Source organism: Embiotoca jacksoni, unplaced genomic scaffold (genome assembly GCF_022577435.1).
Source record: "Embiotoca jacksoni isolate LCO1_2020_lvr unplaced genomic scaffold, fEmbJac1.0.p SCAF_5, whole genome shotgun sequence".
Lineage (NCBI taxonomy): Eukaryota > Metazoa > Chordata > Actinopteri > Embiotocidae > Embiotoca > Embiotoca jacksoni.
In genome coordinates this window covers 13515765-13587853 of record NW_027185403.1, presented here as the reverse complement: position 1 = coordinate 13587853, position 72089 = coordinate 13515765, and the positions used below count along the sequence as shown (strand labels likewise).

General features: G+C 40.6%; 4 protein-coding genes across 4 annotated transcripts in view; all 4 read left to right on the top strand.

Annotated features, from left to right (window-relative positions):
• Positions 1–4150: 4150 nt before the first annotated feature.
• dusp1 (dual specificity phosphatase 1) lies at positions 4151–7485 on the top strand. Its single transcript, XM_069171634.1, has 4 exons — positions 4151–4827; positions 5070–5215; positions 5324–5543; positions 6250–7485. The coding sequence occupies exons 1-4, from the start codon at positions 4419–4421 to the stop codon at positions 6603–6605; spliced, it is 1131 nt and encodes a 376-aa protein (XP_069027735.1). The 5' UTR covers positions 4151–4418; the 3' UTR covers positions 6606–7485.
• Positions 7486–31208: 23723 nt separating this feature from the next.
• neurl1b (neuralized E3 ubiquitin protein ligase 1B) lies at positions 31209–43309 on the top strand. The gene is made up of 6 exons (XM_069171739.1): positions 31209–31473; positions 36583–36827; positions 36915–37248; positions 39229–39969; positions 41205–41330; positions 41975–43309. The coding sequence occupies exons 1-6, from the start codon at positions 31443–31445 to the stop codon at positions 42220–42222; spliced, it is 1725 nt and encodes a 574-aa protein (XP_069027840.1). The 5' UTR covers positions 31209–31442; the 3' UTR covers positions 42223–43309.
• Positions 43310–48618: 5309 nt separating this feature from the next.
• mtnr1c (melatonin receptor 1C) lies at positions 48619–57740 on the top strand. Its single transcript, XM_069170962.1, has 2 exons — positions 48619–49015; positions 56845–57740. The coding sequence occupies exons 1-2, from the start codon at positions 48823–48825 to the stop codon at positions 57708–57710; spliced, it is 1059 nt and encodes a 352-aa protein (XP_069027063.1). The 5' UTR covers positions 48619–48822; the 3' UTR covers positions 57711–57740.
• An 11120-nt stretch (positions 57741–68860) lies between these two features.
• Positions 68861–72089, top strand: part of vma21 (vacuolar ATPase assembly factor VMA21) — a 3466-nt gene continuing 237 nt past the window's right edge. Inside the window, exons 1-3 of the mRNA XM_069171128.1 lie at positions 68861–69058; positions 69328–69437; positions 71322–72089. The exon at positions 71322–72089 is cut by the window's right edge and continues 237 nt beyond it. Of these exons, the coding sequence (XP_069027229.1) occupies positions 68997–69058; positions 69328–69437; positions 71322–71461 (312 nt within the window). The 5' untranslated portion in view covers positions 68861–68996 and the 3' untranslated portion in view covers positions 71462–72089. The remainder of the gene's footprint in view (positions 69059–69327; positions 69438–71321) is intronic.

The following is a 72089-nucleotide window of genomic DNA, read 5'->3' as shown; positions in this document are numbered from 1 at the left end:
TCGGATATTTAGAGTATCATTTATAAAAAGAAAAATAAAGAATATTAGAAGTAAGGAAAAAGTTTATATTTCTATAATTTTATTCAGTTTTATTTTTTGAAAATCATACCTTGTGTTTATTCATTGAGTAAATTAAATTAAATTACATGAAAACATTTTCAATAAATTATAATTTTTTTTTGTTTCGTTACGTTTAAGGGACTATACATTAAATAATTTTTATTTTTAAAAAAACATTTTTTTACCATAATTAATTCAAATCAATGCTGTGTATTCGATTATTAGCAACTAGATCATCATCAATATAGAGTAAAGTGTGGGCTTTTCAATGAAAAACTTTTTAATGTGTTTATTTATATCTGCTTAGATTATAGTGTGTGTTTAATTCATATAAATAATGTAAGTGCTAATAGACATTGCTAAGGCGGGAGACTATATTTAGTGGTGAAATACATAGCCTATTTACATTACAGCAATGTAGAAATATTAATTTACAAATCAAATTTATTCATGAAGCATCCTGCTTCAGTAAAAGTACAGGAGTATGAGCAGCAAAAAGCATTTAATGTATGAAAGTAAAAGTACTTGTTTTGTCTCTGACTGCTATTTTACTTTTTTAGTCTATATGACATCATTAGATCATTAATACTGAAGCATCAGTGTCAAAACAGAAAGTTTTTGTTGTACCTGGTTACGGTTAACCTGTGTTGTCCAGTGACCCCAAACCTAGGGGTCAGGTTTTGGACATTTTCTCTCACATTTTCTTATTTGTTTGGCTACATATGTGACAGGCTCATACAGAAGGACATAAACCAAACTGCTTTTATGAGAAAACGAATAAAGATATTCCTGTGGTAACATCGAATGCCTCTGATGACCCCAAACACAGCACCATGGTTGGCAAGCATAAATAGTATGTAAACATTGTTACAAAAGCCTGCAAATGACTCAGCAACATAGATTATTCTTTTCATGAGGTCACCAGGACAGAACTTTTAAACTTACACATAACATCAGAATAGTTTATGCACAGACAAGATCATTTTCAATTGATGTGAACTCTGCTTTCACCCTGCTCACTGTTCAATAATTAAGGGGAGAACAAGTTTATTCTTTAGCAATATGAAATAATCATGTTTTACGTGTTATAAACTCATTGGGAAATGATGCAGAACCAACACAGAAACAGACAGCTGTGTCATGTTTGAAAAATGCATCTGTCACACAAGAAAATCCCAAAACTCTCCAGTTGAAATTGTTCCCACTGCGAGTGTTTTTGTTCTCCTCACACTCCTATATACGTGAAACAGAACGTATGTGGCTCAGATAATCTATCTGCTGAGACACGATAAAAGACAGGATTGGCCCTGTGTTTTCCCAGTGATGAAAACTGTTGCCCATAGCTACAATGACAGTAAACGAGCAGGGATGACAACAAGTACAGCGAGTTTGGACCGCAGGAAATGCCTCTCTGTCATCCTCTGTTTCACTTCCCTTTCTGGATGAGAGCGACGGCTTGGTTACGGGCCACAATTATGGGAATCCAAAACAGAGCAGCAACTCAGGCTCTATTTCCAGAGCTCAATTTCAATATTGTACACTCAGGTTTTTTTTTTTGTAGAATGCACATTTTGGTTTTGTACTTGGTGTCTTTGTCATGACCCAGAGGGAAATATGATACATTGGTTTGGCTTGTTAAAGTTTTTGGAATGTGTTAGTAGATCATTTTAGAAACTAATATATCATACCAGAAACCAGTGAAAGGGGCAGTGAAAGACTGAGAAGGGGACACTTCAGGGAAAAGGTAAACATTTTATGCTTCATCGAAGAACAACATTTCTTTAATGAGTCGCTTTTGTACGGGTTGTCTCCGTTCTTTTCTTCATCAGGTGTCTAATGTCTTTCCTAACCGTAAGCCCGTCACTTCATGACTTAAGGGAAGATGTATTTTCAGTGAGAACAAAATGTTTGGGTACAGACTGTTTTCAGAGCCCGATTGACCCGCCTCCCCTTCATAATGTGTAACATTCCTGCTTTGTGGCATGTGCCTCACAGTTGACTAATCTCACAGGAGTGTGAGGTTAAACCGGCTGGAGAGGTTTTACACTCTGTTGTGATTGGTTAGGTTTCTGTCCTTTAAGCTACTCCTCTTCCTGTCTCAAATAACACATCAATTTTCCCTTTGCTTGTACACAGGGCCAAAACAGTGTGGATGTGGATTCACTGGGACTGAAAGTCAGTTCAGGTTACAGTTAAGTGAGAATGACATTACACCCTCTACAGTGCATGTCAGCTTGCTCTTTGAAAGAAATACACATTGTGAAAGTCTCAAATGCAGCATGATATATTATATCATGATATATTATACAACAATATAAAATATTGTTTTCATAATGTGACTTGTGGGTCTGTTAATGTGAAACTCAAATGGGATTCTGAATGGGGAGCAATGTCGCGACTCTACCTGCTTTTAACTCTGCTTAGTAAACATTTGTTTCACAACAAAACAGCCCTGGCCTGTCTCTGCTGTTCTGTTTCAAGACACAAAGACTTTGACACACCCTCTTGCCAACAGAGGTCTGGTGTCCATCAATAATAATCCTCCAGTTCTTACTATGACACAGCGCTGTTGCCAATTGTGAGTCAGAAAACCACGCCAACAAATGAAAAGGGTTTCCCAGAGCCATTGCAATCATGTTTTCTTTTTTTTTTCTTTTTTTTTAAATATACTGTAATTTTTGTGGTTATATAAAAGAAAAAAAAAAAAAACACTTCATCCTTCTGTTTAAATTAGGTCACACATGAAACAAAAAGGTCAAGAGATCTCCATCTGCTGTTGTCTTCCTGGTATACCACTGTTTTGTTTCTCAGCATGTGGAAATTTACTGGACTTCAGATTTCTATACAGTGATTAACTTTTATGGTTAGCCTTTGCTCTCGGGGCATTGAACACTATGTACCGCTGACTAATAAAAATAAAGAATAAACTTTTATGGCACCCATGGCAGGTATTTACTTATTATCTTGTTATTTGTCAACTCTCAGGTGAAGAGGCAAAATAGAAATCTAATTAAACACTAACATCATGGAAAATTTGGCAAATTCCTTATTTGCTGACATACAGACCATTTACACAGACTTACAATTAAGACTCATAAGATTAGTTGTAATGATGGAATAAAAGGATAATAATTCTGATCATAATGAACCTTTATTAAGACAGGAGATGACTAGATATGACTTATTTTAATCTTAGAGAAATTGATAATCAGACCAATTATTCATATACAAAATATATTAAGTCATTACTTAGCCGAGTTCATATTATGATGCCTGAAATGGAGTTGTTATTAATAAACCAGGTCATTATAATGTTATTTTCACCAAACATTCATCTAATGATTGTTGACTTCAATAATAGTGTAAACTGTCATCATTATCAAGAAGGTATTTTGAAGTAACAGGCTATATTTAACCAGGCAAAGTTTTGCCACATAATATATAACTATATAAATAGCCTGCAAAAATAAATAATAAATTGAAAATAAAAAGGAAAATGGTAAAGAGGACTCAAAGATAGATAGATAGATAGATAGATAGATAGATAGATAGATAGATAGTTACTTTATTAGTCCCAAAAGGGGAAATTATTATTATTCTTTTTTTAATTCCCCTTTTTTTTTCCCCTTCAAAAAAAAACAAAAACAAAAAAAATTCCCCTTGTGGGATGAATAAAGTAACTATCTGTCTATCTATGAGACCTCTTTACCATTTACCTTTTTTATTCAATTTGTTATTTATTTTTGCAGGCTATTTATATATTATGTGGCAAAGAAAGAAAGAAAGAAAGAGAAAGAAAGAGAAAGAAAGAAAGAAAGAGAAAGAAAGAAAGAAAGAAAGAAAGAAAGAAAGAAAGAAAGAAAGAAAGAAAGAAAAGACTTCCTTCACTCATAATGAAGTTGAACACCGCGTGCCCGCGTACGTGGTACGTGCCTGTAGAGAAATGTCCCTCTTGTGCGCTCGTTCAACCTGCACTCAGAGCGATCACGATGACGTACGCGGTGTTGGCAGGAAGCCAAGAGGGGCGGTCCCCTGACGTCAGTGGTTTCTCATTCACAAGCACGGGGAGTATATAAACGTGTTTCAAAGCGCTCACAAGCAGAAGCTATACTCATTCTAAAGTTGAATATATTAAAACTCTTAAAAACGACCCCAACTACCGGATACACTAACGAAGAAGACAGGACCAGTTTAGATCGTCTTAAAAGTTTTTTTTTTCCTTGTTTGTGTGCGTAACTTTTTTTTTTTTTTTTTTTTTTTTTTTAACAAACGAGCTAACCGGAACAAAGGACTCGGCATCCACTTCGTATAACCGGGAGACACCCTCAACAACTTAAAACTTCAGTTTCCCCTCCTTTATGTATTCGGATTTCACGTTTCTATCCCGCTGTACTACTATGGTCATAATGGAGGTTCCCACCATCGACTGTGCGTCCCTCCGCGGCTTGTTGGAGGGCGACGCTCCGGGCTGCCTGGTGCTGGACTGTCGCTCCTTCCTGTCCTTCAACTCGTCCCACATATCGGGCTCCACCAACGTGCGCTTCAGCACCATCGTGCGGAGGAGAGCCAGGGGTGGTCTGGGACTCGAGCATATCGTTCCCAACGAGGACACCAGGAACCGGCTTCTGTCCGGGGACTACCAGTCCGTGGCGCTGCTTGACGACCGCAGTTTGGATTTAAGCCAAGTGAAGAAGGACGGGACCCTGATGCTTGCTGTTACAGCCATGTGCCGCGACCCCTGCGGAGCCAGTGTTTTTATTCTCAAAGGTAAGATACTGTAACTATATATAAAAAATAAATACATTTAAAAAAAAAGTCTCACGCAATAGTTGCATCGTGTCCTAACAACGGGGCAACAAATGCGGATTACAGCTGTCACCATACCAGCTGGTGCTGGAGTAAACAATGTGCCAAAATAGCCCCATGAGCAGTTGTCACGTTTTTGAAGACCCGTATTTAAATGTCTTTGTGCCGCCCTGTCACCTGACCTTGATGTCTTTCTTCTCCAGGTGGATTTGACACATTTTCTATTGAGTATCCAGAGTTGTGTACCAAACCCTCCCCGCCACAGGGTCTTAGTTTGCCCCTGAGCTCCAGCCATCCCGGGAGTACAGATCCAAACTGCAGTCCCTGCAACACACCATTATATGACCAGGTTTGTTTTTATTTCTCATATATTAAAAAAATATACTTTACAATACACTGACTTTGTGTTTGTAGTGTTTTTAGAGATGACTAATTGCTTGTTTTGCTCTCTTTCTAGGGGGGTCCAGTGGAGATCTTGCCTTTCCTGTACCTTGGTAGTGCTTATCATGCCTCCAGAAAAGACATGCTGGACATGCTGGGCATCACCGCTCTGATCAACGTCTCTGCCAACTGCCCAAACCACTTCGAGGACTCCTTCCTCTACAAGAGCATCCCGGTGGAGGACAACCACAAAGCGGATATCAGCTCCTGGTTCAACGAGGCAATCGAGTTTATCGGTGAGTGCATCCACTATTTATTTATTTCTTTACTTCACGCACACTCTCAACTGCTAAATGTGAGTGCCCATCACAGCTGTCACTGCTGTTCCCATTCATGGCAAGCAACACAAACTCCCACCCCCCCCTCTTCCTTCACTTCACTCTTTGACTCCTGGATTTAAATTTTAAAAAGTTCCCTCCAAAATCGACCAGCTGGCTCCGCACAGGCTCCCCACTCCACCACAATTGTGGTTACATCATTGTCACCTCTCAGGCGTAGAAAAAGGGATGCCCCCTTTTTTTTTATGAATTGTGAGGGATCAGCCCCAAACTAGTTTTGTAGTGGGTTGGCTGGCTGTGCTTGAATAACTCTTCAAGCCAGTCTTTGTTCTGGCTGAACAAAAGGCAATTTCTCCTCACTCACTGTCAGTCTTCCTACCAGATCAATACCCCCAGCAGTGATCTGTTCCCCTCCTTTGTTCATTCAGTCTGCCTCCTCTGGGACTACCCCCCCCCCCCCCCCCCACACACACACACAACTTCACACCCTGTGCTGCTAGTAAATATTTTCCTGTGTCTTAATAAGTGACGGTGACTTAAAAAAAGAAACCGAAAGTGTTGCAGAGACTTTTGTGTTTGTGGTTTCCCGTGACAGTTTTAACATTAGCTCTACATCTCGTGGATGTTTACATAGCACTAATTTGACTTTCTTTTCTCTTCTCAGACTCCGTGAGAAATACAGGTGGCCGCGTGTTCGTGCACTGTCAAGCAGGCATCTCCCGCTCCGCCACCATTTGCCTTGCCTACCTCATGCGGACCAACCGTGTGAAGCTGGATGAGGCCTTCGAGTTTGTCAAGCAGCGCCGCAGCATCATCTCCCCCAACTTCAGCTTCATGGGTCAGCTCCTGCAGTTCGAGTCCCAGGTCCTGGCCTCCTCTACGTGCTCCTCAGAGGCGGGCAGCCCGGCTATCGGCAACAGCAGCACAGTATTCAACTTCCCCGTCTCCATCCCCGTACACACCTCAGCCGGGCAGCTCTCATTCCTCCACAGTCCTATCACCACCTCTCCCAGCTGCTGAGGAAGCTGCTGGCTGCACAGACTTTGTGTGGACTTGAACTTCAACTCACAAGTGACTACACAAAGCACTTAACAAAATGAGGTCATGATTATAATCCATTTATGGTGATACTGGTATCACTGGACTGAATGGGTACTGCTGTCTGGAGTTGGTTTGTTTGACTCTGTGATCTCTGCAGGTTGTCCTCAACATTTCAAATGGAGATTTGATAACTACCATCAGGCAGTATTGATGTTTAACCTCCTAAATGTGAAAGTCATACACAGTTTTATACCTAAATGACTTGGGAATTATCTGAAAATGTATCTAAGGTTAATTTTGTATAGGAAATGATCTGAATATTCCTTATTCAAAGGATTGTTTTTACCATGAAGGCAACTGCTTTTGATAATCATAATCATTTTTAAGTAAACCTAATGGAGAGGGCTAACAGTTGTCTCAGGAACCTATCCTCTCAAATGTCCTATTTGCTTTCTGCACTGGTCAAAGAAAGCAAATTAAACCTATTGCCCAACATGGCATGGACGTTACTCCTTCATTTGACGAACAATGAATGTATCCCCCTTCACTCAGAGTAGATGTGCCAGAAATCTTCATTCACACAAATACCTGCCTTTCAAGACATCATGAAACCTTGACGATCCTGACATATTGGGGAAACCGACCATAAAATACCTCATGTTTCTGTAATGTGTACTGCAGTGCTGAGACAGACGGAACCCCAACAACTACTAAAATGGGGCCACGTAGTCCTCTTTGACTGCATTCTGACATATTTATTAACGAAAGTAATATATTTCTTTAGCATATCTATTTTTGCAATTGTTTGTTTCAATGTTGTTTTTTATACGGCTGAATAAATCTCCTTTGACTTTTGTAATCTGTTGAAGATCTTCTCTTTTTTTTTACCTCTTATTATTTATCTGATTTTCACTGCCAACAGTGCACAGTGACTTCAAGCAAATCATAACGCAGATTCAGTTTGAAATATTTGTCGTCTCTTTAGTGTAAACATGTAACTGCTAAAACCACATGGCAATAATTCCCAATAACTAATGCAGAGAAAATATTTTTCTTTCCATTAAAATTGATAAACATTACACCAGTTTAGAACATCATATGAAGTAAATTCATATTTTCTCATGTATGAGAAAGTTTTCCAATCTGACATTCAATTCTATTCTTTTACATACAATCTGTTACTGTCTATCAGCAAACACAAACATGAGGCCTCTGCTAACCATACTTTTCACTGATTACTGTCTCGATCATTCAGTTGGTTCAGAAAATGTCAGAAAATTGTAAAAAAAAAAACACTCTACAAAGGTGTAATATCTAAAATCACACTAATTTATGATCAAAAAGCTACTGATTGTTTTTTTTGTTTCAGCTCTAAAAAAAATCTTTTATATTAAACATGAAAGTTTATATTGATGCTTATAAAAGCTCACAAGGACACACAAAAAGAAAGACATTTCTAATTCACCTAAACAAAGCTGATAGGAACTGGTCCACTGCCATGTCAGAAATATATTTGTACCACCACCCTTCCCTGTTTTGTTCCATGCGATGGAATCCTAACATATATCTGCATAAGGATTTGACCAAAACAAGAAGCATGATGTCATGGCATCAGGCATTGTTCTGGCCACACTCCCTCTCTATGAACCCATGTGAGGCCAGGGCAACAGCAGGAGGCTTAAAGAATCAGCTAAGGAGCCCTCCCTCTGCGGTCACAATAGGAGCAGCTGCAAGGCGTTTGGGAAAAGTGTGACAACTAAAGAGCATTCAGGGCTCAGTCAAGCACCGGCCTTGTGTCCCCTGCCTCACACACCAATGAGGAGGTGGGGACGGAGATAGCCGTGAAAGGGAAAGGAATATGTTTGGGTTGCAAATTAGCCAAAACATTGGCTGTGACCCATGGTGGGGTGTGAGAAAGAGGAGACAAAACTTCCTCTGGAGGTGATGATGATGATACTACAAAGGCCTCACTACAAAACAACTATCTGGATTTTATGGGGCTAAGGTTTAAAGCGAGAAAACCTAAAGGATATGAGAACACTGTTGCTATTAATGCTTGATTCTAACAAATGAAAATATATTTATGCTTAATATTTATCCTCCTGCTTAGCTAACAGTAAAGCAAATGTTTGTGTCTGACCGAAAAGCAGTGATGACGCCTATGTGATGAAAGGCTCATTCATTATCCCACCAGCTCCCTCAGACAAGCTGTGGTTTTGGTGACATATGTGAGACCCCCACAATACACACACACACACACACACACACACACACACACACACACACACACACACACACACAGTCTACCCGCCTTACAACAGGAAATCTAAAAAGACACAAAGGCGGGTAGACTGTGTGTGTGTGTGTGTGTGTGTGTGTGTGTGTGTGTGTGTGTCTGTAAGTCGTTAGGCATCTTTTATGATCTGATGCTGCTGTGGAAGAAAAAGCACCTCGTCAATTGGCAGGTCAGAGACATCAAAGCATTGTGATTTGAAAGGGGTATGTTAGAAACGATCCAAATGTGCAAGGCCGTTCAAAATTTTGCCGGGATCCTGAAGCAAGACTATTAACCTTCACTGATTTAAGAAAATAAAGGTTTAAACTATCTTCCGTTTGCTTCTGCTATGTTGAATCCTGCCTTTCTTTTCGCTTCCTCAAATTTTCAGTCAGCATCAGCCAGACAAAGACAGACTATAACGTCATTTGTCAGTTTCACTCAGTTGTCAATTGGCTCCTTCATTTAGCAACTGAGCTCTGACTCAACTTCAAAGTAATTTTAATTAACACAATCATAAGAAAACAAAGGTTACATAATGTGTCAGATGCTGCTGCCGGGACAGAAAGAGACCAAATCCCACCCACCCTTTTTACAGCATTCAGTGCAGATCAAATTTGTGGGAGTTGTTAGTGTTCTGTGGTGCTTCATGGCTCTTCCACACCATATATGTGTAATACACACACTCTTTTAATGAATGAGAGGGGCATTTTGACACTCAATTCTGTAACTCAAAGGAAAATCTACTCTGTCATATGGACCTTTAAGTTTGCCCTTTATTGCACCATTCAATGCCTGATTCTACTTCTCTGTTATTGGGAAATGTTGCACATTAGTTAGCAGAGAGGATTTTGTTATACTGTCTTTTCCCTTTGTCATGGAGAGTGATATCAATTGTGGCCAGAAGCTTTACAGATTTTTCTACAGATGGCTTCGCTTGATCACAATGCACACATTGTCTTGCAATACTGAAAAGGACAACAATAGGTCTTTTTTTTTTTTGCCACCCTGCTCCATGTTGTCGTATTCAATCAGACAAAAACATGTATACGAAACATATAATAACACAGTAGCTCAGACAGACCAATCTCAGATCCTGTGGTTTCTATGTAGGTTGCAGTCATCTGGTGAATTCATACAAAAAATGAATTGCAGTGATCAAAAGTCAGAAGATAACCAGCCTGTAAGCTCCATAGTCCATTAACAAAGTTTCAAGTAATTTTACTGAGACTTACACTGTGATGACAGGACACATTATATAATAAGAGTGGGTCTGTACATACTGTACAACACCTTGATGAGGAACATCAGCATAGGTAATTCACCCTTCAGTCTTTTTTGGTTCACTGTTATGGCTGCCTGATAAGTAAGCTCGAATCCCTCTTTTTGTTTCTGACCCCACATGTCACAGTATGAAATAAAATTATTGACTTAAATCCATTCAGCTGTTTCAGTTTTACGGTTCTGGTATTCTACATACTGCATAATTACTAATGCTATTAGTAACAGTAGTGCTTTATGTAAACCCTGAAAAGTCTGAATGTCAGATGTGAAAAAGGCCAATAACAGGAGCTCACATTGTTGATGAAACATCTCAACACGTGAAGGAGAAAACGGTTGCATTAGTACATTATGAGGACTCCACTGGGACGCCCATGTTGTTGTTTTTTCTGCTGAAACACAGAGTAAGTTGATACAGTATATTAAGAGTCATCGCTGTACTTTTCTTTGGAGTCAACATCCTGCCCGGTTGTATCTTTTGTAAAGCGCTTTGTAACTTGCTTTAAAAAGAGTGGGATAAAATAAAGCTATTATTATTGGTGGTAATAGTAGTAGTAACAGCAGCAGCAGCAGAAGTCGTAGTGCAGTAGTAGTAAAAGCACTAGCTGTAGTAGTAGTAGTAGATGTCAAACATCTGAGGAAACGTCGTAGCTCAGAAATGCAACACACCAATTCTCTGATAAAAATTATACTTTATCAAACCACCATTATGTATCTTCGGGAACATGACACACTACACCCTGACATATCTCACTATTAATATTAGAGATTACAAATTTACATAATTTAACCTGATTTTAAGTGTGAGGGGTTCTAATGTGTGAATGTGTCTCTCAGTCTGATTACTTGAGGCTGCTGAGTAATTAGAACTCTCACATGCCATTCTACCTTGAAACTGGATTAAGCCTCTAACACACATTGAGAGAGAAGATTTAGTCCACACATTGATGTCATGGCAGGTTACACACCTGCAGTAAACTGGTAAGAGGATTGTGAGAGGGACAGGGAGACCTCCGTGACATGCTGTCGCTGAAGCAACTGAAGAATTGCATTAGGTTTCTCTAATCTTTAGATCGACACACACACGGGCCCATTCTGTTGAGCCACAACTCATGGAGGCCAATGTGTCAAAACCAAGAGCAGCATAAAAGATGAATGTTGTAGGTTCTTTGTACATAAAGAACAGGCAGGGCAGAATGACAGAGATTAGTGTTTTAAGTTGCAGTGCATTTCCCATGACGTCCCAGTGCACTGCTTTACGAAAAAGTCTGCAAAGGAAGGCAGACAAGCAGCTGTTGTGTGAAAGGGGCAGAGATAAGGCCAGATCTGTGACATGATTAGCAAAGACCTGCTCAAGGAATGTCAGGACATTATGTATGGCAGCAGTGAAGTGCCTTTTCCTTGCCAGCAGGGCTCCCCTTCCTTTAACAATCCTGTCTGAAATGTGAGATGATGGTGGGAGAGGGACTGTGTCGGCTCTAAAGGTGTGCACTGTGAACCATCTTCCATTATGTTTGTTTCCAGATAAGAAAGCACTGCTGAGCCTTTGTATGTTTCCAGGTTAAAACATAAGCCAAGCCTGCACAAATAACAACTTTTAATTTCTTACAATTGTAAAAACTCATCATATATTTGAATAACAGCGAGGAAAAGACATCTATCAGTCTTTCAGAGCCTCATTCACCCCAAAGACTCTGAACAGAGCCTGTATTTTTCCACTCTCTGGAGGTGCAGAGTTGTGTTCACAAGCAGAAGTGAGATCCTGTGTGGAGTATTCAAGGAATGTCTGGCATCCTGCCTTCTACTGACTGTACTCTGGGTCGATGATGTCACACCCAAAGAGACATACATACTGTGCAGACATAAATCACAAAGCTGCTGGCGGATGTGTTTGACTGATAAGACATCTTATATTTGTAGTTATGTTTTGGCCCTTTGTCAAGATTTAATAATTAAGAAGAGAGTGTTGCGACCAGCAGGCACAGATTGCTAACAGTAATGACCACAACAAACTAAGAAATGGAAAGGATCACTTGTCTCTGTCTCTGTGCTGAAGTAATACTGAAATACTAAACGCAGAAATCATGCTTTAGAAAGCTGGGGGCCCTGGGTAAGCATGGGACTTCCTGAGTCTAAAACCTGATCCTCTTTGGTCCATACACATACAAAGGCAGGCTTACAAATTGCAGCGGATCCCACATGACTGAAAAATGAAGATAGCTCATATGGTGTTGCGCTACTTGGAACATTACCACAGCTGTTTGTTCTTTTTATGAAAAAAAAAATATATTACAAAGATCACTATTCATTTCATTTTGATGTGTTTTTGGGGGGGCTTTATGGGCTTTCAGTCAAGTGAAGATACAGCATTCGCAGTCACAAGCTGAATGATGTTTTTTGCTCAAATGTTGAGCAAAATATTTCCATTCTTGTCCTGAGAGGTGATTTTGCTCTTGTATAAGTAATGACTCAGTCCCATGAAGGTTCAGACACAAGCAAAAGTGTGTAATATGTGTATTGTCAGGACAGCACATCCTCTAAATTAAGATTTGATCACTTTTAGGTTATATGTTTTGTAATCATTCCTTATATAGCCTATCTTGTATTTTTCAGCCATGTGTCAACATTGCCATTATTATATTTTATTACATTACTTTCTGGTGACATTACAATGTTTACCTCTTATTCAGTGACGACCCACCACCAGTGCTTGAAGTGGAAAGAATAAGTATCAGATATGGAGAGGGCAGAAAAGAGTACCAGCAGCTTGAAAAGAAGGAAAAAGTCACCAAGTGCACCAAAGAGGGAAATGTAAAGGTTCAGGTCCTGAGTGCTGAGTACCGGCCCACTTTGATGAGCATGGTATGGCTCACAATCATTAACCAGATTATAGGAGAAATCACAAAAAGAGGGTCCTTAGAAGACATTATAGACTCCATGAAAATTAATATTGTATAATTGCATGGCAGCTCAGGTGAGTTGATCAAAAATGTGTTAAACACAAGGCTCAGAAGGGCTTGCCATCTAGCCGGATTCGGAGGATGTCTTCTTCTGATTTCATTGGGAGTGAGCGCCATCTTATGGAAGGTACTGTATGTTTTCATCAATAAGAAGTGTAGTCTGTAAAGGGAATGAATAGAATGCAGATCTACAGCATGCATAAATGATGGTTCCCTATAGCATTTGAAGCATTTAGGCGTTAGACTTTCTCTTTCTTGACTTAATCGCCCCACATGATCATACGTTGAAGTGGTCCAGTTCTTAAAGTGGCTCTTGGCACTGAAGAGGTTGTTAAACGATCCATGTGGGTGCAGAAAAATCAGCAGCCAAGTGTCAAACAGACCTGCTTTTCACGAGTCTGACTGAGGAGATTACATTGATGAGACCTTCTGCTAGTCTGTTTTCACACCAGCCATATATATTCTGACTTAAAATTTAAAACATACCCCCCAAGTCCAAATAGATGAAAAGTGCTGAAGTGAGCTAGTTAAGAGAGAGAGATACTGTGGACCGCTATTGAGCAATTTTCATTCAAACTCTTGACTTTTGACCATTACTGTTAATAAGTAGCCTAACACTGCTAACAAGAGGCTTCAGCCAGCGTAGAGGGAAATGTGACCGCTTGAGCTATCTGTATACTTTAAAGTTAATGATAAACTTTTTTTTGTACTGCAATATTGATACATTTAGTTTGAAATAACAGAAAATAAATAATCATTCCACTTCAAATGCAGATAATGTAAAAGCCCCATGCTGTATGTAGACTAAATAGTAGTTCTCAGAGACACTGGAACAGAGCCATTGTTATTTATCAGCTGTGACTGATATATAAAAACCAAGTCAATTTTGTGTTTGCGTGCTTGGGGGGGGGGGATTTATAATCTGCTGAGTGACTCATTTAAACAACAGTTTTTACCTGCAGAGTAGGAAAAGCACAGATGTTACGAATAACATTAACAATGTTATTCGTAACATCGAGTAAGAATGGTCAGTGACCCGGCATGCACAGCAGTGGAAACATAATTACAGTGAAGGAAATAATTATTTGATCCTTTGCCTATTTTGTAAGTTTGCCCACTGACATAGGAATGAACGGTCTATAATTGTTATGATAGGTTTATTTAACAGTGAGACAGAATATATATATTTTTTTTTTTTTAAAAAGAGAGAGAAAATCTCATCATATAAAAGTTATAAATTGATTTGCATTTGATTGTGTGAAATAACTATTTGATCCACTAGCAAAACATGACTCAGTACTTGGTGGAGAAACCGTTGTTGGCGAGCACAGAGGTCAGACGTTTCTTGTAGTTGGTCACCAGGTTTGAACACATCTCAGGAGCGATTTTGTTCACTCCACTTTGCAGATCCTCTCCAAATCCTTAAGGTTTCGAGGCTGTCGCTTGGCAACTCAAAGCTTCAGCTCCCTCCACAGATTTTCTATGGGATTAAGGTCCGGAGCCTGGCTAAGCTACTCCATGACCTTAATGTGCTTCTTCTTGAGCCGCTCCTTTGTTGCCTTGGCCGTATGTTTTGGGTCATTGTCGTGCTGGAAGACCCGTCCACGACCCATTTTCAGTGTCCTGGCTGAAGGAAGAAGGTTGTCTCCCAAGATTTCATGGTACATGGCCCCGTCCATCGTCCCCTCGATGCGGTGAAGTTGTCCAGTCCCCTTAGCAGAGAAACACCCCCAAAGCTTAATGTTTCCACCTCCATGCTTGACGGTGTTCTTGGGTTTATAGTCAACATTTCTCTTCCTCCAAATGCTGCGAGTCGAGTTGATGGCAAAGAGCTGGATTTTGGTCTCATCTGACCACATCACCTTCTCCCAAGCCTTCTCTGAATCATTCAGGTGTTCATTGACAAACTTCAGACGGGCCTGTACATGTGCCTTCTTGAGCAGAGGGACCTTGCAGCGCTGCAGGATTTTAATCCATTACGGCGTAGTGTGTTACCAATGGTTTTCTTGGTGACTGTGGTCCCAGCTGTCTGGAGATCATTAACAAGTTCCTCCCGTGTTGTTCTGGGCCGATCCCTCACCTTTCTCATGATCATCGATACCCCACGAGGTGAGGTCTCGCGGGGAGTCCCAGACCGAGGGCGATTGATGGTCATTTTGTTTTTCTTTCATTTTTCTCCACAGTTGTCTCCTCCTCACCGAGCTGCTTGCCGATGGTCTTGTAGCACATTCCAGCTTTGTGCAGGTCTGCAATCTTGTCCCTGACATCCTCAGACAGCTCTTTGGTCTTGCCCATGGTGGAGAGGTTGGAATCTGATTGATTGATTCTGTGGACAGGTGTCTTTTATACAGGTAATGAGTTGAGACAGGTGTCTTCTATACTGGTAATGAGTTGAGACAGGTGTCTTTTATACAGGTAATGAGTTGAGATTCGGATTACTTTCTTAAAGCGAGAGGACTAATCTAACCCGTCTGTGGGGGCCAGAATTCTTACTGGATGGTAGAGGATCAAATCCTTATTTCACACAATCAAATACAAATCCATTTATAACTTTTATATGATGTGATTTTCTAGATTTTGTTTTTTATATTCTGTCTCTCGCTGTTAAATAAACCTAACATTACAATTATAGACTGTTCATTTCTTTGTCAGTGGGAAAACTTACAAAATCAGCAAGGGATCAAATAATTATTTCTTTCACTGTAAGTGAGATTCTATCACTTCAGTGCTTTTTGGAGGGAAACCTTTAATCTTAGGTTACATGTACTTGGACTATAGCCAAGCCATACATATAACTTTTTCAAACAATCAAACCATAATAAGATGCTTCATTATTAAACTAGTAGCCATATCTAGGCAATAATAAAACAAATTAGCTGCACCATGACCAGCTAAATTGACTAGACCTACATGACAGCCCACTTAAAATTGTAGCCTAGATTGTGCTGATACAGCCGTCATTAATTTTATACTTTTCCTGCTTTCACATGCCAAAAGACTGAATTAACTCCATTTCCCATATCCTGCCAAGCGGCAGCTGTCTATTTAAAAAGTTGTCAAAGGAAATAGGGTACGTATGAACCTGAGTTTGTTCAAACTATTTAATCTGCTTTATCCTCATTTGCCCCCGTTTTGATAGAACTGAATGTTGAAGCTCTTTTGCCCCGACAAACATGAGCGCCTCCGATTCGCGCTCCCCTCTCAAGGACAGGCGTTTCACCGTCCACGCCCACTTGACCTGTTTAGAAACGGCATTGTGGACCGCAACAGAAGTCGCACCACTTCTTTTTCAGACGTGTGTTATATTTAACGGTCCCTGTTGTACATTAACCCCGCGCACATAAAAAAAAAAAAACCCACACGCACCCACCTTTCTCACATTACATCCATCTCATCTCAGGTTGGATTTTATTGGACAAAATAAAGAGATAACAATAGCCACGTGCACATGTTTACACACCTTCAAATTTCAGGCGGGATTCGACTTTATTTCCAAAATAACCCAGTTACAGAAAACCAGACACTCACCAACAACTACAAGAGACTCGACTACCAGAGTAAACCCTCATCTGTCTACTAATAAGTAGACGTTATTTAGTTTACTTTAAGTGGAAACGTTTTCTACAGGAAGCACCATGGGAAGTAACCAGTCTTCAAACCTGCACATTCCCCCTGGTTTGTGCTTTTTGCCTCTTTCCAAAAAAGAAAAGAAACTGAAATGCAGTACAGGTAAACCATTTTATTTTTTGTCTAAGAGCACCTATTTTCTTTTGGACTTGAATGTCTAATATTCAAGCCTGTCATTACTCATAAATAATTTTCTCAGTTCTCTAGTCTAAGGGTGTATTAAGTAAACTCTAGACTAGCTAGCCATCAGAGGGGCACTAGAAACAGCACAGTTAACATGATTCATAGCATGAAATAAGATACAAATAACATATGTTTCATTTGACCTCATAAAAATAACTAAAAATAAGTTACATCAATATAATGATTCCCTGACCCTTTTCAGATTCTTATGAACAAACTAATATATAGCTTATAGCTGTCACAGATTGATGAATATTTCAACCCCTGTATGCCTTCATTATGGGTCTTGCTGCATAAGGTCAGATTCTTTTTTGTTTCTAATATTACACATCTTATTGCTGCTGCTCTCACACTGAACAATTGGTACATTTGTGGAGGTCCATTTTACTGGTAAAATATCTGATCCCAGTCCAGCAAACTTACCACATTTTAATTGGATTAAACTTTGTTATTTATTGTTTTAAACAAACAGGAAATGCCTGCCGCTCATACGTTGCTGTATTGAGCCCCATGTGGCTGAAAGAGGTTCACAGAGGCCATGTCATAGCTTTCCCAGACCCCTGTGGGGTGATGAGAAAAATAAAATGGTTGTGAGAATAGATGAGGAAGTGACTAAACCAGAACCAAAGTAATGCAGAAGAAAAGAAAACATACAAACTGAGTATATTTTCAAACTTACGATCTGCCTCTTCCTTTTTCCTCTGTTTATTTATGTCTCTATATGTCTACATTGTTGTGCTTGCTCATAATAGCTTGTGCTTGTCTTTCACTGGAGTTAGGTCACCAATTCAGAAGTGAAAACAAGAAGTGGTGGGGTGTAGAAAAAGACCTCTATTTTATTTTTAATACCGTGTAAAGGGCTCACACCATGCCACTTTGTGATCCTAAACAACTCATGATAAAACTCCAAAGACGACACACTTTACGTAACGTGATAATACTCCTCAGGGAGAAGTCTCTTTTCAGACCTTGATTCACTCAAGGGCATTTTAGCCACACAGATTTAAATGAAACCTAGTTGCACTGGTGTTATGATGGCAGAGGGAGGAGGTCATGGTTTTCGTACGTGTACCAAATATACGTCACTAGGTGGCGCCACTTTGTCATATTTAGATCACAATTTCGGGAAAGGCCATCAGATGGCTCAGCCGTACACTATATGTGCCTTGGCAAGTGAAAGGATGAGTTCATTGGACTATTGTAGCCAAGCTAAGCATCATTCTTCTTCATCATTTTATTTCCCTGCATTAGGTCACTGCATAAAAATTGTTTCTATTTCAACATCCATTGTCCAAAATGTAAACACCATTCAGCACAGCATTATTAAGGCATGTTGACTCTGTGGTGTAGTGGAAGTAGTTGTTTATGTGTTGTTGCGTGAGGTCTGTTCCTATATTTGAAGGCTGGACAGTAAGGAGGGCCTCTCTTTGAGGAGTAATGCTCTGTATTGGTGTTGTTTGCCACACATGTATTAAGCCACTATGTGAGCAGCGTTTTGAAGGAAGCAGTATATTTTCCTCCGTTGTTTTCAGATCCCATCTATGTTTAGTTTGTGTCATGTTGAACACTGATCTGTAATGGACATCTGAATATATGGAAAGTAAATTAAGGATGAATCCTGCGTGTGCAACCCTGGTCATTTGAAGCTCTTGGGTGGCACGAGAGGAGGCAGTTAAACATTCAGCACCAGCTTAATTATTTAAGACTGCCCGACTCTGTGTGTGTGTGAGTGAGTGAGCGAGAGAGAAATAGAGAAGGAGAGAGAGAGATAAAAGAGATAGAGAATGAGGCACATTATCATTTTATCAGTAATACATCATCTGTTAATTATCTGTATTGATGGGGAGTCTGTCTGCAAGCGTCAAAGCAGTTGTCCTACATTTTTTATGAACAGGTTGGGCCCTTTTCTGTGGCTGATATTTACAAAATATATTATCATTATTATTATCATAATAACTATTAGCATTAATATTATTATTATTATTATTATTATTATTATTATTATTATTTTAGGAGTTGATTTTCTTATTAGTTGCCATAGTTCTCATTATTCCTCTTGGTTGTAATGTAGTTTACCCAAACCCTGCCCTATCATACGGTTTGCAGCACAGTGCAAGAAAATCGGACTCCATCTTCCATTAACTGGAGAATAGCAGCTCAGAGTCACTCATCTGACACGGCCTGGACAGTTTCCAGCTTAAATGCAGCCCGCAGGCTCCAGATCTCCTTTATCGCAATCTCTGCTTCCTCCCCTGACGTTCCAATTTAATATTGTTTCCTCCCTGTTTTGCTTCTTGCCTTGTCTCCCCACTATCAAAAAGAGGAGAAGGTTTGGGTGTCCTTAGAACTGCGAGTCCCTCAGAAAACTGCAGCCTAACACATAGAAGAACTTTAAAATGCTGTTGCACAGACAGAAGAACAATTGCTGATAAAGGCAGCTGTTAAACGAGAGCCACAGCATGCCCTCTAAATTGTTTGTGAGAATTATACTTGTAGCTATACAAGATGGTGGCCATTAGTTCAGGTCTCATCACTGATTCAAACACAAAGAGAAGATGAAGCTACACGAGAAGCGATACGCTGGATTTTTGCCTCTGTGTTGCTTCTTGTTGTTTCCAATCCTCTGGGATTATATACTTTAGGAAAGGAAGTTCTCATATTTACAAGTTCCAAAAATAGCCGCTTCACCCAGCACTCTCAGTATATCAGTGTCCTGTCTGAAGGAGGGGCCCCGCAGAAGTTTCCCACATGTGTCACAGGCCGATGTCATGACAAGAGAGTGAGGGAGAGAGGAAGAGGGCAAGGGAAGGAGGGGACGATTAGGTTTGAGGAGAGGGAAAGAAAATAATGAGTGAGAAAAAAAAAGCTGATATACTCATGTTAGATGTAGACGGGGGTGGGTGAAGACAAAGGGATGGTGACTGACCCGATGGCAGCACAGGGGCGTAGAGAGCAGGAAAAGGGGCACAGATGGACGGAAGCACTCAGCAGTGTAAAAGTGATAAAGGTGATCCGAGTGTCTGCGAAATTGACCCTGGCATTTCCCTGCTTCAAATGAAACGCAAGGGTTATGTAATGGGGTGTTTATGGTACCCACAACTTTGTCTTTCATGCCATTGATAAAGGGGAACACATTCCTGAACTGCAATCAATACCTGTTACTGGGTCCATTTGTTTTACTGTTTGAACATATTAGCTGCATACTGTACATCTCGCAGGGTCCTGGACATGAGATCAGCTTACAGAGTTGCCACTGGCTCAGGCCCCTCCATGGCAGTTGTCTTTGATGTCTGATATGCAGTCTGTCTGTGAAGTGAGCCTGCAGATAGCGGATAGTGTGCAATCCAACACATTCCTGGTTTGCTAGATTTTGATGGCGCTGGAATTAACAGGGACAATTGAACATCACATACTACAATTACATTGTACACAAAAATGATGTAATCCACTAAGCCACAAGTAGTTATTGTGTTGTATATATCAAGATTTCATCTGTTTCTCCAAATATTTATATTCAAACGCATTAGTTTACTTTGAATAAATCAGACCATCTCTGTGATTTGGTTCACAGCTTTATGAACTTCATCACTCATCTGACTCATCGCGCAAGTAGAAGAAACATACCAAAAAAAAAATGTAATTCTTAAAAACTGAATTTTCTGTCTCCTCACTTCTATATCAAAATATACAGTTCTGTTTATTTTGGTGTTGGGCTTTGAGTGGGTCAGCCAACATGAGGTGATTATGATCTTAGGAAAACAGAGGGAGCCTTGCCTTTTTGCTGCTGATCTGTCTCTGCTGCCTGGTTCAGTTGCAGTCACATACTGTAGCTGCGAATCAGTACAGAAGAAAAGCTCCTTCACCATGTACATGTCGTTTATTATGTCTCCATGACGACGACAGCCATGCCAGAGGCATTATGTTTTTGGTTGTTTGTCTGCCGTCCATCCGTATGTCCGTCCCAGACCCTTTTACGCAGTATCTCAGGAACACCTTGAGGCTGTTTGTTCGCTTGGACTCAATGAACTCATTAGAATTTTTGGCCAAAGTTCAGAAGTCGCTGTGATCTCACAAAACACGTTTGCAGCCATTGCTAAAAAATGTATTGCATAATTAAATTTCACATAAACGCCTAAAAGGATAGATTAATGAAGTGGTCATTTTATACCCAAAAGGTCAAAGGTCAACTTCACTGTGACCTCATAATGTTCTGCAAAAACACTTTTCTGGCCATTGTTAAACACGATAACTCATTAACAAAAGGGGAGTTTATTATCATATTTCACTTTTGGTCACATTATGAATTGGTGACATAAATCTTTGGTGCCCACCTTAAAACTGTGCTGGTTGTATAGATCCTCTGTGCTGTCAGGTTCAAGATGTGTGTGAAGCATTTACATTTTAGAATTTGTACCTTCTTTGCAGCAACATCTATAGTTGAAGCATTGTCTGCTGTCAATCACATTTATTTAGGTTAGGTTAGGTAGTTACTTTATTAATCCCCCAGGGGAAATTTTTTAATTTTAATTTGGGGATTTGCCAAGCATGTGAACACATAAAATACATTTCGTGAAGACTGAAGGAATCCATGTATGAGTTTGGACAGACGTGGATGTAATCTTCCACTTGACTGGCTGGTGAGGTGGTAATTGTAGTTTTTCTTGTACTTTGTCTGGATATATAATGATAAGATGGAGACACAGCTACATTTCTTTTTTTGCCTTCTCAATCAAGATTGAAGACTTTGTTTTGCTGCTGCCTTTCTCTGAACCAGATGAAAGGATGTTGATTAATTTATTGCATTTCTGCAGTTTAGTACTGTATTTTATTTCTTAAACTGCACTGTAACTTTTATCCTATTTTTAGCTTGTTTAATTTTTTAATGACCGTTTTTAATGTTTTAATCAATGTTCTTAATTGTTTTAAAATGTCCTTTTCTTTTGCCGTATGTTTTGATGCTTTTAATGGTTTTATGTGAAGCACTTTGAATTGCCTTGTTGTTGAATTGTGCTATACAAATAATCTTGCCTTGTCTTGCCTTGCCTTCTCATTTCCTGACGTAGATCTCTATTTGAAGAGCATCTTTGCATCCATGATAATACTAGTTGCAGGATCAATCAGTAAAGATGTATAGCGTCCTTGTGAACGTTTATATTTGACCTGAATCCTTGAAACAGAAGTGCACATGATTTTGTTTCATTTGCAAGCTGATTTGATTATTTTTGATAGACTGTCCTCCTCTTTTATCCTGGATATCTTACTCATACTGTCAGAATTTGTGATGTGATCGGTGATCCTGAAGTGATAACCTCAGGTAGTAGGACAGAAGAGAGCCCGAATGTGCTCATTGAAGGGCATCCGTCCAGAACAGAGTGAGAGCCAGCACAGGAGTCGGTACACACCTCGGCTTCAAGCTGCTCCATGGGAACTGGGGATGGATGGCAGCTGTTTCCCTGGAGACCTGGACTAACAGGCCTAATCTCTAATTACCTACGCCCACCCAAGGCAGGAGCAAGGCAGGGAGCATGCCTCAGCTCAAGACCTTTAGCACAGAAACAAAGAATATCTCTTTGACGACATGTTGCTGCTTTGTTCTGAAATAGTTGGAAGAAAAAAATGTGTAGAAGCGAAAGGGCAACAGTCGAGGACATGGAAATTGGAAAGGAAGCGACACAGGCGTGTGGGATACAATGCTGGCATAGACCTAAAATGACAGGTAAAGAGTTGAAAAATAAGTGCTGGAATTGTTCTTTTGATGAAAACAGGGCTGATTCTCCTTTCAGCATGATAACTGTTGGACTAGCAACAAAGGCAAGCAAGCACTTCATGTGTAAGTGACATTACGTCGGCTTATTAAACCCAAGCGGGCTTCACTCGTCAAGTAAAAGGACACGAGTGTTGGTATGCTACATGAAGTGAGGCAACCCTGTTTGCATTCATTAAAGCTAAAGCACAGAGAGCTGCAGGCCGTGAAATCGCCCTTGACACCAAAAAGAGCAGCACATTGTCACTGGACCTCCGAGGACAGTGCTGCGAGTAGTTTTATGACAGTTGACATGAATGACTCATGCACCCAGAGCTCTGGAAGGAGATGCTTGACTTACGTCCCCCCTGAGTGTCAATTATATGTCCTTCATGATGCACAGTCCAGTGGAGAACAAAAACTGCTTTGTTTTACAGCCTCTGTTTTCGTTTGCTCACCTGTTTTTGATCTGGGGATCTGTTTTTTTGGAGGTGAGCCATGGTCCGAGTACATATGCTGTGATGATATCATGAAAATAATAAGCATCTATCATCAGCCACAAGGTGAATCCAAAAGGGAGAAAGACTATTTTGATAATATTCTAAGCTGAGGCGCCAATAAATTCTTCATTTATCGGAGCAACAAAGTAACTTCCATGACTTCTGACATGTGCGTGTTTGTCCGGTCCGATTTTTCTGCCTTTTATGGGAAATTTGGAGCTGAACTGAACTGTGTGTCCCTCCTAACCACAAGAGAGGGGCAGAGAGGGGGCATCTAGTAGAAAAACATTTGACAGGGAAGCTAGAGTTACAGCGGTAACCCTTACATACAGCTTAGATCCGTCTTACTGTCTCTGGCTACCAACAGCAGAGGAATGGAACGAAGGGAGCTTTGGAGGGAAATATGCTATTATGTAATGCAGTACCAGGAGCTCTCCGCTATCCCTATATGCCCTTTCCTTTTGGACTGAGAGACAAAACGAGCACACTCTAGATGGTCAGTATATAATGACAGCTGCTGACGGTTGTTCTTGAACTTCTCTCCCTGTGCGGAAACGTTGGAATCTTCTCTCGAGTCTGTGCCCATTGCTTAAAGTGGACTTAGACGTCTTTTTTAAGTTTACAGAGTGATTGCACAGGGTAATAATAGCAGAAGTATTTTGTGTCATAACCCCGGGGCCCTCTCTGGGTCACTGAGCCCTTTGCAGTCAAGGTCTCCATCACCACGGGTGGTGGCATGTAAACCTTCTGTTCCCTTTATCAACATGTAGGAAACAGTCAGACCTGTTAGTGTTTAATTTTGGAACTGTACCAAATGAGGTGTAATATTTAATTTATATTTTTTCTCTTATTGTTGTTTGAAGTAGTAATCCTGTGGTGTCATTTAAAGCTTATAGTGGAAATGATTGTGTATGTTGTTTGGAATAATAAAAAAACCCACTACAGTTCAAAGTACAATATACAAGACTGAAAACTCCACTTTTCAGGAACATTAACTTTCATAAATTGCTGCCGTAGCTTTAGTTAGCAATTATATTATGGAGATCAACACATGAAAGCAGAGCAACATAAAGAAATTGATTAAAATGGTGAAAAGCCCCAATCCAGACTGCTCAGCAGTTCCCCCAAACCACTTGTGTTTTTCTAATGAGATTTTGGATTCTTTTCTCCTGAATATTTGAGAGTGAAGCAATTTAGAGGTTAGAATTTGGGAGCCTGAAGGCAAATTCTGACAAGCCTCAGATTGCTTAGGAAGTCATTTCTTTTTGAACTGTCATAAATTCTAATGATGTTAACAGGCTTAATTGGGATTTTCTTAACTATAGGTTTGTTGTTTATATGTCCCACAGGAATTCACTGCTTTCCACCCGTATGCCTGACAGGACTAATGTGAATATGGCACAATACTTTTTACAACTGTGGTGCAGCAGTGAAAGGCTGTGGGTCCACAACATCCATGCTGCCTTCATAGTATTGTCCCAAAGCAGCATGTTACACACACAAACAAAAACCTCCTTCCATATTAACATACACCTCTCTTTATTTAGCATTATATACCTCTCATTTTCACAGGGGTTACTTTTATTTTTAGATATTCTTCAAGAATGATTAAAAATATATACCTTTACCTTGTGAAATTTTTATGCTCTACCAAAATGTCTATTCCTGGCGTGAGCCTGACAGGCTGTGTTGAGTGAGCCTGCTGCTGTTTGTGCGGAGTCATGTTATAGATGACAAAGACCTTGACATAGGCACCAATAAGCCTTCCTGTTCCTTTTTAGCGAGAGACTGGAGACCCGTCAAAGCTGTGATTAGTCCTCCGACAACTGCGAGACTTTTCCACTACATCAGCCTTTCGAATGCATTAAAAGATAAAAGAAAGGAAGAAATTAAGATTGAACTCTTGTGCGGAACAATGCTTGTTCTTTTGGATCATGATCATGAAGACTGCTCCTTCTCATGAAACAATAGAAAAATTTGGAAACATTAAGGATTATACACCAGGGGATACCTTTATTTGACTACCATCTTAAGCTGAACGTGAATCTGAAGCCACTGTGTAAAAGGCTAGAAGAAATTGGCTGTGTTGTTCTGGGCCAAGAGTATTTCCTGCATCTCCTTCGGTGGTGCATCCGCTCCTCATCCCCGAGAACACTGAGACAATAGAACAGATGGAGGAAGAACACTGTCCGTACATCTGGTTAAATGCATTGAAAGGCCATTTTTAGCATGACAGAGAGGCCTAAAACAACATTTTAGTGGAGCCGTGCCACTGTTTCATGTTCCACAACCACTAAACAGAAGATTTTGATCTTTATAGCAAAGTGCTAAGTTGATTTTCTGACAGTTTAGTGCACTTTGAATGCTTAAGAACAGCAGCAAAAGTGTTGAGAAAAAATATTTTCTCCATGCCTCCCCGCGCCCTTCCATTGTTGGAGTAGCGGAGGTCATTTAATGTCAGGGTCTGACATGTTACATAATGTCATGATTTAGTCGACTGCGATGGAAAATGAATCTGGAAATTCCTCATATAACAGTCAATTTCTGCAACCGTTATAATTATTACGATGCCGTGCCCTGTTCACTTCCAGCTGTGGATTTTTGTTCCCTTGTTGTCCACTTTTCTTGCTTGATGTAAAAAGTTACAGAAATATAAAACAAACATGACTGATCTGCCAGCGTCATGCTTTGTTCATTTTGTAAATTTAACTAATAAGAGTGGAGCAGAAACTTGAAATTAAAGTATGTTAATTCCTGTTTCGCTTTAGGCTAAACAAAACTGGCGATCCTATTTTGTTTTAATTAAAAATTTGGTCCATATCTCATAAACCACAAGGTGTACAGTCAATAAAAAAAAAAAATCATATTGTGGTTGTGGGAAAGTAACCCATCACGTTACTTTTTAGATAAGTGTTACAGGAACAGTAAAAGGGGAAGATGGAGAAGTCATATTCCATGAGATTATTTTAGAAAACAGAAGTAATTCAGTGAAACTGATCAGACTCAGATTTTCTGTTATCTTCACATGTTGTGCTTGCGCTTATTGTTTTGTTGTTTTTTAGTGCATAAATTGAAGAAAAGTTGAAGAAAATTCTCTCTAGTTTGAAAACAGGAGTTTGGTAAAACAATTCTTAAATCAAGGTTAACTTGCTTAGTTGTTTTTTTGTGTGGAACTTTCAACCTCTTATCAGTGTATGCTTTGTTGTGATAGCCTGGCTCCACCTGACTGCAATTCACAGGGAAGACTGAGCAATAGTCCAGAAACTCTGTTCGCATTAAGCTGTGCTCAGCAAGTGGCAACCAACTGTGATGTCACCCATTGGTTAGAGGAAGCCTCGAGTCTGGCAATTAGGCCGTTGCCATCGGCCTTAGAAAAAATTAACTGACTTTGTGTGAGACGTTAACTAGGAGTCAATGGGATTGGAGGCTTTTTAGAGTCAACCCCTTGCAGCCGTTGATGGTTTTGCAGTTTAAGGCACTTGCGTGATGGCATTACGTTTAAGACCTGGAAGCTACGTCTTCTTTTATTCAGGCTGTGGTGCTCAGCCACTCTAAAGGGCGGACCAATTACCAACCAGTGGGAGTGGATAAGTGTGATGTTCCTGAAGCCAAGTGTTTGTTTCTGAATGTAATCCAGGGCTGATGATAGTGTTTCGGCATATGACATACTGTATGTCCTATGGTGGTCAAAGATGATTGGTTAAAAGCTGCTCCAATAGTTTTAAAATGAAGCCGAGGTTTACGCCCGTTAGGACGCATCGACTGAAAACAATCCTCAATGGAGCGTACCCAGACCCATGTAGTCACAAAATTAATTTGGTAATAAAAGGCAACTGCCGTTAGCTGCAATTACCACTTATCGCCATAGATGCCATCAAAGAGAACAAAATGGGGATATATCTAACTTTGTTTTTTCTGTTTGTTTCAGTAAAAAAAAAACTGTTCGTCTTCATTAAAATATTTACTGACATTTTAAAACAACTGTGAATCAAATAATTGTATCAAACAGTTCTCAAAATAAGTAGTCATAAATTAATTTCCTATTGCATGATCATAGTTTTATCAAATTGTTTTCTGGAAACAACTCAAAACCCCCTGTAGTTACTTCCAAAATAATTACGGCGAGAACATGAGGAAAAGCACACATTGTCCACTGACTGCATTGGCGTACAGCGTTCATGTACGTACCAGCAGCAGTGCTTTGTTTTCCCAATTTGCACCACTTGCCGGTGATTCACTTCATCGTGGTGTTTTTAATTTACTGAAATCTGAAATCGCAGAAGTGAAACCAAGCATGCATACATTTTGTCTGCTTAAGACTACCACAGCATTCAGTCTTATGATCTGAGGGTTTTGCAAATTAGAACAATCTGTGAGGGCACCAAGCACATGGCAAGAACTCCCCTTAAAATGGCTCCAATTAAAGGCAAATGGTGTACGGTTGCTTTGATTAAGAAAAAAAATCTCTTAGAGTTAGTATGTTTCATCATATACGTGAGAGGCTTTTTACTGATACAATGGCTTTGGCAATAGTTGAACTCTTACTGTGTTTTTGAAAGGCAGGTGCTTGACTCCAATGGCCTGTTAAGAACCGACCTAATGAAAAGACAGGAGCACATATTGAAAACAGATGTGAATGCACTGTAGTAGAAAACAGTGCACGAACAAAAAAGGTGACCAGGAAAACATTGTTGTATGAATGTGGCTCATTGTGCAGGCCCATGTGTGTTTGATGGAGATGGTTGTGTTCACGTCGAAGGTGGGTATGACTCACTTCATCCATTAGATCAGTGGTTGGGGTTTGGACAGCATCCCTCCCCTGATACTGAGACCACCACACATAAACCTTCCCAAACAGCCATCTGCTCAGCATTTCTATGCTGCCTTTGAATCTTTAAAGATAATTAAAATACTGCAAATGTAACACTTTACTGTCCAAGGACCAGTCACTGCGCTGCTCTGCATGGCAGCAGTCACAATGCTGTGGGCCAAGTTTCCTTGAGCAAACGAAGCATGTCTGCCCTCCTTCTCTGGAAATAACTTTATTCGCTGTAGGGGCCCTCGTGAGATCACTGCATCACAGATGCTTGATACCCAAAAGAGGGACAGTATGCATAACGGTTTTAGAGCCGAGCATTACTGTTTGCGTCCAGCTAAATAAAAAAATCTGCAGCTTTATTACAGTAATATACAGGACATTCTTATTGCTTCGTTGGTGCACGCCACAACCAACCATTTTCACACCTCACACTCACTGATCACACCAAAATCTGGAAAGATTGCCAGTTTACATGGCTCTCTACTGCAGTAGGTGTAAGAGTAGACTGAAATAAAATGGACATAATGTGAAACAAGTCCCACACAGTTAAAGTTATGTCTTAATTATATTTGTATATGTGTGGCCAAACCAACAGGTCGAGTTTGACTCTTTCTCAGCCAGTTTGGGTTGCACCATCTGTTATCGCTTTGTTTTGCGAGTAAAATCCTTCCTAAGTTGGTAGTATTAACCTCGTAGTTTCAAACTAGTGACTTACTAATTTGGGTTGAACCACTTATGAGATGTCTTAATTAGTTAAACCTCCAAGGATGTTTAGTTACTACGTAATCTGTGGCAGCATCCAAACAGAAATCATTCAACAACATAAACAGGGACATTTACTGCAGCATCACATTTCAGCAAAAGATCCATCGTGGCATTAAATTTTAACTGACAAAAGTTGGCGCAGCTCGTCACATATGATTGCAGCATGCTGCCCCTTTTTCAATTCGCTCGTCTACGTGCGCCAAACAAACCAGTTGTTATGTTCCTATTCTTGCAGCAGATGCATTCGTCAGCTGGTTATGAGCTATGCTACCTAAATGTGAATATCTTTGTAAAACTAAGCCTGAGGTAATAACTTGTTTGTGTGTAAAAGCCTCTTTAATTCAGTTATGCATACATTATAACTTGCAGGACACTCTTAAGTTGCACATAAGTCAGAACCGACTAACAGCCGGTGCAACTCGCTCCTGGTCTTCGCACAAACTTACAGACTTTCTCACTGCATGTCAGAGAGGTACAGTATTTAGTAATTTAATGTATTTTTGGTTTTAAGGCCATGCTGAATTGCTGAATTAACTCATCTCTACTTGGTTTTACTTAAGTACACTTAAGCTAAAAAAAGACAAAAACTGCAAACAAGAAAGCAACTTCATTTAATCCCAGAGCCTTGTCATCAGGTGGCCAGTTATGTTTGCCTTCCAAAACCAGTATATCTTTTGACAGTACAAAAGTGACATGTTAAGCTTCAGGGAAGATCCGGCTTTGGGTCAAAATCAGTACTTTGTTTGGTTTGTTAGGGAAACATTGTGGTTCGAGTTAAAATGACTACTTTGGTAGGGTTAGGGGAACTTTGTTGCCACGGTTACAATAATAAATACATGATTATGGTTAGGAAATGACTGACTGTCAGTTGGACACGGGAAACAAAGAGTAGTGTCTTGATGTTGGATGATAATGTCACCTCACTTCCTCTTTTGATCCCCCTCATAATGTGTGTACTCTCGAAAGGCCTTTGTCATTCAAACATAAACACATGTTGTATTGAGGCCCCGCAGCTGCAGGGATGTGATGCTGTCCTTTTGAGACAGCAGCATATCTCGCAGAACTTTTCCTTTAACATTTCTCTGTGGTGTCAAATATTTCTGCAGACACCCAACAGCGTATTAAATGACTGCGCTGAAAAGACCGCTCCTCGCCTTTGGAATCAGCTCGGCAATCATTATGCTCTCATTAACACCCCATAGTCTGAACTCACGTCGTACAGCAAGCATCAGGGGAAACAGCACTTGTTACTGCAGCTCTGTTGTGTTTACAGGGAAGGCTTGATTGCAGACCTCATCGCAGACTCATATTCACTTCCTGTGTTAATCCCCTTTGCCATAGCAGCTCTTTATTTGAGGCAAGGGCGAGGGCGTAGGGGGAATTTTACTTCTGCTTTGCTTCACCCCAAACACCATTCACCCGAGGCTCATATACAGAGGCACCATATCCTGCTAAAACAAACAGCATTGAGGAGGGAGAAACAAATGCTTTTGTCTTTGAGTTATATTTAGTTCCAATCTGCCTTCACCCAAACACCATGTCTCGCAAGACTTGTTTGCCCTCAAAGTGAGTTTGATCGTATATAGTTTGACCATGTTGTCAGCCACCCAAGCAGCACTTTTCCTCTCTTTGTACTATGGATCATGTCACCACAGTCAACCTGCATACATGAACCTCCTAGTTCTACCATATGCTTTTCAATTAGTCACAGCCATTACACAGACACCAAAGACAAATTATTCGCTCACATTAGAATTTTCAAATTCACGTCTTGGGTAGCAGGTTTTCACACAGCTGCTCAGGCTTCTTTCTTTTCTCCACTCTGGCCGAGCTCTCTCGTCACTGATGGTTATGTTACTACAAACCCTGCAGGCCATGGCTCCTCAGAGAGTGGTGTGGTCCAGAAGACAGGAAACAGCTTGAGAGAAGCCCAGCAGTCAAGGCTGTGGGAGGGCAAAGGATATTGGGTGGGAAAAAAAGGGGGGATTTCCTCACATGGTGCTCAAACTTTTATCCAAAGTGTGGATTCCTTATCCGTTTGTGAGCATGATTATGTTTATGAGAGCATGATTAGTTTAGGGTTGATCACCTCCCCATGATGGGTCCATAGTACAAATCTGACCACAAGGATCAAAAATCTTTGATTTTAATACAATGTCAGATGTCAGTCAAACAACTGAACACTGAACTTGCAGTCATTTTATTTTTGTCAATGTTTGAAGACAGCATGAACCTTTCTATGCAAATGTATGGAGAGACTGCCTTCTTTTAGATGGCGCATCCTCTTCAAACATGGCCTACTGTTGGTCGTATAGGCTACACACTCATTATGCTTCATTACAGCGTTTAATGATTCGGAGGCTCTGTGATGCTTTGGAGGGGGATCTCTGCTTACTGTGTCTTTAAAGTCGTGCAGAGGGGCGCCTATACTAAAGAAAGGAGGGGGCTGCTGTGCGCCAGTTGGAGGTGTCTGCCTGTCGCAGCGGCTTGGGGTTGACATTAAGAAGAGCGTGTCCATGCTTCAACGGGGAGGTGCGGCGCAATTTGAAGGCACTGATACTCCGATTAAAGCTGTTCCTAGCAGACCGAGGATACATGGATGGACAGAGAAATACTGCAATCGGAATTAAGTTGTCTGCCGGTGCGAATAATTTCTGGATATAATGGGGAATACAACACCTAAACCTTTAATAGGTGAGACTCGTTATTCATTTATCATTCACGAGGCTTGCAATGTAGCGACACACACAGAAACGGTGTCTGTGTGCAGCCGCTCCACAGCCACAGATCCACCACATGGCTTGTCCTACTTGTGCTCGCTCTGTGGAGAGACGCGCTTCCCATCACGGGGGAGCTGAGCGTGATTCCCAGGGAGCGAGTCCAAGCAGGCGCTCCGGCAGCCGCGCTTCTCCGCAGATTCACTTTAAACTCATCATTTACAGGGTTTAAATTTGTATTGCGACCTTAAATAAAAAAAATAAAAAAAAGGAGAGGGTTGGCAATCCCTTTAATGTGAGAAATGACATCATCAAAAAAGTCCTGTTTTTCAAAAGCCTCTTAACTATTGTCCAAGAGCCGATCCTCAATAAACACATCAGTTTGATCTGTGACAATATGTAGGCTGTTATTTTATCTCCGAGACACTTAATAATGTATGTAACTTGTCCTGTGTTGCATCCCTGAATGTAGCAGACAAGTGACTATTATCTGAATGAAATTACAACACTGGGCCTTAAATGGTTACTTAAGTTCTACTTTGTTGAGTGTTACCATACTGTGTGCACAATCAGATTGCTTTTTCTTTACTTGCTGCTTCCTTCTTGCCAGTTTGTGTGTGCCGCTTGCAGCATATATTTATTACCCTGTGGGAATCTGGATTTTATTTCAGACAGACCTTTTTTGTGCCTGTTCTGTGTCACTTACAGCACTGCTTTATAAATACTTTTTTTTTTAATTGTAATTCCCATTAGAGTATTGTTAGAGCAGCCAGTTCAAACCTGGATGGCGAAACAAAACACACATGAAGGCACACTAAGAAGTATAAGAGCAGCATAAATAACCATCACCATAAACTTAACAAACATTAAAAAATAGGCCATGCTCTTGATAATTACAACTATATTTCCTGGTAAAATTCTGCTGTTATTTAAAGTATCAGAACTGTCTTATGTAAAGTATCATCTCAAGTGATTGCCAGTGATTTATTCCTGCATCTGACTTGATTGTCAGTCCGTTTTTTTTTTTATTATTATTTTTTTTTAATATAGCCGACATTACGAGCCCTGAGAATACCACTTTTTGAGCCACTTTGTCATGACATGTAAAGCACATTACTTGATAATCAGTTCCCCATATCGCTTTGATTAAATGTCTGTCACACTCCTACGCCCCCAACAGACCCACTCAGTGGCTAAATGATGTGGCTGCTGCCACCAGAGCAGCTGACGTAGTGTTTGGCCTGAGAACGTTTAGTCATAGAGGAGCAGGAGCAGCGTGGGTCCTATTGCTTGCACTGTATGGTTTCTATTAACATGGAATTAACAGAATATCTGTATTTACTTGGTCTAGATGCGAACAATGTATCATGAGGTATGTTTTTAGAGCTTCATTTTTTCATTGTACCGGGTGTTTTTCAGTTGTGGTTGAAGAAGTTCTAATAGCTGCTTTTACAAGTGATGGCAGTGAGTTTTCTTTACCAGGAATTTCAATATCCACAACTTTACAAACAAAAAGGATCCTGTAATTCCTCAAAGGCTGATGTCTTGTTCAGTGAAAGTTATGACAAACACATCCAACTTCGACATACGAGCGAATAAAGAGCCTAATCATCTTGTGGCCAGAGATAACTCTGACGAATGCACATAATCAGTTTTACATTTCAAAAAGCTTCCCCTGGCAGTGAGTCTTGTTCTTGATTCATGTGTTGGAGAAGATACATACTGTGTGTGAGATAGTTTTTTGATGACAGCAACCTCCAACCTCAGCTGAGCTGTTCTTAACAACCAATTTCTGATCATCTGCCAGGACCTCTGTGCTTTGATCCCTCTCATTATAATTTCAGTCTTGTCACTTTTACTTTATTATCTATAAAATGACTCAGTAAAGACTTCTGATTCTCAGTCACAAGATCAGAGATATTGATGCCTCTTCCATTTTTAGTCACATTGGAATCCTTGTAGGAACTCATGACTATGATGATCCATTAAGAAACACCAACCATGATGAGGAAGCTCGGAAGTCTGAGTAGTTATCCATGGTTCACATTGATCTGGACCCAGTAAGAACTTCACGGTCATTCAGAATCCTCAAAACATCTGATATTTCTGCAGCGGCACAGAAATAAACCGCTAATCTCAAGCTTCATTTAAATTTACTATCAAGGAAATTGTAAAGGACACATGTTAACATGAGAAAAATATGACATTTTTTGTTTGTTTGATACAATTAGAACACAAAGTTGTACCAGCATACATACAAAAATTTAATACTAAATTTCTATAAACTGCGCTGTTTTGTTGTAAACGAACTACAGTTGTATTGGCGCTTAGTGTTGCTCAACAAAACCTTTTGTATCGTTAAGGTCTGTTCCAGGTGGCTCTGGCCGACTCAACCTTGCTCCCAGCTAATCTGAAATAGGGCAAAGGCGGGCAGAATGAACCCCAATGTTGAAACCAGTGCTGTGGACTCTGTCTGTCTGTGTGGCTCTGGTTGAAACTTGCAGACAGCAAGTCGACCGTGATGGCACGAAGCTGTCACTTAAGGCAGCCCTCCCTTAAATATAAATAACATTAAGTCTTAATACAACTCAACTATGTCAATTTTATTAAGATTTACCCTCCGTACAGATGTCATGAAGCAAAACAGTTTTTTTGTACCGGGCCGTACACGTTTGTGGGGATTGACTCGCTTTTGGAGCCAGCCCTTCCATGTTGGCTTTATTTTTCAGCCCTGGAGGTTGCTGGTTTATTACAACCCATAGGTGCATTATATTTGTGACAGTGTCCTCTAGCGGCCATAGCAATTATAACAGGAGGAAAGGATGTAGTGAAGTCTGTGTAGGGAGGAGATCAGGGTGGATTGATGGGTCGACAAAACCTTAGACTTGAACACAGGAGGTCACTGTTCATTCTCTGAAATAAAACTGATAAAACATTTTCAACTGACCATTTGATAGTTTCATAATCCTAATCTGCATTTTTATTATTGTAACCACAACAACAAATGCTCTCTGGTTTAACATAAACCCTGATCTTTCGCCGTGTCTAAACAAGTTGTTATTGTATCTAAACCTTCCCAAGCAGAAGAAGAGAAAAAAAAAAATCAACGCTGCATCACACCTCTGTCATACATACAGAGAGGGAAGGGTTAAATGGCCATTGCTGGATTTGTTGTTGCATCACCTTCACCTGTAGACCTGTATTAAAACAGTGTGAAGCCAATGGCAGAAATGTTTGTCACATCACCAGCATGTGCATGCACAAGGCAAATAAAATGTGAACACCCTCAGATAAATAAATAGACTTCTCTGTCGTGCAGCTAGAAGTCTGAAACTAGTGTTTTTAAATTTGGCTGACGTTTTATGAATAAATAAAGATGGAAGTTTTTTGCAACCATCTTTGTTGACACTAAGAAACCTGAGAAATGGTTCAAAAATCATCCTCTTTTTTTTCTTTATTGTGCATCAAACTAAATATTTTTTCATCCGGACAGTGAAAAGAGTTCTTGATTATTCTTGAAATATTTGCAGAACAGCAGCAGGTTTTGTTAAATGACATTTTTGGATTTTCAAAAGGTCACTGGTTATTTTATTATTCTCTCAGATTATCAGATGTTCAGTTCTGTGACCCAAATATAAATGTTAATTCAAGAGAGACACCACCCAGGGCTAACATTAACCAAGCTTGTGAGCTGTCCCTCGCTGTATGACCTGTTATGCTATGCCTTTCATCTAATAATGGCAAACAAGTGTCTACTGTATATAAGGCCTCAGTATAGGACCTTTAATTGCAGAATCCCAGTGTGTCACTCTGTGTCAGCGAGGCAGCTGAGCCCAAGGCCTGCAGGCTAAGCACCAACATGTTTTTCTCCATTTACCCAAAGTATATTGTACTCTCTCAAACGGCAAATTCCTGGAGTAGAAAGGAAAGGGGCACCCGCACATCGTTTGAGATGTTACAGATGTTCTTGCTGCTGCTACATAGTTTAGAATATAATCAGTGATAATGTCTAATTTAGGAAATGTGCTGTGGAACATTTCACTGAGTTATTGTCTGTACACCAGATCGCAGTGAGTTTTAAACAGAAATGTAATCACTCTGTGGCCCCGGACAAGAGTAGAAACACAGCCTGCCATTGAATATCAGCCATTCTATACCATAAACACTAATGTCAAAGCTGCAGTTCCATTTAATATTAAACCCAGGCTATCTTACTCCTATTCAGGCCAAAGTTTAATTTGTCTTGTTTGACTTTTTATTCTTATTAATTAGTTTTGCGATGCTCATCATGACATTCCTTTCCCAAGTAGGACATTGACTCCTGTGTAGATGAGATAAAAGATTAAAGCCTTTTATTTGGGTACTTCTATACTGACTAGGCACTGTGTGATTCATTCTCCCCTTCTGAAGATAACTGCAGAGGAATGAAAGGGGCTATTCAGGGTTTGTTTATGCTGTAGGCCAGGGGTGTGTGTAGCCCATAAATAAGAGGAAGACTTATGGCGTCTGTTGTCGACTTACAGTTGATTTTTTTCTCTCTCTCCTTTGATGGCACTGATATTAGCATTGAACATGTCGATGTTAGCTTTACTTATATGCTGAATGTACGTTTTTATGTTTCCCAGTGATGTATGCACATGGGGTTTTGTCTAAATTTACCATGTTTTATTTCTGAGATATAAATATCCCATATGGATGTGGTGAGAAGACTGATTTGGGACAGTTTGCCTTTTTATACTGTAAATGTGGGTTACATGCCAAGAGAGACTATTTAATGTACTCATGGAGCAGAGGGGGTTCATGATCGTTATGGGAAAGGAAGTGTGTGAGACTGTGGGTTCCTTTACATAATTGGTCTATGGACCCTAAACCAGCTGCCATGAGCCACTTGCAAACAAGTTATTGTGTGCTGATATGTTCGCCTCTCCTTTCCAACAGCTGGTGTCACAAATATTACTGTTCTGACCTTGTTTGAGTCGCACAAAAGCCTAGCTGCTGTTCACATAACCTGCTAGTCTCCAACTTGGCTGAATCATTAATAGCTTTCCTTTCTCTCACTGTAACCCTGATGTTTCTCCACCCACAGATGCCACTCTGCAATCCCGCCCGGTGGCTAGTAGGCAGTACTACACCCTGCCAAACAATGGTGCAGGTGTGGAGAGAAGAACGTCCGCTCAGCCAGTCAGCATCAGCGTGGAGTCACCCCGCTTTCACCCGCATGCCAAAGGCAAGAACATCAGGCTGGATGGACAGCTTCGACGCGCCACTCGCAAGAACAGTTTCTGTAATGGCATCACGTTTAGTCACCGGCCTGTTCACCTCTATGAAAAGGTTGGTGTCCATCTCTTTATTACTAACTGTCTTTGTAAGAGGCAGAGATTTAAAGAATAAACATTCAACTTAATGTCATGTATTTAGGTTCGTCTTCGTTTGAATGGCGTGCACACTGGCTGGAGCGGAGCTCTACGCTTTGGTTTTACCAGTCTGGATCCCAGCGAGTTGGTCGCCACCGACATCCCAAAGTACGCTTGCCCAGACCTGGTGACACGGCCTGGTTACTGGGCCAAAGCTCTGCCTGAGAGGCTGGCCTTGAAGGACAACGTATTGTCATTCTGGGCGGATCGCCATGGAAGAGTTTTCTACAGTATCAATGAAGGAGAGCCCATCCTCTTCCACTGTGGGCTCAGCATCGGCTGTCCACTCTGGGCAATCATAGATATCTATGGCATCACTCAGGAGGTCACACTGCTTGGTAAGCATCTTATTATGTTGTTTACTCACTCAGTGAAATCCTTCTTAATAAATACTTGTGTTTTTGTTGTGACTGAAGCCAAATGAGGGAAGCAGTCATGTGCAAAAGGGAAGAATATCGAATAAAGTTTTGAGTTGGATATGGATATTTTTCTGACTGGAATAAACTCAATCAGTCAGCTAGACAGTAATATATTTTGACCACAGCTTTGACTTGACATCAGGAACAGATTTTTTCAGTGTCAACATATTCACAGCTATAAGCAGCTTCTTCAGCGAGCAGCTGCAAATCTCTGCAGCACCAAGGGTCAGTTTTGTGGGAGTAGTTCTGACTAAGGGGTTCTGTGATTCAGTGATCTATGTGACTAAATTGATCCATGTCTGTCTAGAAATCTAGAAACTCTCCCTGTCAGACTGACTGACACGACATTGAGGTGTCAACCAGTCAATTCTCCCTGAACCCTCCTCTGTTTCGTCTCCTTTAACACTACCACCACTACTATCACTTTCCCGCGCTTTATCACTTTTTCCCCATTACTCTGCCTTTATTTCCATCATCCTCTCCCCTGTGGTTCCCTCTCGTACACACAGGGTATGTTTATGCTCAGTCTGAAAGGAGCTATGGCCTTGTTTGGTCAAGGCAGCAGATCCCAGGAGCTTTGGTGAGGGGCCAATGCACTAAACTGCTCCAGCATCACTAGAAATAGTAAGAAAGGAACAGATCATAAGTCAAAGGAGGACTAAAGTGACAGACTTGTTTATATCAGCCTCTGAAACGTAAGAGAAATTCAGCTGTGCTGCAAATTCTGTGCATGAACTGTGGCAGTTTAGAGATCTCATGTTGGTGAAGAAAGGAAATTAGATAGGGAGGTAAATAAACTGGTGAATGACAAATAAACTCCTGGGCGACAAAGCTCATTTATCCTCAAAAGGAAGGCTTATTTAACTCCACAACAAACATCACAACAAGAGCGACACACGGCGGGCTCCAAGCATAGATGCCTATTCTAGCCGGAGTGTCCATCAACATGAGTTATCCAGTACCCTGACAGCAAACAGTTGTCACTTATTGTATGAAAGACATATTTAATCTGTAGTTTCTCAGCTGCTTGCTGACAGTTACAGTGGGGGAAAGTATTTAATAGCATTAGTTGTGGATATACAGTAAATGGCGCTAATGATAAAATTTAAGAAATGCAATGCATGTCTACATTTCTTTTGTTTTTAGGATATAATCTTGTGCAGTCATTACTTCACCTTCTCATTTTCACCCTAAAGTGACAAAATACGCATAAAAGGCTCACTGCATGCAAAAATAAAATCATTTGTTACAGATTGTAATGTGGTAGAGCTGCACATTGATCAATTAATTAGTTAATTGATTGACAGAATTGACAGTATTTATTATTATTTGTTATTATTTAAAAAACAAACAAAAAAAATCAGATTCCTGTATCTTCCATGTAAAGATTTTTTTTCTGTTTTTTTTTTTGCTTTTGTCCAACCAATTTTCCAATATCCAAAGAGGTCACCTGAAGCATCAGGACTTTGTTATAGACGTTAGTCACCGTTTGAACAATCACCAGATTGACATTTAAATTAATCATTAGATGGGAGCCTATATGTATATATTCATTTATTCCTATGCTGTAAATATGTCTGTTTATGTCTATGTTTAATTTTTTTTGGACGCTGAGAGCAAAGCTATAACCGGAGTCAGATTCCTTGTATGTGTCAACATACCTGGCCAATAAAGTGATTCTGATTCTGATAATCTGCCCATATAAACAAAGTAGACATCAAAAGATGTCAAAGTAGCTGCAGAAGCACAGATAGAATTTCAGAGCTCACTGCTTTCCTCAGATATCTATGAAAAGGACGTGCAGCAATAGGAAGGGAAGTGACCTGAGCTTACTTGGGACAGATCCTATGATATTATGACTCAAGTCATGTTCTTGTTTGTCAATATTTTCCACTACAGACAGCACGTTTGCTGAGAGTGTGGGATCCAGCTGCCTTAGTGCGGCCCGTCTGAGTGCCTATCTGCCCCAGAGTAACCACGACTCAGCCAATTACAGCAACAATCAGCTGGAGAACAACCAGGCTGCCGCTGCCAAGATGGCCAACCTCCAGCTCAATAACTACACTCAGCTCATCCCCTGCTGCTCCTCCACCTCCTCCTCCTCCACACCATCCTCATCTGCCTCCACTGCATTTAGCGTCCCGCGGGTGGCCCGGGGCCTTCCTTCCCCGCTGGACAATGACTTGCACTTTCACCCCATCCGCGGCTCTGACGTAATACTCTCCGCAGACCGGTCAGCCGCCTGCATCCACTTTCTGGACAGCAGTCGGACTCTGGTGTTCAGTGACCGACCGCTGCATGCAGGTGAGACTTTGTATGTGGAGGTCGGCCACCTGGGCCTGCCCTACTTTGGGGCTCTGTCGTTTGGTGTAACATCCTGTGACCCGGCTAGTCTACACGCTGGGGACCTGCCAGCCGACCCCGAAGTTCTCCTGGACCGTAAAGAGTATTGGGTGGTGCACCGGGGCTTCCCCATGCCTTGCTCTGGAGACGTGCTCAGCTTCAGTCTGCTGCCCAGCGGAGAGGTGCACCACGGAGTGAACGGAATGGGACGTGGCAGACTGCTCTGTGTGGACTCCTCTCAGGTCCTGTGGGCCTTTTTCACCCTACATGGGGCTGTCAACAGACTCAGGATACTCGGTAAGTTCATAGTACTGAAATCAAGAACTAAAACCAGCCTTATATTTATTTTGTTTACATGAACAAGTCCTACAAGTCTATTTGTGTTAGAAAATAAACACTAAGTATCAAATAGAAAAAACAGGTCTTGGGGTAATGACAGCATATGTAAAAGAAAGTAGAATAAAACCTTTTATGACTGTGAAGCATCTGAAAATTGGCTTTACTTGAGTGATAACATAGATTGTATGTAAAGATTGTTGTTGTCACCAGGTCTGAAAAGAGAAGCCAAAAGCACAAATGTCTTAAAGTTCAACACCACTGAGAGCCACTAAGGGCGAGCTACACAAAACCTCCGACTCCAATAGACTCCAATTCAAGAAGCGTCAACTTCTCATGAAATACAAAGTCAAACTTGTCATTTGCTAAATTTACTCCTCAGTGCTCTGGTGGTCCTTCTGAAAATAATTCCATAATTAAGTAGATATCAGGTATCAGGATATCAGATAATCAGTAGATATCCCGGGGGTGCAGTCAGATATCCAGTATATGTGGGCAGGCATGGAGGCTGTTTTGTTCTCGGGTTTTAAATCAGATTCAACGCTCACGCCTCCACAGCTCGCCCAAAAGAACCAAGATGGCTACAGCCAAAATGCAAGACTCAAGGCTTCAAAACAACAGATCTCAAATCAAAATGTATGTGGTCAACTTGGACAGAAATAGAGTAGCATCAATCTTCATACTCAGTGCTATGACACTAAGCAAATATTTCCCAGCGTGTCAAAGTTTTGCTTTAAGACTAACATGATACATGTTTACTCCAAGCAGCTACTGCAGTTCATATTTTTTCCCAGACTAGAGGAATGCAATTGAGTAGTTTACATCTGCATGAGCCCGTCCAGCTTTGAGCTGTGACCCGTCTGTCCCAGGCCCACAACTCCCACACAAACTCCCATCAGCTCAGACCTCGTTTTCAGACATCTCCGATCCAACCGTATTCTCCTCCAACAGAAACAGCTACAAGAAAATCACTTTATCAAACAAATATGCACATCTAATCTGACTGGTAAGGGCCGGTCAATGTGAAGCCTTACACGGCAGCAGTATTTTTCAAACCGCTCACAGACACAATGCACTGAAATCATAACCAATAGCCACTAAATACACCCTTTGTGCAAATTCCACATTTAAAAAGGCGCTACATTAGTCGAATAATCTGGAGTTCGTTCACATGTGTATTTATCTTTATGACACAGGAACAATGCAGTCCAGTCCTCCGTCCACATCTCTCACAACGTCTCAGAGCAGCAGCCCAGATGACAGTGACTCAGACCTAGCGTTCAGTGTCAACAGATCCTCCTCTGCCTCTGAATCCTCTCTGGGTAAGTATCCAAATGTTGACAGCACACCCGATGCTCCAAACCCTCTCTAGATCACGATCCTGTCATGAGTTTCGTGTGGTTTAGAGATGTAAAAGTTCAGTTGGACAATAATCTGACAGTCGAGGACTCGGTGGAAAAATGCAATTTCTCACTTTTGATGCGACAACAAAAGTTCTCCTTTTTATGCTACATTTCTGCATCGTAGAGAAAACGAATCTGCAGCTATTGAGCTTCTCAGATGGGAAAATGTGCTGCTTTATCTTGGCAGAACATTAAAATGAACTGCTTATTTTTTAGTTGGACAAAACATTTGACCTTTGATCACATTCCCTTGGAAGTGGTGACAACCATTTTTCATTGATTTCTGATTGTTTGTACCAAATGATTAATTGGTTAAGACCTAGTTTGTACCGCTTTTGTATGAAGTAGCAATAATTCAGCAAATCGTCAGGTGTCAGATTAAGATTTTAACATGGAAATATGCATTTGGAGTGGCTTATGAATAATTAATACCACACTTAGACATAGAACCAAGAACAACAACAGTCCTGCTGATCTGAACCTGAAACAACTCCTGTTGTAGGAAGAGTATCTGTGTCTGCTCCATTTTAATACATCCACTTGTCTTCTTGCTTTCCCTCCAGTGACTGCTCCCAGCTCCCCTCTCAGTCCTCCCACATCTCCCTCTCTCACTGCCTCAGAACTGCCCTCTGCTGGAAAAAACGGAGAATGCACCATTTGCTTTGACCAAGATGTGGACACGGTCATCTACACCTGTGGACATATGTGTCTGTGCAACGACTGTGGGCTGAAGCTGAAGAGACAGATCAATGCGTGCTGCCCGATCTGCAGGAGGCCAATCAAAGATGTTATCAAAACATATCGGCCATGACGGTTCAAGATGTTTCAAACGGTTGAGGTGACCTCCACTGCTGGATACCACCTGTTGGCCCTTCTCAGGCTTTGCTGGACATGGATTTCGACCCCCGGCTGGAGATTAGACACACCAGGACATTACTGTGCCTATCAGATTCAAGTCATATCTGGAGACAGACTCGGCTCTTTTGAATACGTAGACTGCGCACACGAGCATTTAAGATAAATCACGTGCTCTTGTTTTAGTATTTTCCATGTGATGTAATTTCTTTGTCACATGTAGTAGCTGAGCAGAAAAGCCTGCTGCGAACATTTTGTCCTCATCATCCTAGATTTACTTGCGGACCATCGTCTATGACCCCTAGTGCCTTCGATTTTTGTCACATTGTGTGTCCAAGTAATTATGCTAACAATCCTAGCCATATTTTAAATGTATAGTACTGGAAATTTTGTGGTGAAAAAAGGCACACAGGGCCAGAATTTATGCAATAAAACGTGTAATCGTAGGTAGAAAGAGTGTGTTCAGTGGCGTGCTTTAAGAAAAGTGTGATTAATGAATCTGTTCGGAAAGTATAAAAGGAAGAATCTGGTTTTGCACATTGAAAGATTAATAAAAATGGACTGAGTGTGATTAAAGTGTGTCTAGTTTTAATAATAAGCCTGATACTTCACTTTAAATATAATTTAAAGAAGGACAATCACGTATTGTTGTGACTATTTACAGATGAGGTATCCTCCTGATCGTCTAACAAAGTTGTTTCAGTATTTGAAGTGTATTACATGAAAAGATGATCAATTTCATCTGTAGCCGTTATCAATAGATGTAGCGCCACTTTTGAGAATCATGACAATATTTTTTTTATGGTAATTAGCATTGCTGATATCACTAATGTACTTTTCTTGCAAAATATGAGCCAGCTTTTTTTTTTTTTTTCCCCTTTATGGTATCTTAATAAAATATGTTAGTGACACAACAATCCCTGCTGAAGGGCTGTACTTTCTTTTACTCTATATTAAAAACATTTTTTAAATCAATTACCCAATAAAGATCACGTGTTATGAATAAACGCTCCAGAACAGCTACTAAGCTGACTATGAGGTGAGATTGTTTGTCAGAGTCTGTTTGATTTGAAAAGCCACGTTTAAACCAACATGATGACAAGTCCATGAGGCGGTCAGATGAATGACAAGCTCCACCGGCGGATAAAGATCATGTGATATGAAAGCAACAACGCAGACACTGACTTGTGAGTAGTTTGCATTTGTTTTAAATTTTCTTAGTTATATAAATAGACGTATTTGTTTGGTGCTGTCAAAAAGTGTATTCCATGGAGAATCTCGTGTATGATTTTGTAGCATTTTTAATTATATGTCGATGGGTTTTTTTTCCATTTTATAAAACTGAATATACATGAAGGCTACCGAGGCTAATGACCATCTGAAAGCAAGCATTTGTCATGCAGGAAAAGAACAGCGTAAACAAATTTAGTTATTTTGCTTTGAATTTGATTATTTCCCGTCTATACTTCTCTCAAGTCAAATTGTCTGCTGTGAAGAGGCCTTTAATAGTGGTGGCACAGGAGGTCAGGAGATGGGATGGAGGTCTGCGTTTGGTCTCAAATAGAAAACCTTTGACTTCCGCTTCTCAGGTAATTAAAGACATGACTTCAAGGGGATGCCAATGTTTCTCTGGGTCCGTCATGGGTTAGCAAGTATGAATGTTTTTCCATGCCATTAGCTGGTATTTTAGGATTTGGTATTTTGAGATTGTTTTGGAGTGTTTCTGCCAATTTATGGCTGAAAACCACATAGGCTACGGTTGCAATGCTGAACTAATGCTTTTCTCTGAAGTTCCTTCCTCAGTTTCTCAGAAGAGGTGAAAAATAAGAATAGAATAAAAACAATACATAAATGCAGCAGTACTGTAAAAGATAACGCATATCTTTGGCATGTCTGACTGTTTGTTGTTGACCAGTTAGGCCTATAGACTAGTGGGCAGGGCAAACTATGTGTTGATGATGGGGAAGATGATTGGTGACTTGATCATAATACCTCCTTCATTACATTTAGTCACAAAATCAGTGAAAAGACAGAAACTACGAGGTGTTTTACGTTATTATTGTGTCAAACTTACAAAGAGGAATCAATACCAAAACTGTTTATTTCTGGAGCAGAAATAGAAGATTTAACTTTTAGTTTTACTTTTAATCATTTACTCTAAAATGCAAAAACAGCTACAGGATACCCTGAAGGGAAAACATGTCACCTCTCAAAAAAGTAAGCCGCATAGTAACTCCTTCATAAGGTTTGCTGGTAGTGTCAAAGGACCTTTAGAAAACAGTCCACCCTGTCGTAATCATGAGCCTGTTTATGTCTGTCAAGGAGGAACTGTTGGGTTTTTCTCCAAACTGGTCTTAACCTCAAAGTGCCCTAAGATGACACGTTAATGATTTGGAGCTATGTACAGAAAAATAGGACGTTCATAGGACGAGAAGAAACTGAACAAGGTGTGGATGCACAGCGTAAGTTTGTAATGACCAACCACTGGTGGGATGCTGCGTGTTGCGATTATCAGGCCAAAGCCTGTAATGCTCCTGCTGGTCCACTAGAGGACGACGTGGCAGTGTCACCTCTTTCCCTTGCTGAGAGTCAAAAACCATATGGTTTCGGAAAACAAAACCATATCGCTCGATACCAAAGCAATTTGGTATAAAAAATATTTCTTTAAAACACACCCACATTGCTTTCCCAGGGACTCAAACCCAGGCATCAAGGGTGATAGTCTGTTGTCACATCCAACCATCCTGACCGCTTTAGCTTTTGTACTTCATCCATCACTTGACCTTTGTCACATGAATTTTGTCATGTTAAGTGCATCTATTTTCAGGCTAAGGCCAGGCCAACTGACACACTGTCCTCTGGTGGATCAGCAGGTGTGTTACATGCAAATCTCTGATTAAAGTGGGAAAATAAAAGACCTAATTTGTGTTTTCTTTTTGGAATAAGTATCTTAAGGATTAGTGGTATAACTAGATGAAATACCTACAGATATTGAAGACACATGAGCTTGGATTTACATAGTGTATAGGCTACTATGTGTGCTGGTGTAAACATGTGCATGGTTTTGTGTGTTATTTCACATCATTGCACTGTAATTCAATACACCTTAACGATAAAGTCACCATGTGTAGCATTTGAAGTTCTGACTTTGGTGGCCAGGGATTCTTAAAATTGAAAACGAGACCATGACCTGCACAGCTCTATCTCTGCTCAAATGCATTTCAATATGTGCATCAGTGAGTAAACGCATCATCATGACCAGCGCCTATCACACTTATTCAGACTGTCAGTTCAGAAGTACATTCAGTCTGTTGCTGCTTCAAGCTCACACATTAGGTTCAGTGGAAAAAACGTATCCTGCACATGCACTGCACAAAAGGTTAATAGTTCACCAGCCAATTATTTACAAAAGAGCTATCCCATCAACATTTTTTTTAAGTCTTTTTTATATGCTTTTAACAATGCTGTGAATCACAATGAGTTCAGGGAAGTGAGGGAAGGGCCACTGGTAAAAGCTATTATTTGTTCAGTGACATTTGGTGCTCCAGATCTCTTCATGCGTGTACTGAACACCTCCACCATGCTGCTCTATTAGTTTTGTGGCACCAACAGAGACGAGCAAATTATGCTGATTTTAAAAATTTGGCCTACTTACCAATAACAAAGTCTAATATCTAGACTACTTTCATACAAATGCCCAAAAAAATGAGGCTTTAGTGTATAGATGCTCGACTGTATTTTTGATGCTAGCTACTTTATGAAAAGTTTGTCATTATTCTGTTTTGTTGGGTTCCTTGTTTTATTTTGAAATTACCCACCTTTTGTGTCTGTTCCGTTTACTTGCTTTACGTCCTTGTGTTTGTTTGTTTTTTGTTCCCGCGCTCACCGTTTACCTGCGTCTGGCTAACTTGTCTTCCTTCCTGGCTGTGAGTTCACAGCTTTATGTTACTCCTCGTGTGCGACTCTACCAACCCTGCGGAACAACGCGAGTAAAGTTTTCAATATGCTAAAACCTCCTGCTTCCGGTGACATACTTTTGGGTCCTCTCCTCCGATGCACTAATGACAGTTTGGTGCCGTGCAGGGCCTTATCAATGTAATTGTTATCTTTGGAAGTTAAAAAGAGTGGCTGAACCATACAGTAAACCTGCAGCCCAAAAGACAAAAAAAAAAAAACCTGCTATGACTTTAGCATTAAAAGGACCATTTCATATTACAATTATTTATTTTTTTCAAATGCTCAAAACAAAGCAGGCTCAAGGTAGGCCATGTTAAAGTAGGCTACTTGGTTTAAGTTAAGCAAATAACATGGGTACATTTTTAAAGATGAGAACACTGACTGCCACTGGTCAATTTGAGGAAGTTGCGTGTTATTAGCAATTGGGCCATCTGTGAGACGATTATAATATCAGAGAAGGCTCCTTAAATCTTGAGCCACGCCTTAAGTGAGGCAGGATTGTTGCGCGTGTCTGTGTGACAACATGCATGAACACTATGGCAATAAAAGAACATTTTCCTAGATATTATTCACACTGACGCACCAAAAAAAAAAAAATAGGAAGACAGCGAAATATATTCTCCCTCTTCTTTTGGTTGCCATCACAGCCAGCATCTGGTCAGGAGTGGGGCAGACTCAGCTGATCAAACCTCCGGTCTGTCCTCTCCTGCTCCCTGCGATCACCTCATGTACATCACACCGTGTCCATAGTCACACTGATCTGAAAAGGCATCTTTTTCTCTCCATTTGAGAGAAGGGCTATGCCATTTTTTTTTTCATCCCCGAATAGGAAACTTCTCCAAAATGCCCTCCAGACTGAATAAATTCAAACAAAAACAGTGCTCAGGGACAGCTTTGGAAAACATAAACATTTACAGTCAGGTGGTGAGGATTTTAGGATGCCAACTTTCTGTCGCCTTCAACCAGCTTTCTCTTCTCACTGGCATATTGTTCCAGTGGCTTTAACAATTATATTAAAGAAGACAATTTTGCAATAGTCAGAAATACAAAACAAAAATATATGATAATCAAACCTAAAAATGATGAAGGTAAAAATGATAATGCAATTGAGTTAGTAGAATTCCATTATCAATTGCTTTAATTTATGCATCATACAATGATGCTGTTCACAGCTCAGCCTTCACTGTTAACTTTAAATGTAACAAAATAAGAATTAAATAAAAAGTGAAGAACAAATTACAACAGGTTTTGTTATAGTAAGCCAACTCATTTAATTGACTTATAGGTTATAATTTGAATTTGGTTTACCAGCTCTTTGGTGGTCAACTGATTATAAACATGGTACACAATTTAAGTCAGTTCACATAGCAGCGATCAGTGTTGTTCCCATATAATAGACATAATACTAAAACTGTCCATTATATCAAATAGCCTACAATACAGTGTAATGTTTAGTAGATCAACATGACTGAATTGAACAAAGTATTCTGAATTATTTGAGAAACATTTCAAAGTTCTTGTGTCAGCTTGTCAAATATGATTAGCCTACTTAAAAAAACTCAACTCTTTGATCTGCTAAATGCCTTTGTGTTTTGGATTATTTTTGTCAGATCAATCAAGATGTGAGTTTTGGAGAAACCTCACTCCCCTGACATCATCACCGTGCAGAGCCAGCCGGCGAAATGAAAACGTTTTTATAAATGACGGAATTGTTTAAGTTCTTTTGTTGTATATTTAAAAGGTTGCGGTTGTTGATTTCAGAAGTGCTGATTGACAAAATGTACAGCTTCATAAAATCCCAGAAAAGGTCAAATTGCAGTCCTATTTTTTAGTTGTTAAATATTTGCCCATTTTTCCACTGTGGGAGTCTCTGTTGAACACATGAAGGCGCCATAACCATACACGAGAACCTCTTTCATTTGAATTATGATTAGTTAGATACTAAACCAAGTTATTAATGGCTGCTTCTACAGACCTTAAAATAAGCTAAACTTTGCTCGTCACGATTCCCAGCCGCTCCACGTTCGGTTGGATCACGCAAGTCGTTATTTAGAGTGGCGCGGTGAAGGGGGTCGGCACAAACAGGTCTATTTATAGTTTGGAAACATCTTACAATCTTAAATCTGACAGATTTTTCTTTCGATCTGACTGCCTGTTGAAGGAACTGAACACAAATATAGCCTTTATTAATGCTCTCAAAGCCAGCACGACTCTCCACTGCATCGTGTAGGATCTCGCATTCCCATTACGCACAGGAGAGCGCTCACATGCCTTCTGGACGAGTTCTCCTGGCAGAGTGGCAGGAGCCTCGGTGACCGTTGAGTACCACACGGGGGACCTGCGTGAAACACGAGCTTTTTCCATCTTTACCACCTCAGAAACCAAATTCTTGAATTTCCCTGCGTGCGTAAAGAGTGTAACATGTCATGGCTCGCGCCCTGCTTCCACCGCGGCGTCGGATGAGTGTAGTTCCGTGCCCTAAGAAGTTCAAGACTCCCTCCAGGAAAGTCTTTTTGAATATTCGGACTGTACTTTCCCCTTTTTCTTTTCAACTGAACATTGGAGTGTTGCCATCATGGCCGCTGCATCCTGAGGCGAGATGGAGTTAGAGGTGAAGGATGTGAACGGTTCGAACTGTTCGCGGAATGAGACCGACGGCGAGCTGAGCGCGTCCTCCACTGGAGTGTCCACTGCGCTGGCCAGCGTGCTGATCTTCACCATCGTGGTAGACATCCTTGGCAATGTCCTCGTCATCCTGTCCGTTTACAGGAACAAAAAGCTCAGGAATGCAGGTGAGACATAAAAGATGTAGGGAAGAGTTGCTGTAGACACAGTTTGGTGTAAAATAATGATGGAAATATGCTTTATTGGTGACATTCAGACATTTAGAGTAGAGCTGGGGAAGTTTTTTTAAAAAATGTATTATTTGATCAAAATCATTGTGAAATATTTCGTTTTAATACCGCATACAAATTTGCTGAGCAACTGACTTAAAACAAAAACAACACCTCTGTCAGTGTCTGAGATGCAACATGCTTTCCTCTCCTCATTCGCAACTCCAATTATGTAATGTAACATGCAGCCTGTGACCCCTGCATTGCACAATGAAGCTGCTTTCTGAAATGAGCCTCTGATCTCAGTGTGATGGAGCCTCCACAGCCTTGCATGTCTGCCTTCACATATCTTCATAAATAATCACACCCTCTTCCCCCCACCTGCCTGTATCCTTGGTTTCTCCATCCCACATAAATCACCTCCCACCTGTATAGTGTCCCGTGAGCAGCCAAGGTGAGAGACACTGTTGTGTGACTCCTTTGTCCTTTTTGCGCTTTTATGTCAAACACAACCTTGTTTTCTCCAGTTACATTTTAGATGCTCTTGACAGCAGCGTGAAGGTGAAAAAGACATTCATTATGCCCACCTTCACGTCATTTTTCTTTTTTGACAAATATACTATCATTACTCAATTGCCCCCTGTAAGCTCTAGCTTGTAGTTTCAAATGACTACTGAGCTCCTGTCACGCCCACTGCTTGGTGCTATTCTGGAAATCAGCTCATATATTGTTTACTAATGTCAGATTTCATGAAGGGACTACGTTAAAAATATTAGTGAGGAGGGCTGAAGAAGGGTGTGTTGGGTTTTTAGCTGGAAAAAAGCTGATCTGATTTTCTTTACTCAGATTTCAATTATGTTTCAGTCTCTTCTTGTGACACAGTTAATGGTCACTCACATGGTTGCACTAAAATAAGTGATAGCCGTCTTGTGAGTCATGTTTTCTAACGGTGCTCTTTATGGGGAGGACAGCTGCACTTTTTTAATCAGGGTTTTAGTTTGCTCCTCGTAATCAATTAGTAGCCGACGTAAAAAGTGGCTTTTTGAGAGACAGACAAGCATAGATCTTTCAAATTATTAGCAATTGAACATATCCTCCCTAACCACATGTCACTTCCTAAAACTTCATTCGAGACTGTTGTGAACATTTTTATAAAGGCGCGCCAAAGTGGAATTGACAAGCAACAAAATGCTGGTCCCCTAAATTGAATACACTCAGATATTCTCCTACTTTAGCCTCATATCTTCTGCTGTGACCAACAACTTTGACTGGCTACTGTTAGAAAATGTTAGCAAGCCATTCAGTGATTTAATCTTTTGTCCAGCTGCAAGCAGACAGCAACACAGTCAGAGAGCTCATACAGTCCCAAAAACAGATACATTAATCAGTCATATCAAATTTGCAAATTATGTTTGTTGAAGTTTATGTCAGTCTACAAAACAGATCATATTATTTTTTTTTATATAGGCAGCTTTGTTTGGCATCAAACCTTGTGTAGTGACCAAAAAAAGAAGAAAAGAATAAAAGAATCACACATGCTATTCACAGCAATAAACATAAATGGCAAGCCCACAGGGTGCATTACATAAGAAACAATTGTAAGACACGTCATTTATATTTGATTTTCAGACCGGCAGAAAAATAGGAGCACATTTTGCTTTGATCTACATGACCAAATCTCATGATTTTGTGGTCTAAAAAGTCAAGAACACCGAGATGTGTTTTCAGCCTCTGTGTCTGAAAACACATCTACAGGCTGCGAGAACTGTACGTTTGTTGTTGTGCCACTTTGAACTTAAAGGTCCAGCAGAAGAAGCAGTGTGCACCACAAACCCAGCAGCTGCATAAAAGTAAAGCCAGGAGAGCCTTCAGCTCAGACAAAAGATGGCAACTTAATAATCACAACATGATGCTAATGAGAACATGTGAATGAGGCAGCAGGATTAGATCAGGGAGTGTTTGAAATAATGAGTTTTTAATTACAATTTCAAATACATTACATAACGCATGTAACATGTTCCCGTGTACACCGGCCAAAAAGTAGTTAGGCAAGAAGTTTCGGAGCCCGAAGAGTAATTTGATTATCTGGTTTGCTATACTGACACAGCTGACTGACCTCAAACAATGAGGTATAATTAAATGGCCTGTTCAAAAGTCTACCTCATGCTGGTGGACTGTGAACGCTGCACTGATTGTGCACCTCATGTCACTGTTCCCCGACTCTAATTGGACTGAGTGACAGGTCCTGTCACATGAGAGCCCTCCTCGGTGTTGGCTGGCATGTACGAGTAGAAACCTGAAACTCCTGCAGAAGCTCAGACTCTCCTGCTATCTTTTTCTTTTTTCAAAGTGTGTCCTTAAGTGACTGACATTGTTCCCGTGGTTAGCCTATCAACAATCTCATCTCCGTTCTTAACAAGCTATTTATAGGTTTTATATGAATGTTTAATTGTACAGAGTTTCTAAAAAGGAAAGCATGCACACGATCTGAGCTTAAGATCCTGCCATAAAACGTGTTTCTGTCATAGACAGCTATTTTGTGAAGGGTTTGATAGGTTTCAGTTTAATACAGCAACATTGTGTGGGCCTGCAATAGGTTTAAGTTCACTTCTTTTGCAGTGAGTAAAATCCACACTCTGATATATATTTTTGTGGAATCCGGTGTGTCAGGCAGACTGCTGAAAACATCCCAACCCCTCTCTCCATTACACGTTATTCAGACTGCTGGTTTGCTTCCACACACACACAGCAGCAGGACCTTTCCGCTCTGCTTCACTTCAACACACTCACTTTGCACGATGTCTCCATATCTCCCTCCACCACCCAACACACCCCACTCCCCTTAAAAAAAACCAAACACACATATTCATGTACATGCACACATTTGGTAGATGCTTCTTCTGAGTGACGTTATATTTGTGCCTCGATATCTGAATATATTTTGTGGAGAATTGTTAAGTTGTGCAAATGTAATAGAGCAGAGTAGAGCGTAGCGCATGGCCCTATAGGACTGCCAATGGGGTGTTAACACGAGTTTCCCACTGGGGATGGCCATACTAAAAATACACTGACTAAATGCACTCTTGAGAGAGAGAGGGGGGGGGGGGGGAGGGAGGGGGGTGGGGTGAAGGGGAGCAGATGGAGCAAAGAATGAAAGAGTGAGCCTGTGTGCGCATGTGCATGTAGTTTGTGCCACCGTGTCAGGAGCCTTGGGTCGTGGGGTGTGTAATTTTTGTTAAATCATGCATTGCTTCCCCTCAGTCACTCCGCAGTCATGAATAAAACCCCAAAACTGGAGCGTCCAGAGGGGGGTTAATTGAGTCAGTGGACTTAGTGAGTCAAACCAGAAGTCAATTTAAATTGACAGAACAGATCTACGGGGAATATCACTTAGCACACCACATTAAACATGGCTTCTTTTCCCGACCACTAAATAGTAGATGACATTTCGTTTTTTTATGTGGCAACTGGGAAGTAGGACATCAGCAAACCACACCTGGATGAGGTAAACGCAGCCTCATGTTTACCTTACAACGAGTCTCTTCTTCCACTGGAGGAGGCTCTTTGTTAGAATTTGCATATTTCACCCTTGTCCTCCTACGTTTCAGGGATTAACAAGTAAACCAGACACTGCTTGTGTCCCGATGGTCTGATTTCTCTCCGGGCCAGTGAGTCTTATCTTCTCAGACGTAGGGGTTCCGATTGGTAGATGGCCTTTGATGATGACGATGATGTTTTTGGCTGAGCTCAAAGCAGGCTGCATCACCAAAAGGCAGCTCATGTCAGTTTAATGCTATACTTTGGAGAAAAAAATTCTCTGGCCCCTTGAACTCGAGTTCACGGAGTCGTCAGGACTAATTCATCAGTGCCGATGCCCTTGCCGAAAGGTTATTCTTGCTTATTTATGATAACTTGACGAAGTCCAATGTAATCTAAATCGGGATATGCACTTGTAGTAATAAGTCTTGCGCTGCTGACATTCAGCTGGATTCAAGCACTGCCAACCCTCCTACACACTTTTAGGAATTCTTCTTTCCTTCAAAGGTGTATAAATATAGCTGGGTGAAACAAAGCGAAGTATATCAAGTTTCCAGTATGAGCAGTGAGAGTGATGGGATACAGACGGTGTGTTTTACAGAGGAACAGAAGCCCCTGAGATTCACATGTGCACACAACCATGGAAGTCGTGAGATTGGAAATGGACTCAGCCGGCAGGCTTTTGTTTTGTCTTTTGGTTTGTTTATCTCACTCACTTGCATCCTCATTATGTACATATTCCTGCTCCAGCATTGCTCCCTTTTTATTTCCTACATTGTTATTTTCACTGTTCAGAACTATTCAGATGGAATAATGTGCTATAAATAAGCCTATATTGTATACGCAGCCTATTTATTACACATACAGGTTTATACTATGGGAGGGATGTTGTGAGACACTTTCTGTCCAATACATTTTTCAGTATGCTGCAGTCTGGTGTGTGCGCTGGATGACTCTGGTGACAAATAATCTTGATTCACCCACACTGAGCTGAATAGCTCTGTGATATACCGGTTTAATTTATGTTTCATTCACCAACATTTTTTATGACGGACAAGGAGGGAGAGATACACCAGGAAAATTCACTGGGTGGTCGCTCAACTCTCAGGAGCCACTTTAAGGCAAGAATCAGTTGATCTGATGCAGCATTTCACTCGGTTGACAGTTTTGTGTGAGAGTACTATGAAATCAGATAATTACAAAGCTGGTTGTGTCAGAGAAGTTAAAGGCTGCTTTTGAGCTGTCCTTTATGGCCTGGAACCAATCAGCATTCAGGTTAAGCTCTATTCAACTCTCACTTGATAATTTGAGCTCCCACAGATGTCAACGGGCACGACTCTATTTTTGTATGTAGGTGTGAGAAAATCTTTGTTAGTTGTCTCTTCTACAATAAATCAATAATCGTTTAAGTGCTGTGTTTGGGTGTGATAAGCTTTAGGCCGGCCAAGCTGGTTAATTAAACAGGGTGAGGTAATGGTCCAGCCAATGTTTTAATAATGGATGCCAACAAAACAAGGGAGTCATCTGGCCGCTTCACAGCGGTGTTTTAGCACTTACCTCATCCTGCGACGATAAGCGAGAGACAGGCTTCAGCCTGAGAGAGCTGTGCGGCTGGAGCATTCCCGGTCCAGCCAGCGCACATGATATCACTGAGCCACATGATGTCAGCGAGGAATCAAACCTCTGCACAATGACAAATGCACACAGCCGAGTCGTGCGAGCGTCACAAATACAATCTGACAGATTTGCCCACTGAGCTGACTCGAGGATGAGGAACAAATGCTTTTATTTTTATCTCAGCAGGCTTGAGAGACGACTCGTGCTGTTTTAGTCACTTGGAAATTGACCTGAATATGCAGGTCGGTGGAAAAATGTGAAATTAACATTTGTTTTTCCTCGAAAATAAAAGAAAAAATTTCAGAAAATTTCACCAGTTAGGAGGAATATGTCACTCATAATGTTTTACATTCACCACGCTGAATGAATCAAGTTCAGGTGGGTAAATCAAAATTAGATTGGTTGCTAAACAACATGCTGTCGCTGTGTTGTCCCCGGGGGTGCAGGGATTATAATAGGTTTTGAATTCGGAGGATTGATGGCCAACATGTGTTTTAAATCCACTCCCATCATCGGCCTATCTGCCAATCAACGCTGTTGTTTCAGCTGTGGTCTTGGTGAGCTCCAGCCTTGTTGTGCCTCCACATTTAAACTTCAGGAGGGGGTTAATATCAACCCTGGAATCGCCCCAACGTCTGACACTAAATGTTGTTAAAATGAGGCACATTAATCTTGTACTTATGGTTATTAACAGAAAACACAAATGTAAATGCTAACCAGTGAAGGCACGGTGCATAAGAGTCCAAATCTTAGGCAATGGTCATGATAAGCAGTGCGTAATTATATTTACATACTATTTTTTTAAATCATGTAGTTTCAATCAGTTTGACACTTTTTACTACCGTGAGTGCCTATTATACAATAAGGTCTCTGAAAAGACAAACTGTATTTGTTGGTTGTAAACAAAAAAAAAAAATGTTGTCAAGTCAAACTTTATCGTGTGTCTTTCCTGAAATGTGTAGCCGGCACAAAGAACACACTCTTTATTGCACAACATGTAATCATAACTTACAGGAAGCTTATGATTTGAACGCACCGATTGAATTGTATGGTTGCTCCGCTATATATTCCTGTTATCCATCTCCTTATCTGACACTAAATTTGATATATTGTTTTATTCCTCCCCACCCAGAACAGCTGCATTGTAACAACATCAGATGTAATTTTCTATAATTCACATCTTGTGAGGCGATCCAGTGTCGCACCAGCATCATCTCTGGCCGCAGGAAAGGAACTTGTTTGGACATAATCAGACATTTAAATCACCCATTTCCTAGTTTTTAAAGTTATAGACCTGTGTTTTAAATGTCTTGACTGTCTTTTCCCAGGGGCAAAGCAGCTTAAAAAAAACAAACAAACAGCCTGATTTAAGAATTCCATTGGTGGACCTGCCAGAAAAGACAAATGAAAGAAAAAAGAAAAACAGTCTTTAGGCCTGCTATTAATCTGTCGCTACCTCGACTAAATATATTTGTGGGTTACGGTGGCCTATATTTGGGGAGGTAAACTCTTAAGTTAATCAGCAAAACGAGTCCGCAGCAATGATAGCACCAAGCATTGATGCTACAAGGCCAAGTATAGAACAATGACAGGGGGGAAATAAATTGGAGATAATTATTGTTGGTGCAACTAACTACACATCAACTCTTCTGCATTGCATTATTATTTAAACCGGTTAGTTTAAAACAGAAGTTTGGTGAACTTCCTCCGATTCTCCGTTGCTGTCAATGCAGTATGCGAGTTTCTTTTCCCCCAGAAGGGCGCATGGTGATGAGAACCCGCCCTGGATGATGAAATGCAGGGTCTGATCTATAGCAGCGAGCACCGATACTAGCAGCTCTACAAGGCTGAAATATAGCACAGCACTGCTTTGAGCTAAACACCTGCAAGTTGCCATGCTAACAATGACAATGATAGTATGTTTCATTTATAGCAGATTTAATGTTTACCATGTTAGTTTAGCTTGTTAGCAAGCTAATCATTGCAAATTATCAAAACTATGGGGTTGATGGGAATGTTAGTTTTGAAGATATTAGGACATGAAAGTACTGGACAAAATACATTTTGAGCAAATGATATAAGATCATCAGAAATAGTGCAATTCATCTTGCCAGAGACAAGACCATTTGGACAATGTGTCATATCCCAGTAGTTGTTGAGATATTTAACAAATGTGAGCGACTTTATGGTGCTAAAGGAAAAGTCAGGGGACCATGTTTTAGATTTTATGGCAAACCATTTAATAGGAGTTGAAATATTTCAGTCTGGACCAATGTGGACTTGCAGACCAACAGACCCCCATTAGCATCCATAGAGTCATGACACGAGCATAGCCTCCCTAAACATGTTGTTAGTCAGTGTAAAAGGGGTTGTGACACAGAGTGGTTGCAATAAAATATACTTGGATCCAGCTGGAGATCACGTTGTAAAAGCTTAAGCAAAAATGAGCCACAAGGGGCACAATGAAGCTGCTCTTTTATGATGGAAAAGTCATAGTCACACCTCCAGTGACCCAGTTTATTTTAAGGAATTTAACCCTGAGCGTGAAGTAAAAAAGGAGTGCTGTGTATTTCAATTATAAAGTAGTCTGGGTCACGTTTTGTCTGCTACCTTCACCTCTTCTGTTTCTTTAGGCAACATCTTTGTGGTGAGCTTGTCTGTGGCGGACTTGGTGGTGGCGCTGTACCCGTACCCTCTGGTCCTGACAGCCATCTTCCATAATGACTGGACAATGGGCGACCTGCACTGCCAGGCCAGCGGCTTCATCATGGGCCTCAGTGTCATCGGCTCCATATTCAACATCACGGCCATCGCCATCAACCGCTACTGCTACATCTGCCACAGCCTCCACTACGATCGCCTGTACAGCCTGAGGAACACCTGCTGCTACCTGGGCCTCACCTGGCTGCTCACCGCCATCGCCACAGTGCCCAACTTCTTTGTCGGCTCGCTGCAGTATGATCCTCGCGTGTACTCCTGCACCTTCGCCCAGACTGTCAGCTCGTACTACACCATCTCAGTGGTGATTATCCACTTTCTGATCCCGCTGCTGGTGGTGTCCTACTGCTACATGAGGATATGGGTGCTGGTGATTCAAGTGAAACATCGGGTTAAACCGGAGCAAAGGACCAAACTGAAACCTAGCGATGTGAGGAACTTCCTGACTATGTTCATGGTGTTTGTGTTGTTTGCTGTGTGCTGGGCTCCACTGAACCTCATTGGCCTGGCCGTGGCTATAAACCCTGTGAAAGTTGCGCCCAACATACCTGAGTGGCTCTTCGTCATGAGCTACTTCATGGCATACTTCAACAGTTGCCTCAATGCCATCATATATGGACTACTAAACCAAAACTTCCGCAAGGAGTACAAGACGATCCTCCTTGCTCTTTGCATCCCACGTTTGCTCCTCATGGAAACCTCCAGGTGTGGCACAGAGGGGCTGAAGAGTAAGCCTTCGCCGGCTGTAACGAACAATAATGTAGCAGAGATAAATGTATAAACTAATATTTCACTGGGCAAATGGATGTGTCGTGATTCACCCTGTGCCTTTTCGAGATGTGTATCGTTTTCATGTTGTAAAGATACATTTGTGTTTGGAGAGGACGCTGCTGCTATCCTATTTCTTTCAGCCCATCAGATTCCGTTTCTCCATCAGAAAAAATATCAGCAGTGCACCATGTTCCACTGTGACTGCCGCTCTGCATTTTCATTCAAAAAACAGGCCAGCAACTGGTGAACAAGCTGGAGAAAGAAAAACATAAACAAGTCACCCAAAACATTTGGATCATGGATGGTAGTCAGGTGTGAAAATTACTGTCATACAGACACTCCATCCCCACCATAGAGCCTATTTGTTTTTTCTGTGTAGGGAGGGAGACTTTATTTTTCAAGCCGCATCACAGCACATGTACATGTGCACGAGAATGACTGCCTATTTGCACAGATCAATTGTGTGTGTCAGCGACATAGTGAAAATAAAAAAATACATATATTTTTTTTATCCCTAGACACATTTATCCCTTACACATTTCACATTTCTAAAAAAAAACAAAAAAAACGTTCTCCGCTACGAAACAGAAAAGCTCGTTAATGAACACGTTTCCGAGGCGATCGTAAATGCAGCATTAATGATGGAAAAGCCTGAAGGTTTGTCATTTCCCCTTCAATGAAATTCTTAATGTAATTTTATATTCAAACAGAAGCCTTTGTTCAATGCTCGGGTCAATTACCTCAAACTTAATGCTGTTATTCGGATTTTAGAGACAGCAAAGATACAATCTCAAACATTTTAGCTTATGTCAAAATACACGCACAGTTAATTTTGAGAGTATGAACATCTCAGGCTCATTTTCACTGTGAAAGTGGGCTTATTAATTCACCATGATGCTGCTTCACCCTCAGGCTTGGCTTCTGAGCATTGCTTTCTTCACAATTTACACTGGGAAGATTGTGGAAGCTTTTGCTCTGGGTTTTTAACTCAAGAAAAAGAAAAAAACAACACTTTGTGTGTTAATGAAAAAATTACTGTCTTGTTTGCCAAATTGAGTTCTTTCTCGCCGTTTTTAGTCAAATCGAACAAAACTGTCTTTTTACTATTTTCAACTTTCTCTGACTAAAATATTAAAAGGCCCAATGTGTCAATGTGACACATTCTTTATATGATGCACTGTTACTGGAATATTACAGAGGTTAAACTTTCCCGGCATCTAATTCAGGATTTGTAAACATTCTCAGATTATTTTACATTACAGATCCATTACCTGACTTTTATTCTGGTGTCCAGCTATGCGGTCCAATGTCTGATTTCATTAAACCATCAGTGGATGATTATTGATGCAGGAATAGCAATCTGAATCCATAAGGGATCTTGGCTCAGGAAAGCAACTGTCCCTACAGAGTCAGGTGCTGTCAAGTTGCAGATTCGCAAAAATGACACAAAACTGTTTATTTACGCATCTTACAAATCAGTGTCTGTGATGTGGAAGAGTGCAGCAGCCCACATGCCAGTACAAGGTCAGCCACAGATGAGTGGCTAAAGCGGCTCGGGGGGGGTGAATGACAGCGTCGTCTCTTCCCCTACCAAAGAGCCACAGACTAATGGCTTTCATCGTTCTTCCTTCTCGTCTCCCCTTCCATTCTTCACTCTCCTTTTCTTACTCGTTTTACCTGCACAGTTTATTCTGTCTGCTAAAGCATCTTGTGAGATTTCTGAACATCCTTTTTGTCTTATTTCTGAGAGTTAAATGAGAAGCCAAATCACAACAGGGTACTTAACACAGCCCTTACAAAACAACTTTACAACATTTTACAGAGTCACCTAACAATTCAACAATTTCCATGTGAGTGGTTGGGAGATAAAATCTCCCCTTCAGCAGGAAAAAAACCCTCTGGGCGATAGGAAGGAAAAAAACTCCCTTTTACAGGAAGAAACTTCCTCTGCCCACAAAGCTAAAGCCGGGGGATTGTTAGCTAAGCATAAAATGTTGAGGCATTGAACAAGAGCTACCATATCTCTTTCCAAAGATTAAGGCTGTGCTCCAAGCGTATTTTCCTTAGTACACTCGCATATAGTACTCTAACATACGTTAGTACACTGACTTGTGGAGTATTTAAATTTTGAGAGGGTAGTGTTGTCTCGCTGCACACTGCCGTTCTGCACAGACCGGAAATAAACTCAGCATGTGAACACATCACCTGCCAAACTCTCTGCAGCTTTAATTATTTTACTCAGAAATGAATGTGATTTTGTGCCCTCTGTTTAACACACTCAATAAACACACTGATGGCTTCTTTCCGGCAGCAGTAGTAAAAAAGAAACACGTTTTTGCGGCGTTCTGCAACAGCTGTAACTTCCTCAGACGCCTTAATTAAAAAATTCTTTACATCTGTGGTCCCACCCCTTCCTCCTCGTAGCCGAGATGGCGCCGGTTTAGGGTGGAAAGTGTCCAGTGTTACACACGTATTTTTTGGACCGTCTTGAGTGCATCATCCCGTTACTCGTAGATCACTGTGTAAAGACACCATTTTGAACACAGCAATAGGCTACTGATGGCCTCTGTCCAACAGCACTACAGTGGTACAGGAGGAAACTGCAGCAGCTGCAGTTTGAAAATACTTTGGTGTGTACTTCGAAATACGTCGGTGGTCCCTCTCTTTCTGCTTTGCAGTCAAGATGGTGGCCATTGAGCGTGGACCACTACATATTTGGACCATTTTGAGTGAACCATCGGGTACTTATAATGCACTGCATGTTTTCATACTCGTCAGTGCTAGTGCGCAAGTACCGCATTTGGAACAGCATAAATCTAAAGTTTTTAGACCATTATATTCGATTTGTTTAATTAATAATAATAATAATAAAAAATTGGCAAGTTGAAGCTTTATTTTTCCTCTTAAGATCAAGAGAAAAAATATTGTTAGTTTGATAAATACCCCTCATTATAAAACATGTTTGTCACTTTTTTGATAAATGATAATTTGTGAACCAAATGGGGCTTTTTAACACCAAACATTGATAGAAAAGACTGTGGCGTAACTCATTACTGAGCAATTAAATCCAAAATATGACCCAGAATCCAGCTGAAGAGCTCAAATGATCCACCCACCCTGTCATTTGGCCTGTGATTTAATATAAAGGGCAATCGCTTGTGAAAACATTTTTCTTACCGTTATGTTCAAGGACTGCTTGATCCATCCATGCTGTCCTACATTATAGGATCCATCATAACTCAGGACTTTATTTTTCTAATTTCACATTCATGTGTGGTTCTGTCTCGCTGTGAGATATGTGGGCTTTCTAAAAAAAGTGGTTTACAGTCTGTCTGGTTTCTCTGTAACATCAGCTCTATTATTTCTTTTGCTTTGGCTGCTATTATGTCTCGGGTAAGCATAGAGCTAGGTCACTCTATAAATCTCTTTGTATTGCCGTTGCATTGAGAGGAGTCAAAATCTAATATGAATAATATCGTTTTATTTTTTTTCACAAGTCAGGTCTTCTTCTCTTTTTATTTGTATAAATACATCAGAGAGTTGAAGTGCTCTGGGCCACATCCATCTGATGTCACAGAGTATTTATTCTCAAAACCGGACCAGGTGGAACGAGACATAAACGAATTTGTCTGTGGAAATGATACTCTACTCCCTCCACAGCCGTGTGTTTACTGGCTTATTGTCTTCCCCTCCTCAGTGGTATGTGTGCATGAAGGGGCCTCCAAGAAACATCATTTGGGGAGATAAGGATTATTTCCACAGCAGCAGAACTCCACCACAAATGTGGCTAACACAAAATAGATGAGCAATGAGGCATTATATGGCCTCAACGCCATAACATGATGTTTTTTTCTTCCCGCTGGATGAAGCCAGACGTAACTCTTCTCTCTGCACACAGGAATTTCTAAAGCTCTTGCACATCACTGCATTTTACAGCAGTGGGGTCTCACTGTGGGCTTCTGCTACAATAGCAAGTCTCCTAATGGACTTGTGCATTGGGTTTAGCACTGCTTATGTTCTCATGCATATGATGCGTTCCTACATGTCCCAATGGGCTGTGGGTCACAATACTACAAGGAGGTTTTTGGTGTCATGAGTCCGAGGAAGCCAATGAGAGAAAGAAACGGGGAGGACGGTGATTACTTGATGTCATTTGTAGACTGAATACAGGAGGGGAATTGTAGATTTCTTAATGTTTCATTATTTCTACTTGACAAAATGCTCCCATGCTCCCGGTTTGTTGAACAGTATCTCTAGAGTTCCCCGATACTGAAGATGTATTGAGATCATCAATACAACAAAAATCCACCAGTACAAGTCGTCTTGCAGAGAGTACAAAAATTAAAATGACGCAAAAAAAATTCTGCAGAAAAATACACTTTCACTGATATTAAAGTATTAAATTTATATTTATAATGCATTCACAAAAGGAGATTTATAGCTGGTCATGGTTGAACTTTTTTCAAGACTACTTTATTTACAGCCCAGTGGCTCAAACTAATGGTTTGACCCCCTCCTGAGGAGACCCCATACAAGTTTTTATAATTTTATCTCTTTGTAACTCAAACATTTACTTAAATAATTCACAACTTAGAGGCACAGGGTCCCAACTAAACACTTTTTTTTTCAAAGTTGTTGTGAGCCAAAAAAGGCTGGAACATCTGTTTTAGTCTTTAACAACCCTTACAGAAAAAAAACAAAACACTTGCGTTTCCTTTGTTTTCCACAAAGGACACATGTATGACACATGTTTACCACATGTTGCAACTTATGATCACATATGTGGGAAAGTTTTCACATGGGATTCTACAATCCTGTTTCTAAAAAAAAGTTGGTACGCTGTATAAAATGTAAAAAAAAAAAAAAACAGAATGCGATGATTTTCAAATCACATACATCCATATTGAATTGAAAGTAGACCAAAGACAACATATCAAATGTCGAAACAGAGAAATTCCATTGTTTTATGAAAAATATATGCTAATTTTTAGCTTGATGGCAGCAGTACATCTCAAAGAAGTTGGGACAGGGGCATGTTTACCACTGTTTTGTATGACTTCTTTTTGCGACACTCGAAATGTTTGGGGACTGAGGAGACCGGTTTCTGGAGTTTTGGAAGAGAAATATTATCCCATTTTTGTCTGATATAGAATTTCAGCTGCTCAACAGTTCAGAGTCTGCCGAGTTGTATACCAAAATGTATAAACGGGTGACAGGTCTGGACTACAGCCAGGCAATTTTAGCACCTGGACTCTCTTCTACTAGAGAGCCATGCAGTTGAAATGTGTGCAGCTTGTGGTTTGGTGTTATTTTGCTGAAATAAAGAAGGCCTTTCCTGGTAGAGACATTGTCTGGATGGCAGCATTTGCTCATCCAAAACCTGTACATATCTTTTAGCATTTATGGTTCCTTCCCACAAGTGCAAGCTACCCATGCCACGTGCACTAATGCATCCCTATACTGTCACGGATGCGAGCTTTTCAACTGTGGGCTGATAACAATCTGGATGGTTCCCTCTCCTCTTTAGTCCGGAAGATGCAGAATCAATGTTTTCCAAAAAGAATCTCAAATTTAGATTTGTGAGACCACAGAACAGTTTTCCACTCAGTCTCAGTCCACCTTAAATGAGCTCGGGCCTAGAGAACACAGCAGCATTTCTAGATCATGGTATAGGGTTTCTTCTTTGGATGGTACTGTAGAGTTGTAACCAGCATTTGTGGATGAAGCGATGAATTGTGTTCACAGACAATGGTTTCCGTTAGTGTTTCTTAGCCCTGACTACGATTTCCACTTCAGAATTGTGTCAGTTTTTAATGCAGTGCCTCCTGAGGGCCTGAAGATCACAGCCAAAAGTACATTTCCTATGGGCAAAAAAATTGCTTTAAAATTTTTTTTTTAATAATAATTATATAAAAAAGGATAATATTTCCCTCTGAAATGTAGTGAAGTATAAAAATGGAAATACTCAAGCAAAAATAGTACCTCCATACTAGATGGTTACTTTCTGCCACTGCATAGTACTAAGAGGAAAATACTTGCTGACATTAATGAATGCTAATAATAATCCTCACCCCTGGCCACAGTTGTACATGCAGCAAATAAATAGCTTTGACTATTTTTAAAGCATTTTAATTCCTACTCTCGTTTGAAATGGAAACTGTAATGACAGCAGCAGTCCCCTGTTACAGTCTCTAAATATTTTCTGAAGGACACTGTCGCTTGGTCAAAACAACAGGTGTGGAGCGTAGAGTGCCTCATTTTTGGCATGGGCTATATATATATATATATACAATGAAAACAGCATAACGAGGAGTTCACACACATAGAGCCATGAGAAATACTACCAAAAGGTCAGCGGTCAGGATCCATGAGGAAGGACGACCTTGTGCTGAATTTGCAATGAAAGAACCCTTGACCAAATCTGCACAATGCTATTCCATTGAGAACACGACTTTTGTTGAGCTTTTATTTTAGATCCGGTTGTTTCATTAAAATTCATAATCCCACCACAACGGGTTGAACATGTGCGCGCAGTTTTAGCTCCGTCTTCTGTGCTTTACGGTCTATCCCCAAAGCTCACTGCAATAAGCCATCTAATTAATTTTTTGTTTTGCATCTGTTTCCAGAGAAAATACAAATCCAGTATATTGAGGAAGTTTGTTATAATTGCTGATGACCTGTTTCTGAAAAGAGGTCACTGTTTATTTTATAATTAGTCCTATCTTTGGCATGAGATGTCGTGTGACAACTCATCTTATCTCATGAGTGTTCGGCCCCTTGTATGTTGCAGATGTCTCAGTCGTCTGAAGTTCCACCAAAGAGGGCCTTCCCATCCAAACTTCTCAGATGGTTTCATTTAAAGTTTCTCTCCTGACATTGATTAAAACATCTAAAAATCATCTCAATCAAAATAAAAATTCCAAGAAAAAAAAAAAAATCCCCTCATGCCTCAAAGTGGCCTCTACACCTCTGCCTTCATTAAAGTTCATGTTGATCCATGTGCAAATTGCCACCACCTCCATCCACCCCTCCGCTGTGCACCTAAAGCTTGATATGGAGAGCCCCACCCAACAGGTTGGTGGGGTTCCTTGAATCTGTGAGTTTCAAACTGTCAGACTGCATTTCCCATATCAAATGCTCAGCAACTGTGTTGACTGCTTATGTCACTCATGACATGTCTTATATAGCATAAAATGGACATGGACATGTTGACAAGTTTAGAAACTTGATTTTCTTTGGGTGGGGTTTTTAAATGATCCTTCATAGCCCAAAGAGGTCAAATTGGATCAGGAACATTAGAAAAAAACAGTATCACAAAACATCCCCCTTTTTCATTCTCAATCATCACACGACCCCTCAGATTTATGTTCTGGTCCTGTCTGGGTTGGGAACCATCAGAACTAATCTGCACTCAAGTGAAAAATCAAAGGAAAACAAAACAAAGAGAAAATGTGTTGGGAAAGTTTTGAGGCACCATGTGTTGCCAGAACAGTTTCACTATATGCAGCAGTCTTTGTGACTGCAGCTTTTTCCACTAATGCCCCAACAATGAACCCTCTTTCAAAGTCTTTCCATCTCCCCCATCTTCACACAAAGCCAGAAGCACAGTGTTCGCTCTGCCTTTTTCAAACATGCCACAGAGCCTGATTGGCTAACTGCTTAATTGTATCATGCAAGGCATCTGTGTGGAAGCAGCTTCACACAGGTGTACCCTCCGCTCGTTTATTCACATAATTTGCCAATTTTTTTTAACCTGAATGAATAAGATAATGTGCTATGTAATATAACATTCAAATAGGACTTTTTTTTTTTTTTTTGCAAAACACCTTTTTTTTTAGGTACATTTTGAGGATCATGGTGAAGTAATTAAACTTTTTGAATGTAGTTTTTGTTATTGCAGCCTTCACATAAATGCATTGGAACCTTTACTTCAGTAAAGGATCTGAATATTTATTCTACCACTGGATATCGAAGTACGGGTTGCCGAGACAACACTGTTTGTTTTTCGTTTTTTATTTGACCTGTGGGAAAAAAATATACTGAACCTCTAAACCCTGTAAAATGCTTGCAATCTTCTCAAGTCAAAATCCAATTGCATGCATTTACAAAAACAGCCAAATCACTGATGTGATCATGTTGTTTGTGAAGTAAAATTCTGTTGCAGGCAGACAAATGTGACATGAATATATTAGAAAAACAATATGTCTGAATGTGGTGCTGTAACACATAGAGGACTGATGGCAGGTTTGCATTGGATTCCAGGTGAAGATAAACACTGTGGTTGTACAGTCACGGACACAAAGAGGACAAGAGATGAATGTTCCAACTGACAGTTTTATTGCATGGTTATGGGTGACGACTGTTGATTGATTGGTTTTATGTATAAACAAAGAGAATAAAACATACCATGTGAATACTCAGTACAATCAACAGATTATTAATGATGCCTAATCTACTAAATATGCATGTGTAGATTCAATTTAAGATATAAAAGGAATAAAATAATACAAACGAGCTACATTACAGCAGGGATAAAGCAGTGCACATTAACAAGAAGACTAAAGAAACTCTACTTTCCACACAATCGAGCAACTGTCAACAAAACAGCTCAATGTCACGGTGCCGCAGGTTAATGAAAGGGCACTCGCTTCAATAACATCTGCTTTTATAAATTGCTCATCAACCTGCCGATTCTTTTCACCTCCTACACTTGCAGGTCGAGGTTAACTTTTTCCCTTCCAGTTTCCACAACAGGGACTGATGAATGAAGTATAATGTGTTTCATATGTTAAGTCTACACGCAAGCCCAGATGGTGGTGTTATCAAGGACACTGCGATGAAACCTCTCCCCCGTGCCTCCGGTCTGTCTCCAAAGTGCAACATCCAACAAAACAAAAAAGGCAGAAAATAATCGTTGAAATTGGTCTTGTTGGTTCACCCAGCAACAGATTTAGAAATACTATGATTCACTGAGACAATCCCCCTGCGTCTTCGGAGTCAGTAAATTCCTGGGTTCTTTTTTTCTGCAGTATAGCTACTTGGGAGAGAAATTGCCTCCGAATGCAAAATGATTATTTTGAACACACATCACTGGATTGTTCTTAGTGGTTCGGGCTGGTCCCTATGGAGTCTTTTCAAATTAAGTATGTTTTGGGGAACCTGCAGAGCGTGGCTCCGGTGACGACAAAGCCAACTGGAGCAGAAAGTGTGACTCCTTCCCACTAAGCCAGGAAGACTTCCACCAGATACGCAGCTGGTGCACCAACACTAAATATATACTAAGCACGAAATGCACTAAATGTCTCCGTTGCAATTAAAAAAATAGATATTTAGTGCTACGTTATGCAGGAATGTAAAGTGTGCATCACATATACTGAACATGCAAAGGCTGCATGGACAGCCACTTAGGAAACTGAAGTTAGGTTCTTTCCATCAAAGATGCAGTTTATTTCAGAACACAATAAATGATCCTTGAATAATGAACTTTCACATTTAATTCCATCTCCTTGACTTCTGTTTTTAGGGCCTGTCTGTGGGAATGAAATAAAAAAAACTGTACAGATTTGTCTTTTACTGCGAGGAACTTTTTTTTTTTAACAACTCAATAAGATTAGACGAGTCTGATGTTACAACTATGAGCATAAGAAAATATTACAGTAAGAGGTTCTTAATTAAACTAAGACAAGGCAAAATGTAGAGAAGCACACGCTTGCATTTCTAACAGTATTAAATCAAATCATTTCAAGTTTCAAAGTTATAATTATGACTGGTAAACTTGATTGATTTAGCTACAATATAGGCTAATAAACTTTATTTATTTATTTTTTGACACAAACCCTAATACAAAAATAAGCCAACATCATGCAGGGTTTTAATCAACCATCCTAATAACATACAGGCTTGTAAGTCATCACCATGGAAATCTCCACCTGCGGCGGTCTCATCAGTCAGAAGTGAAAACACCTGTGTAGGTGTTGCACAGCCTTTAAAAGCATGCGCTCGACTCTACATTCTTTGTCTGCATGTCTTACACTTCACAGTTGTAACAGTGTGCTGCCTAGTTGTTTGATTTTGTGTTTTATTTTATTTTAAATAAGTTGGTGTATAGAATATCAGGTATGCATATTCAGGAAGTGGCAAAAATATGGGGAAAAAAAGAGTTTTCCTGTCTGCATGAAGATTTAACTGTTTTTTGTTGTGAAGAACTTCAGGCTTACTTTTAACTTTCCCCCCCATTTTCCTAAAATTGCATTTTAAATAAGATGTAATTTAAATTTATCTAAGTAATGTAAATTATGTGGGCCTATATGACAGCACAATATTTATTTTCCATATGATCCTTTTTACAAAGGTTCACCTGTGTAAAGTTTCATTTTAAACCGTCATCTTTAAAATGGATTCAAACAAAGAAAACGACAATGAGCAAAAACTTAGATACGGAATAAAATAAAGTGCTTTGAAAGAGCATTAACGAGCAAGTCTTTAATAAACTAGTAAGTTGGAGTAAGCGTTGAGAACAAATTTGACCTTGAACCTTTTTTTCTTGAGTTCTAAACAGTGGTAGGAAAAAAAAACAGGCTAACGAGCAATTACTTTAAATCGTAAATATAAAAATGAACAATAAATAGAATATTAAACTACCTAAACAATAGTGCAAAGATTTAAACAAACAACCAACGGTGTTATTGTTGTGTGATGAATTTGACCAGAGGTGATTTAGCATCAGACAACAGACTGGCAGAACATCTCCAACATAATTAAGAGTTTCGATGATTAGCTTAAAAAAAAAAAAAAAAAAAAAGAAGCATTGTTTACTATTAAACAGCAGTATAATACAATAACAGAACATTGAATGTTGCTCTTGTGATGCAGGTCATGCTTCTGTGGTGGGCTATTGCATGCAGGACTTAGAATAAATATGTTTTTTACATATTTAGGGCTCCTTTTTTTTTTTTTAAATAGTCTGCATCTCTGCAAATTCCTGCAATTTACATGACGCAGACGACGCTGAGGATTATTCGTCCAAACACGTCAGGCTACTGTAACCAAGTCGGGGCTGATCTATAACCCTTCATTTCCCTTGAGGACAGGAACCAGACATTTGAAAATCGACACAAAGTCTCAACCTCGCGAGACTAGGTTGGCGTCAAATCTCGTCACGTGACGGTCCCGTGACTACACAGGAAGAGGAGCCTTAATCAGCAACAACACAAACCAGACGGGGATAAACGCGAATAAAGCAAACTCCCCTTCACGTCCCGGTTCCATCTTTCCCTCGCCTCCTGTCGGCCCAGCGATGGACGGATCCGTCAAAGCATCCTTGGACGCCTCAGTCGGCCCGCCGGCGTATTTCAGAGGGTGAGACATCAAATCTTTAACTGAACGGCTAAGCTGACGTTAGCCAGCTAGCTTCCAAGCTTTAGTCCCGCGCCGCCAGTCGATGCTGAACACGTGTCAAAGTACATATTTTTTAATGCGGCGAAATCTTGCAGCACGACATTTAATCACGGCCAAGGGACATCCCCGCGTCGGTAGTCGGGGGTGTCCCGTGGACAGTAGGGGGTGTCCCGTGGACAGTAGGGTCGCTGTGTTGGTCTCTGCTGACTCCTGAACTTGTCCTCCTGCAGGAACGAGAGCTCCCTGGTTTCAGCCCTCAAGACACTTCTGTTCTTCACCATCCTGATGGTCACGCTGCCCATCGGACTGTACTTCGCATCAAAGGCCTACATCTTTGAGGGTATTTATTTATTTATTTATGTTTGTATAGGGCGGCACGGTGGTGCAGTGGTTAGCATTGTCGCCTCACAGCAAAAAGGTTCCGGGTTTGAATCCGGTCCTGGGCCTTTCTGTGAGGAGTTTGCATGTTCTCCCTGTGCTTGCGTGGGTTCTCTCCGGGTTCTCCGGCTTCCTCCCATCATCCAAAAACATGCACGTCAGGTCAGGTTACCTGGCGCCGCGCTAGTGGCAGCCTGCTGCAGCATCTCCCCCCTGAGAGCCCCCCTGCTGTAGTGAAGACATTTCCCCTCGGGGATTAATAAAGTGTATCAAATAAAAAAAATCAAAAGTATACCGCTGCCTTGTTTTGCTTTGCAGAGTCCTTCCAGCCCTTCGAGGTTGAGTTTGCTTCATCATTAGGATGAAAGGAGGACGCTTCCCCTGAACTCGCCCTCTTCATCTCGTTTCAAGTTCAAACTCGGTGCTTGATTAAAAACCGGATCCTGACATTTTAATATGGGGCACTTAAGAAGGGCAGCGATGGTATCAGTGCAGCAAATTCACTTTTTTTTATTATTTTTTTTTTACAACGTGAAATCTACCATCAGATCAAGTTCAAACCCACCAGCCACTCGACGGTAAATGTATTATTTTGTCTGAAATCTCCCGAGCTCCTTTCATATGTTACGAGTATTTGGTTGCTGGCGCCGAGTTCCCAGTATGGATGATATCTCTGCATTATTTCCTGCTGCGATCTATTAAATCATTTTCCTGTTGTCTCTCCTTTTTTTTTTTTTGGTTTACTTTCCAAAAGAATCATAATTACACACACACACACACACGTCACGTGTTGGCCCAACGAATGCACCACCACCACCACCAACAACGTTAAAAGCTCGATATCGGCTGATCTCATACTGCAGGCCAGTCAGTTTATTAGTCGGGCTCTGGCGGTAGTGGTAAGAGACATTCGGACGCGTCGTTTTATCTTCTAGTCGGTCAAGTGTGGCTTTCACTCACAAGTTTATCTTTTATAGAGCCGACATTCATGAAACAACACAGAATCCAAATGAGAATGTTCATTTCATATCTAAAAGGCGTCGGATACTTTTTCATCACATTTTACAGGTACACAAAAAGTCTTCGCATCCAAGTCTGACATTTTCAATTGTCCTGCTCATCAGTTAACAATATGGCCCACATTGTTTCCCAAACTGTGGTACGTGTACCTCTTGTGGTTCGAGAGAGCCTTGCTGAAAGGCCTGACGATTGTATTGAATTTCATTTTATTACAAACAAAATGTATTTATTTGTCGACCCGTCACATTGCAATGACGTCAAATGTGTTATCATTTAATATAGATAGATTTATGTTATACACAAAATACTTTTGAAATAAAATTAGCCCATTTTATTAGATGAGGTGATGTCACGGCTGTCGTAGCATCCCGAAATCTTTGGCTTGACGCAGTCGGACGTCTCAGTTGAGCAGAACGAGTGCAATTTTGAAAATGGCTCCAAAGAACAGTTGAGAGGGAAGTGACAACACTGGACCTCAGGGGGTGAGACGAACCTGTCGGAGCCGACAGGGGAAATGGTTCTTGGGGAAACTTCTGTTGGTACGTGGGCTGAACAGTGTGGGAACCTCTGATCTCATACAACCACATATGTTAAAGGGTTTGGTAGGCAGCGGTAATGGTATGGAATACTCTTTCAAACCCTGTCGCGCCAATCATCACATCACTCGCTCCTACTCGGATGTTTCTGATGAACATGGAAACAAGTTCAGTTGTACGTCGGCGAAAGCTGCCGCATCCTCGGTTTACGTTTGTTAAAAATGACTGGGACACTTTTGGACTCTCGATGCCGCTGCTCGTCTTATTAACGCCCCACTTTGTTTTCTCAGGTTCAATGAAGATGTCCAGCTCCGACAGCTACTTCTATGCCGCCATTGTTGCAGTACTCGCTGTGCATGTGGTTTTGGCTTTGTTTGTTTATGTGGCCTGGAACGAAGGCACGCCTAAAGGCAAGGGCAAACATGATTAAGGCACGTCCTTATCAGCTGGGAAGACCGGAGGAAAGAGACAGACGCAGACAGGGATCCCCTCTCTCCCTCCCGCCCCCGTCCCCCCCACCTCTTCCACCACCATCACGGGCTCCAACACTAAACACGGCACCATCTACATGAGACAACGAGGGTCTCTGGTTTGCTTTACTTCCAGGTTAAAGCCTGAAGTTACCGTGTTTCCCCGGCATGAGGAAGTGGAAGCTGCTGGTTGTTTTCTCACCAGCCACCGCAGGCCCACGTGACTTTTTGTTCTCTGAAAATGTTACTTCTGTCGAAAGAGGACGGCCCCTATTTTTTTTTTAGAGGCTTTGTCATAAGCTGCCTTTTGGCTAAGCGTTAGAAGTCCCTTCACAGTAGTTTGTCCTGTTGGAAAACATCTTGGGTGGTGACTGCTCCGTGCGTGTGCGCACACATTTCATATGTTTAATGTGTATGTATGAAGGATTTGATTTTCAAAATGCCCTCCATCCATACTGTGAGAATTTGTGCTACTGAACCGATCACTCTTACTCATATTTCAGTTCTTATCTGCAGACGTGTAAAGATAAATCTTAACGTCAATATAAAGTCATAATGGGCTTAACTGTCAGCTGTCGAACAAAATCT

What these genes read in the sequence shown, in the direction of transcription:
- dusp1 (XM_069171634.1), top strand. Translation starts at nt 4,419, where the DNA reads ATGTATTCGGATTTCACGTTTCTATCCCGCTGTACTACTATGGTCATA. An exon ending in CAGTGTTTTTATTCTCAAAG is followed by an intron (nt 4,828 to 5,069) that starts GTAAGATACTGT and finishes TTTCTTCTCCAG; the next exon opens with GTGGATTTGACACATTTTCT. An exon ending in ACACACCATTATATGACCAG is followed by an intron (nt 5,216 to 5,323) that starts GTTTGTTTTTAT and finishes CTCTCTTTCTAG; the next exon opens with GGGGGTCCAGTGGAGATCTT.
- neurl1b (XM_069171739.1), top strand. Translation starts at nt 31,443, where the DNA reads ATGGGGAATACAACACCTAAACCTTTAATAG. An exon ending in TCAGGAGGTCACACTGCTTG is followed by an intron (nt 37,249 to 39,228) that starts GTAAGCATCTTA and finishes TTTCCACTACAG; the next exon opens with ACAGCACGTTTGCTGAGAGT. An exon ending in TGCCTCTGAATCCTCTCTGG is followed by an intron (nt 41,331 to 41,974) that starts GTAAGTATCCAA and finishes CTTTCCCTCCAG; the next exon opens with TGACTGCTCCCAGCTCCCCT.
- mtnr1c (XM_069170962.1), top strand. Translation starts at nt 48,823, where the DNA reads ATGGAGTTAGAGGTGAAGGATGTGAACGGTTCGAACTGTTCGCGGAAT. An exon ending in CAAAAAGCTCAGGAATGCAG is followed by an intron (nt 49,016 to 56,844) that starts GTGAGACATAAA and finishes CTGTTTCTTTAG; the next exon opens with GCAACATCTTTGTGGTGAGC.